The sequence below is a fragment of the Ictidomys tridecemlineatus genome, chromosome 3, assembly GCF_052094955.1.
Source record: "Ictidomys tridecemlineatus isolate mIctTri1 chromosome 3, mIctTri1.hap1, whole genome shotgun sequence".
In the NCBI taxonomy this organism is placed as follows: Eukaryota; Metazoa; Chordata; class Mammalia; order Rodentia; family Sciuridae; genus Ictidomys; species Ictidomys tridecemlineatus.
The window spans coordinates 158,343,920-158,416,008 of NC_135479.1; the positions used below are offsets into that span (position 1 = coordinate 158,343,920).

The 72,089-nt window shown below is 38.9% G+C and overlaps 1 protein-coding gene across 1 annotated transcript; it reads right to left on the bottom strand.

Moving 5' to 3' along the window:
• Nucleotides 1–31,850: 31,850 nt before the first annotated feature.
• Nucleotides 31,851–50,746, bottom strand: Hhla2 (HHLA2 member of B7 family). Its single transcript, XM_078041180.1, is given in 7 exon segments — nt 31,851–32,946; nt 33,345–33,387; nt 34,966–35,038; nt 35,041–35,208; nt 38,494–38,588; nt 38,590–38,840; nt 50,660–50,746. Coding segments are annotated over 7 exon segments (1,086 nt in total). The 3' UTR covers nt 31,851–32,577.
• Between the last annotated feature and the right edge of the window lie 21,343 nt (nt 50,747–72,089).

Sequence of the window (72,089 nt, forward strand, 5' to 3'; positions counted from 1 at the left end):
CCTGATTTGAACCTAGATCTCTCTCAATAAGTTTTGTCCAAAATAATACTTCATTTAATTTTTTAAAACTTATTCCAGGGAGCTCTGGAAAATAATCTGGAAAGCAAGATTCTTCATTTCCAGTTAGACTCATGGAAGCTAAAGCAGAATTTGAAAGTTTTAGAGAAAGAGGAAGAAATACAAAGTTTTAGGTAACTAAGATTATTTTGGAAAAGATAATAGTTATGTATTTCAGGATACTTGAATGAATAGGACTCAATGTGTTTGGCTGCTTTTCTGACCTCTTTTGGGATGTTACCAAAGAAACTAACACTGTAAGGGAATCTTCCACTAAATGCACCACTATTAACACAAGGGAATACCTTCATATAATTTTTTTTAAAATTTAATCAGCTTCTGCTCTCAGATGTGACTCAGGATAACACATTCTTAAAAAGTGATGTATAAGGACCATGTGTACTATCTGGGTCCCCTGTGTCAAGTGTCTTCCTTCAGCATTCAAGAAACAGACTGAAAATGCTGAATTATGGAGGAAAGAACTAAAAAGTCGGGTTTCTGTATATTAAGTAACATCAGAGCAGAGTAAGGTTTTCCCGCACGCCTGCCTGTACACTTAGCCATTTGTTTGGTGAGGGCAGAGCCCATAGCTAAGAGCCTTATTGAATCTCTATTGAAGCAGCTGAGTCTTAATAGGAAACGCAATTGGATGGGACTCAGGCACTTCTGGATCTTTCCATAACTTCCATATAACAAGCTGATGACTGTTGACATCGTATTTCTTAGCTTCTTGGGAAAGTTAGGGAATAAAGAAGCACCCACATGTTACAGAAGGTGGTAAGGAAGATCAGCAACCTGGTGATGGCAAAGCATTTCACACTCTACAGATCAAAGGCACAATTATAAACACATGGAATTGATGATGATTATATTATCTATCTGAACAGTTCCTTAAGTCAAAGCTGTATGTCAGCAAAGAAAATCATTAGAGGTTCACCTGGAAATTTACTTTCAATGTGTTTGATTAAAAAAAAAAAATTTAATCCTGTTAACATGTTCAATTGACCACAATCTGTTTTCTGTCCAAACTCCTATGGGGTCCCTATTTAATGAGAAAGTCAGGCCAAATTTGGCCCTCTCTGAGCTTTGAGTTATCTCTACTCTCGCTCACTGGCATTTTCCTTCAGAGAACTGACTACAGTGAGAAATTCTGGTCTACTTAAGAGGCTCTGAGTCAGTGTCTAAAAGAATTTTTTTGATGAAGGCAAAATCTTTGGGCCTTGATGTTTGTCCTACTTCCTTCCACGAGGAACAAAAATGAATGTCTCCTTTGTGTAGTTAAGAAAAAAAATAATGTGACTACAGGTAACGTCAAATTTGTGCCTATAAATAAACCCAGTTAGGAAAGAATGAATCCTCAGAGAGTCTGTGTCTCATCAGGTACATCTGAATGCCAGAGAGCAGTTCACCAATTATAATAATCTTAGTGCTTTGGAAGCTGGAGATCCACACAGCTAAGGTTAAGAAAAGAAAGAACCAAAGAAGGTATGAGTGGTGAAGGGGCTGGGAAAAGAAGGAGGTGGCTGGGGGCGTTGGAGATGAGCTCTACCTAGTTTTAGTTAATGATTCATAGTAGCCATAATAAGTACATCTAGCATCCAGAAAGGAAAGGTGAGCATATTTTTCAAAATATCCTGTATACAATCCCATACCATATCTGCTCTGTGAGTTCAGATTCTATCAAAATGCCTTGGTCGAATCTGACTTCAGGGCTAGGAGGAATCTGAGTAGATTGCCAGGGCTGATGCACAAGCATCAACTTCCAAGTAATCCAAAGTAAGCTGGAAATTATAGAGGTCAAAGAAAAACCTTCCTGAGAAAAGAAGAGGTTCAAGGTCTTACATCCACATAAACCATCAGCCTCCAGCTGAGCAATCTATTAAGACAGGACCCAGGGAGTTGAAGGGACCAGGAAAGCAGAGGAGAGACCCACAGGAAAAGACCAGACCCTGGCAGTGCAGCTGACTATGAGGCCCTCAGCTCTGCTGCTGCTGAGCTGCTCTTAGTCTGGTGAGGACTAATCCTGAGTGAGCATCCCAGAGTCCTGCTGGTGGTGTGTGTGTGTGATATAGTTCGCTTATTTGCAAATATTGGAGCTCTATGTTGGCAGGATACCAGGCCTAATATTGTAGTTAGGGCTTCTTACACTTTTATGGATGATACAACTATTTCATGTTTTATTTCTACAAATGTTACTATTGGCATAGCTAGAGGGAGGGAGGTGACAGTGCAGTCACTGATGGAAGAACTTGGAGCTTTGGTGACTGACTTTGATGCTCTCCCTCCTACACATAGGGGAGGAGGCCAGCTTAAAGGTGAGAGCTGATGTCCATCATTGCTGTGAAGTCAACCCCATCCACCATGACTGGGCTGCGAACAAGGTAGTCACTTTCATCCTGTCCCAATGTTTCCCTGAAATGCTCAAATGGGTGAGAGTCATGCCACTGGCCTAGAATCCTGACACTTGGTCCATATACTACTCTCCACCCAGGGAGGTGCTTTGAGGAAGGAGGCCCTGAAATTTTATATTCTACCAAAATATATCTGTTTTGGTTTGATCGCCTGTGGAAGGGATGGGCAAACATTTTCTATAAAGGGTTAGCTACTAAATATTTTCAACTCTGTGAAACACATGTTCTCTGTGGCAACCACCCAACTTTGAGGTTGTAGTTTAAAAGCAGTCCTTGCCAAATAGGACATCAAATGGGATTTGGCTCACAGCCCATGGTTCTCCCACCCTGGTCTCAGTCTTAGTTTAAGTATCTAGTGGTGCTCCATCATCTTTTCCTTCCTCTGAACTCAATTATATCAAACTTTGCCACATGGTCTCAATTTATACGCACCATTTGATTTAATTTTTAATTGTCTGACTGAGTCTCTGTCAGGAGAATGTTTAAATCTCTTCCCATTTCTAAGAAAATATTTTTCATATCTTCAGAAAGTAGGGTCTCATTCTGATATGGTTAGCAAAAATACTTCATAGGTCATTTAAAGGGGAATCACATGTCTTTGGATTATTGAGAATCTCATATTTCTGTGATATAGATAAGCAACAGTGTGAGAAGATAAAAGAACTAGTGAACTGCCTTTAAAAGAACTAGCTTTTCAAATTTTAAGTTTTAATGTTGCTTGGATTTTTTTTGTTGTTGTTGTTTTCTTCATTTAGTTTCTTATATTTGAAAAACAAAAAGGAATGTCTTACTATATCATCATAATCTTAAGTACTTTGTTTTTCTTTAAAAAAAAAAAATGTGCTTGAGAGAGTTCTCATTTTAAAGATTTCTTGACCAGGCATGAAATGTGTTGATTGTTTAGCAGGCATTCTTCAGGGCTGTACCATTTCCATTCCTCTTAAACCACAGCATTGTTTGCTTTTGCAGGCACTCGTGATGTTTCATAGACAACTGTGAGGAAACTTGTATCTGAAACATTCAGTTTGTCGGCTGCAGAATGTGTTTCTAAGCAGAGGATTTTGACACCAGGCCAGCAATGCTTTTGTCTTCCTGTGTAGGGACGGTCCGTTGCAGCAGGAATGAGAGCCTCTGCCGTGGAAATCAGAGGCATGTCTTAAAGCTTTCAGTGACGTGGAGTATGAGTGCTGCTACATGAGTTTGCAAGAGCTGTCATCACAGAATACAAGGATTGTGTGGATTACAAAATAGATATTGATTTTCTCGCAGTTCTGGAGTTACAAATTTGAGATGAAGGGATTGCCAGGCTTCATTTCTCCCAAGGTCTCTGTCCTTGGCTTGTAGACACATGGCCGCTTCTTTCTTAGACTGTCCCCACATGGTCTTTCCTCTGTTTGTACACAGTCCTGGTGTCTCCTCCTGTTCTTCTAAGGACACTAGTGCTGTTAGGTTAGGGCCCACCCTAACAGCCTTGTTTTATCTCAGTTACCTCTTTAAACTCCTGTCTCCAAATACAGTCTCATTCTGAGATACTGGGGGTTAGGCTTCAATATATGAATTTAGGAGATACACATTTCACCCCATAAGAGTTCCTTTTAACTTATGGAGATCTATAGGATTCTTCACTGGGAGAGGCAGGAAATCCCAGCAGCCAAGGACAGGCATGAAAGTTTGACCTAAGTTTGTGAGAGTCAGAGTGATGAGTTGGCAAATGAGTGGTCCTAACCCTGGGCTCTGGAGCCATGAGGACTTGTTTCTCACAGATTTCCACACCTGCTTATGAGACAACCCCACCCCCATAAGGAGAAAGGTGGTCATGAAAAGTAGGGCCCCCACCTGTGACCAAATGGCAAACTCTGATCATTGTCCTGCTCCCCTGCAGGCTGTGTGCCTCCCTGATCAGCCTCCGAGTTCAGGACACAGGCTCCAAGACAATTCAGTGTGGAGTTTCATTCTGACCCCAGATGAATGCATTTCTGATGTTTGTTCTGAAAGACTTCCTCATGAGGAAAAAAGAAATAAAGAAGGACTCCTCCCTTCTTTCTTTTATCTTCCCCATTCAGCACTGGATCCCTGTTTCACAGTGTGAGCTTAACAGGGCACATGTTAGTGATAGCAGTTAAATTATTCTAATGAATAACTACAAAATTTTTGTAGCTTAAAACAATAAAAATTGGGGTTTTGCCCAAGTCAGAATCTAATATAGGTCAGAATTGAAAATAAGCCATATAACTTGCTTCCACTAGGCACCAACTCCTAAAGATTTCACTTCCAATAGTGTCACAGATTGGTGATAAGTTTTTAACATATGAGCCTTTCGGGGACACTTTAATGACAGCATGAGTCTAAAGTGTGTTCATTTTTTAAAGAGCAGGTGAGGGGATAGGTTGGTGAATCTATGTCCATCCAAACAGATTAAGTAAGATTTTCAGACCAATCCCAGCCCACCTCCAAGTGAAGCAGAAGAATCTTTTATTCCTGTGGGGTATTCCTAGTCTTCTCTGAGATCCCCTTAAGAATTATTCAGGGCAAATACCTGGATTTTAATTCCAGAAGTCAGATGTCTTTTCAATTGTGATGTTACAGATATGGAAGAGAGAGTTCGGGACTCGCTGAAGTAAAAACATGCATGGCCAAGACTTGGAATCGTGCACTTCACTGTGGCCCCAGTCCACTAGCTAGAATTAAATCACATGATCCCCAACCACCTGCAAGAGTGTTGAGAAATGAAAATTGCCTAGGGTGTCCTCCTTTTATCAGGTTTTCCTATACACACAGCTGTTGTCCGGCTTCTGTCACTTTATAAATATGGTTTCAGATAATATTTTGCTTCTTTTGAAGGAATATTAAAACAATTTAATATCACATAGTAATTCATTTTCTCAAACTCCTGGAGAAAGAGAACTATGCTATCATAGGATAGTTAGTGGCTACAGGCCATCAGGATAGTATTCTGGGTCTCGGAATTTACTCCAAACTTGGTAGTTCTTTTTTGCTACCAACATCCTCACTTTACTGTTGACCACTCTTGGAAATCTAGATATTTGCCCTAAATATCCTCCAGGGGATTTCAGAGAAGACTAGGAATTCCCCACAGGAACCTTGAAAAGACTCTTGTGCTTCCTTAACTTAGGGACAAGTTGGGATTGGTCTAAAAATCTTAATCTGTTATGATGGACATAGATTCACCAACCTAACCTCTCATCCTCTCTTTAAAAAAAAAAAAAGAAAGAAAGAAAGAATACTTTAGACTCATGCTCTAATTAAAGTGTCCCCAAAAGGCCCATATGTTAAAAACTTGTCACCAACCTGTGGCACTACTGGAGTGAAATCTTTAGGAGTTGGTGCCTAGTGGAGGCAAGTTAGGTCATTAGGGTTCTGTCCTTCAAGTGGGACCCTAGCCCCTTACTCTCTTTCTCCTTGCTTCCTGGCTGCCATGAAGTTAGAAACCCTCTGCCACATGCTCCTTCCTTGGTGTACTTCACTGCTATGGGCCCAAACAAAGGGCCAGGTGACTGTGGACTGAAACTGTGAGCTAAAATAGGCCTTTCATCCTTATAAGTTAAATATTCCTAGGTATTAGTTGTAGTGACAGAAAGCTGAATAATATAAAGGTATAAAATGTAAATTCATGTCAAAGGCATTCTTTTGAGAAGAGAGCCCTAAAGGATCCCGATTGCACAGGGCCACCAAGTGGAATTGGACTCCCAGGATTGGTTTCCCTATGTTCAGTTGTCCCAGCCCTCAGAAGCCACTGCACCCCATATGGCTCACACTGGCAGCAGACCTTGCCGCCATCATGATGCTGATATGGTAAGCATGCAGACTCTATGAGTTATTATGGGTCACGGAGGTTTCCAGTGATATTTCAAAGGAAAACCTGGAAGGCCAGGAAATGTATGTTAAGGTCAGAATCCCTGCAAGCAGCCTTCAACAGGGTCATGTGTGAATCTGTGAGAGTGAAACACAAATTGCAATGGAAAACTCAGGGTGTTGGCGATGCCAGAACATGGGATGCCTGCTGAAGGAAGCTGCAGGGCGAGTTCAGCCATCCCGGGAGAGTTGCCAAATGGGCTGAATCCAGCAAGGTCATGGGGCAGGGCTGTCCAAGTCCCTTGGGGTCACATCATCACACCAGATGCCATACTTAGAGCTATAGGATTTAATGTTTTGCTGCTACTTTTCAGCCTTACTTTAATTCCTCCTAATTTTGTCCCTAGTCTTCCCTTTAAAATAGAGGAGTTCACCTGTGTCATTGCATCTCAGAAGTACATAATTATTTTCATCTTTATGGGGGCTTATAGTACAGTTTTCCTAAGTCTCAGAGGAGACTTTGGACTTGGACTTTGGATCAATGCTGGAACTTGTAAGACTGGGGACTCATGGGGATGCACTAAATGGATTTTGTGTAGTGAAATGGAGATGAGCCTCTGGGAAACTGAGGTGGAATGTCATGGTTTGAAATTATTTCCCAAAGGCCAATATTCAAGGCCTGGTCACCAGTCTGTAGTGCTCTTGGAAAAGGGTGGAGCCTTTAGGAAGTGGGGCCCAGTGGAGGAAAGATGGGACCTTAGAGGCATGCCCTTAAAGAGGATAAGGGGACCCAGACCCTTACTCTCTTTTGTATTTGCTTCTTGGGGGTCATAGGTGAGCAGATTCTCTGCTGTGTGTGCCCATCATGATGTACTGTGCCACCACAGGTCCAAAGCAACAGAGTCAAGTGACTGTGGATAGAAACCTCCTAACCTGTATGTCAAGATAAACCTTTCCTTCTAATAAGCCGATTTGTCTTAGGCAATGGAAAGCTGAATAACAAAACTAATTTTGTTAATTGCCTAGAATTTTTCTTGAGTTTTAATTTTTTTTCAATTTCCTAAGCTGTTGTGAACATAACAGGCAACTTTTCTTAATTTGGGTGTGTGATATTTTTCCCCAGAATGTCATTCTAAAATTAGGCAGAAACAGCAGTATGCTATTGAATCCCTTCAGTCTAGTCTGAATTCTGAAGCTAAGAGCAGACTTGAGGCTACCAGGCTGAAGAAGAGGATGGAAGGGGACCTGATGGAGATGGAATGCCAGCTTCACTGTGCCAACTGGCAGGTGTCTGAGGCAACCAAATATCTGAGTCAGCTTCAGAGTCAATGAAGGTAATATAGGGTGAAGGTGAAATGCAAACTAAGCAACAGATTGTCCTGAGAAATAAAGGTGAGGACAACAAATTTCTTCCTGAAAGAGAACAAGAGTATGCCTAAATTAAAAGACGCAGAACTCTGTTCAGAGCCTGTATGCCAAAACTCAGACAGGTCTGTGCTCTAGGCCCTGATTTCCTCTTGCAGGACCTTCAAGAGCAGCTGGATGACAGCACACACCTGAACAATGGTCTGAAGGAATAAGTGGCTGTAACTGAGCAGCACAATTCTCCTCTTCAGTCTGAACTAGAGGAACTAAGGTCCTTGCAAGAACAGACAGATCATGGGCTCAGACTGGCAGACAAAGAGCTCCTGGAAGCCTCAGAAAGAATCAGTCTTTTCTATACCCATGTGGGGCCCATTAACTCTCCCCATTAGCTGATTCAGTTGGTTGAAGGCAGCAGTTTTTATCCTTGGGTCAGCCTTAAGCCACGCACAGTTGCCTTGTCAAGTCCTGGGAAAGGCATGAGAAGCACAGGGATAGCCTATGCAGCAGAGCAGTGGTCACACTGCTCAGTCATCAGCATTGGACGCTGGACATCTAAAATCAAGGTATCTACAGCTCCCTCTGAAACCTGTCAGATAATCCTTCCTTGCCTCCTCTGGCTTCTGTGGTTTGCTGGTCACCCCTGGCATCCCTTCGCATGTGGGAGCATCACACCAGTTGCTTGCCTTCATGTGGCATTCCCCAGTGTCAATTCACCTCATCCTCCCTCTGGTCTTTCTCTGTTAAAATCTCCCTTTCTATAAGGACCACAGCTTTATTGTTTAGGACCTACCCTAATAACCTCATTTTTAGCTTGATTAATTCTTTTGAGGCCCTATTTCCAAACAAGGACACAGGCTGAGAAATTGAAATTTGGAATTATAGCATATCTTTTTGGGAGAGACAAAATTTGACTTATAACACTGACCCTTCTACCAAAAAAAAACACAAAAAAACAAAACAAAAAAAGGACTGTCAAGGAAGTACAGCCAGGATTCTATGGAGAGAGGAATGAACATTTCCTAATATTCCAGAGGCACTTGCCTGGTTCTAAGTATCTACTGACAGATGATAATCTGCTAGTGCTCTGGGTACTTGTGTGAAATTATGTAAGTAACAAAGCAAAATTCTCAGATCCTTCATCATTATTTCAAAAGCAGGAGAAGCCATGGTGACTAGGACAAATTTCTATAGTCAACAGGTCAAGAAATAAGTATTTTTAAGATACCCCCCATCTCCTGAAAAGTTAGCTCAATGTAGATACAAAATGTCTCCACTGTCTTCAAAGATTGACCTAAGGGAACAGCTGAAGAGCATTGCTATGTGTTTGATGCTACAGACAGCACATCCTGCAGAAGGCACTCCCTGGCTATCCTGGACTCCTTAGGTAGGGGCAGAGTCGTCTTCAACTGAATCATGAAGACATCCAAGAAGTAAGCCGGGTATAGAGAAAAGTCAGGGAGAGGCATGCAGGAGAGGGAATTTAGGATTTTCAGGGAAATTCACATACTAGAGCACAGGTTCATTAGGACAGATGAGTAGAAATGATGCCAAGACACAGGCAGGGCCATGTCACCAGGGAACTTGAGTCTGAAACTGCTGGAGTTTGAATTTTATCTGCACATAATGAGGATCCACTGAAGAATTTTGAGTAGCTGAGGGTGAAGTTATCGGGTTTACATTGATCAGATATACATTTTAGAAAGTTTACTCTGGTGATTGTTATGAAGTATAGATTAAAGAAAATAGGGACAGAACGCTCATTCTCTGGGGAATTTAGAAACATCTGTGGGGTCGTTTTAGTTGCCATGGTGACTGGAAAGTACCACATACATTTAGTGGCAGGGTCCAGAGCTACTAAAACTTCTTCAAGGTGCTGGATAATCCCATATCAGAAAGAGTTGCCCTTCATTGTGCCTGCAGTGAGTATATTAAAATAATGTGTCAACTAGAACTCTTCTTGCTGAAAGGCATTGGAATTATTTTGTACCTACAGTTTGACTTTTGTATTCATGTGAGTGATACAGTCCCTTTGGGTACCATGGGGTATAGAACAAATAGGCCATAGGTTATGCATAATTCACAACAGACTAATTCACTGGAACATTTTCTTTCTCAAGAAAGCTTATAACCAACATGAGTTGAATTTTTTTGAAGTTTATAACATCAATTTTTAATAATTTATGATAAAATACTTCCTGATCCTTGAAATTATAGTGAAAAAATTAAATGGTTACTTTTAGAAAAAAAACTTTATTAATTTTTTTACATATGACAATGTATTACAACTCATGTTACACATATAGAGCACAATTTTTCATATCTCTGGTTGTATACAAAGTATATTTACACCGATTTGTGTTGAGTTCTTATATTGTGGAATATTGAATTTTTTAAAAAAGTAAATCATCCATTGTCTACAGTACTTAATAACTATTGGTGATAAATCACATGCCATGCATGTTTAAACTGACACTGTACTATATTGGTCCCAGTATGATGAAAAACTACCATGACATAAAGAAGACATCAACCAAAGGGTGGTGGTGGGGGGTGAGGACAAAGGAGGGGAGGATTTGGGGAAAAATTAAAATAAGGCTCTGGAGACTGAGTGTACAAGGCAGATTTTTCTGAAACTTAGGTGGTGAGAGTCACTAACAGAAAAGTGCCAGTTCTCAGATGCTACACACCTACTGAATTGGAAGCTTTGCTGTGGGACCCAGGAATCAGACAAGTTCTCAAGTGCTCCTCCTGGTCCCGAGCACTATCCCTTATTATTATTGTGTTTAGAACAAACGTGAGCTGAATCTTAGCTTTGTTGATAGCACATGCCCTCTTTGCAAACCTGAGCTGTGAATGACCCTCCTGCACAATACTCCCTAACCCCTTTCCTACTAAAACAGAACCAGTCAGAGACATTCTGCTTGTAAAGGTTTTAAACATCTCCCTGGTTGATTTTAAATTATTCAATGTGCAAACAAATCAGTGTTCATGTGTGTACCTTCCTTTACAAAGAGTTCCTGTGGAGTTATGTGCAGTGAGCATCCAGAAAACCCTCTAGGAAAATATACTTACCTGTTCCTGGCTATGCTCATGGCCATGGAAATCATGGATGCGTAGGGCCTGGTTGTCCTCAGGACAGAGGGGCAGTCTTGATGATGCTTCCTGCCATGCACCTGTGTGGCTGGAATGTGTATTTGCAGGCTTTAATCCTGCCACTGAGAGAGGCTCTAGCTAGAGGAAAGTGAAAGGATGAAATGAAAGGAGAACTGAAAAATCGAAAGCCTGTGCCTTTCATATACACTCTCTGTACTAAGGTTTCACACCCTCTGAAAAGCTGTGCCTCAAACACAGAACAGATGCAGCAAGGGGAGATTTGGCCTCCAGTGTCACAACTCAGGCAGGAAAGAATTAGGGCAGCACCAGCTGCAGAGCACAAAGCTCCCTCCCTTTAATGAGGGTTCCTAAGGGCTGGGGACTGAGACTTTTGTGAACTACTTTTCCCTCTTCCTCCTCACTGTAGAGTGGAACAGGGAAGCAGGTGGATAAAGAATAATTTCTTCTTCTTCTGTGATGAAATGGCATGCCAGGGATCGAGATTTTTATTCTCCAAGCCCCTGATCCCCAGATACTTTTAGGTAACCCTGATTTCACTCTTAGATGTTTTTCTTTATCACAGTGAAAAGCAAAAGGCAGGAAAACATTCCTCAACAAGTTGACAGCCAAACCCATGTTATCGGGGATGCGTTTCTCCTTTCTGATGGAGGCTACCATCTCTAGTCTTGAACCTCTACATTGATGAAATCCGTTCCATTCAAGTGTGCCCTGGATGGCAAATCTACCTGGGGCCGGAGGTCTTGCTTAGCTGTGTGTGGATGACTATGATAAAATTTGCTCCTGGTCTGAGCTGCCTCCCACTGCATGTCCTGAACAGACCAGCTTGCATCTGTCTTGGGGTTTCAGCTTGCCAACAGGAATGCTGCTTTTCCTCCTCAACCAGAAGAGGAGACTGGAGACTGATGTTGCTCAGATTTCAGAAAGAAGAAGAGATGATACAAATGTGTCTGTCAAAATGCAGAAGAGAAGACCAGGAAGGCAGCCACGGAGGTGGACCTATCACCTGTCTGCTTAGTCCTATGATCCAGAGTTCACTGGAGCAGGAGCCCAGATACAGGAGCCCATGTGCAGTCAAAAAGATTCCATTGATTCCCCACAGCATCAGGAGGAGGTTAGGTGACCCCTCTGCCTCCCTGTGCTCAACTTGAACAGTTCGTTCAATTACCTCCTCCCTTCCTACCTACCCTGGCAATAAAAAGGAGCAGTTGAATTATCATAAGCAGAATCTTGTGATAGCAAGAGCCTTTTAAAAAAAAATTTAGTCATTTTCTGCTTGTGAATCAATATCTATTTCCAGAAACCATTCTTCCTGTGGTTCCCTGCAAATAACTATTTTTTTTCTGGGGCCTATAATCGTTTTATGATGAGGATCTGAAAACAGTGCTTAAGTCACTGATGTTTTTACACTACACACCCCTGCTTAGGTAGAAAAGTCAGGCTTGCAAAGAGAGCTACAGGGCGGGTATGCCCTCTTTATAATGCAAATGTAAATTTTTTGTTGTTGGTGCTTCTCCTAAATGCCACTTCATCTGCCAGCCTCAATGTACCCTTGTGAGAACTGGATAAAAGCCATCCTCAGGGCTGATGTAAAAGTCTCTCAAAGGGCATGGGAAGTGGAAGTACCACTGAGTAAAAGATATTAGAGGAGGAAGGGTAGAGGGTCAAGATTTTATGTAAGAGGACCTCGTTTCTGGGTCTCAGAGCTTGCTAAGTGGGGCTTGGGGTTTCTTTTAGTTTCTACTCATCCTTCAGTGTCAAGGGCTTTGTCTCAGCTCATCAAATGGGCAACAACAACATGTAGTTACCCTGATTCTGCTATGTGAATGGAGGTTAATTCCTTACTTAAAACTGTGAGAACTGGGACCTTCAGTTAGATTTTATATTAGTCATTTTAAAGTTGAAAAGAGATTAAAAAATTGTTATTTACAATGTGGAGAACTAAATAAAACTTTGGTTATAAAATTCAGCCATTAGGCCATTGTGGAGTCCAGCCTTCTGGAATGGAGAAGTTTACCTATCACTCATCCATTTTTTATCAAGGAAGGTACTTCTGCTTTTAGGTAGAAATGAAGTATGAGAAGCCAGGCACAGTGGTGCATGCCTGTAATCCCAGTGGCTCAGGAGACTGAGATAGGAGGATCACGAGTTCAAAGCCAGCCTCAGCAAAAGCTAGAAGCTAGGCAACTCAGTGAGACCTTGTCTCTAAATAAAATACAAAATAGTGCTGGGGATGTGGCTCAGTGGTTGAGTGCCCCTGAGTTCAATCTCTGGTAATCACCCTACCACCACCACCCTAAAAAGAAAAAAAGAAATGAAGCATGTGAAAACTCAAAGATGTTTGATGTCAAGAGAAAAGAATATGTGTGAAAACCCACATACTTAAAAAAGGAATAAAAAGTTTTTCTTCCTGCTTGGTAAATGTTTGCAGTTACACCTTATGAAGATACTGTCTGATTAACCTTTCCTTTATAGGACTTTCCTGATAATGCTGAAAAGTGAGCCCACTACCTCTTCTTTCTCTTCTCCCTCTTCACCCTCCAATTCTCCAACAGTGTAGCTGTGAGCCCCAGCCCTACATAGCAGAGCCCAGGGTTGCCTCTATAACTCTCATTCATTGCCCTCACCCTCTGCAGAGATGTCTCATACTTAAATTCTACAGATGGTTGGTAATCAGATGGAGAAGCTTTGGCTAGCAGAGTTGTATTCTTACATTAAATGCACTAAGAGATTCATGATACAATTCTTAATAATTGTACTGGGACCCCAAGCCCTTGTATACACATCCACAGCCAAGAGTAAGATTCACAATTAACCTTCCTTCTGCCAGAGTACTGGTGCTGAGAGCATCTCTTACTGCCAAATTCCTGCAGCTTTAAACTTGTTTCCGATAGTGAATCGCAAAATTGGAGAAGTGAGATTTAAAAATAGTTTGTGTTCCTTGTGACATCAGCTACTTTATTCAATAATAATTGATTTAAATCAATTTTCTCAATTGATCTTTTTTTTTCCCAGCACAGATGTTGTGTCCTAATGTTGATATGGTACTTCATCTTTGATCTGGTTCCACCACTGCTCATCCCAATCTCTCCCGTGACTACTTCTATCTGTTGCCCCACCATTCACAAACTCAAGGTCAGTAGAGGTTGGAGACCATGGTGGAAAGAGATCATGTACATAGTCAAGGCATTGCATCCAGTTAGACTAAAACTGAAGATTGTTGGCAGAAATATGAAGATCAATTATCTACTGGTGTAGCTCAGTTCTTTTCTTCCTGGGTAGTTCAAGGCCTAATTGTCCTGGCATATTGTATAGTATTGATGTCCCCACCCTCGTCACTTTTTGTTTTAGCATTTGCAGATCTTTTAAAGTATCTTATCTCAACTTTTCCTCTTGGTGCTAGGCAAGAATTCATCTTCTTCCACTCACCACAGCAGCTCTAGTCTCTCCACAGGAGGGTTGTCCACTGTATCCAAACACACCTTAGCAGTCTTACTTCTGTGTCTCTGCTCCTGTTGTTTTCTCTGTGGAAAATGCCCATTTCTTAACAAGTAGGAATCCATGATCCAGAAAGTCTCAGTGCAGATATAGGAATGACTGACAGAAATGAGGTAGTATCTGCCTTCAGGGAGCTTAAAAAAACATAGCTTAAAAATGGAACCTGTGAAATTGTTGAATTAATTTTAATGTCTACAGGTCATATGACAAAAGCTACAGAGATGGAAAGAATATTCAACTGAAATGTGATAGTTCAAATTCCATTGTACATCCATACAGTAGAATACTAATGCATATTTATAGGCCATTCATACAATTGTGTTGATTAAAAGGGAATGAAAAAGAGCTATAAAATCTGTCCTGGAGATCACAATTAACAGTATAATCATGACCAAAGGTGAAGGTGATGTGGAGAGTTAAAACCCTCTTATGCAAGGAGGGGGAGAATATGAACACATGCACATACTTATATTTTGAAGAAATGGTGACAGAATAAATTAAAAATCCAATGAAAATGGCTACTTATAGGAAGAGAACAGAGAAAAGAAAGCTATATATTCTGAATTTAACTTATTTGGTTGTTTTAATGGCATAATAATTTAAATCATTTACATACTTCATAATTAAAACACGTTTGTGAAGCAAAAAAGGCCCAGAAGTCCCCAAAATTTAAACACTATGGAAGCAAATGAAGATAACTGTATATCAAGCAGACCACATAAAACATGCACAAAGAGTTATTCTCAATGGCTTTTTCTTTCTTTCTTTTTTTTTTTTGGTACCAGGGTTTGAACTTGGGGATACTCGACCACTGACCCACATCCCCAGCCCTATTTTGTATTTTATTTAGATATAGGGTCTCACTGAGTTGCTTAGTGCTTTGCTTTTGCTGAGGCTGGCTTTGAACTCGCAATTCTCCTATCTCAGACTCCCAGTGGCTTTTAAACATAGGTTTTATATATCATTCATATTATGTAAGGGTAAAAGAGCAAATTGAATTTACATTTCACAATAATATATTGCTACTAGCAATAATACGAATAGAACTGTTTATTCAATAACATACATAGGAACCCAGATTTTTAGTATAAGAAAAAAGGCTCATAGGCATAAAACCAAATTTCCCTAAAACCTACATGAATAATAGTGGAATTATCTCCAATTTAAGATTGCAAGATTTTATTTCCATTTGGTATTTGTTCAATGTTGTGACCCAGAATCAGTTATAACTGAGTAGCAGTGATTTCCTAAATAATCAGATGATATAAGGAATTCTGGTTCATTTTCTTAAATATATATTAAATATATGTACATATGTTCCTTGTGCATCATATGACTTCAGTTACCTATATTCAAAAACAGTGTCCTGTTCTTTTACTCAATTAAAATCCATTGCCTCAGTTGAGCACATATTTTATATAACTGTGTATAGATATATGATATCAAAATACCATTGTTTGAATTAATTTTTCATTGCTACAACAAAATACCTAAGACCAGGTAATTTATATAGAAATTTCTTTGGCACATGATTCTGAAGGCTGAGAACCCCAAGAGCATGGTGCTGGCATGTGTGTGGGCCTTCTTGCTGCATCATAATGTAGCAAAGGACATCGCATGGTGAGACAGATTGAGCGTTCTAACACAAGTCTCTCTGCTTACAGTAATGCTATATTTGGGGCTTCACCTTCATGACTTAACTTTAATAACCTCCTTCTCAGAGTCCTGACATCTAAATACCATTAGTATATGAATTTGGGAATTAAGTTCACAGTGCATGAACTTTTGGGGGAGTCTTTCAAACCAAAGCAACCATCCTTACCTGTTAGAAATACGTAAGTATTTATTGGTGAAATTATATCATGTCTAGGATTTGCTTTAATAAAGCAGTTTTTCACCCAGAGGTATCTTAATATTTTTTTAAAGTCCTTTAAAAAAGTACAGAGGAGGGCTGGGGATGTGGCTCAAGCGGTAGCGCGCTCGCCTGGCATGCGTGCGGCCCGGGTTTGATCCTCAGCACCACATACCAACAAAGATGTGTCTGCTGAAAACTGAAAAATAAATATTGAAATTCTCTCTCTCTCTCTCAAAAAAAAAAAAGTACAGAGGAGGTTCTCTGTTATCTCTCCTGCCAATAGACAGAATTGTGTAAAGTTCCTAGAGAACCAGAAAGCAGGAATGGAAATGGAAAGGTGTCCGTGATTTTGTAACAACAGGCTTTCTCACCAGGGAACAATCACAGCTGTTGACCTTCTCTCCTTCTGTCTCTCAATGCACCTAGCTTAGGAGGAACAAGGGGGTCAGTGTGGTTCCAGTGGCAGGAAGAAGCAAGGATAGGGAGAGCTGGGATCCATCTCACCAGAACCATTCAGGGCTTTCAGCTTTGCAGTTTTAAGATGGTGATCAGGAGGCCTCTTGCAGAATGTAGCATTTAAGTCAGGGAGACCACAGGGAAAGCATGGACGTCTGGGAGAAGAGCCCCTCAGCAGAAGCAGCAGCCCATGCTCTTTCCCCACCAACTCTCTAACCTCTATACATCCTTACTTTTCTTCATAGCACTTGACACCATCACACATATACTGTATTTTACTTAGGTTTTCCTGAACCTCCTCATAACACTGTATGCTGAAACAGGAATGATTTCCTTTTTGTTCACTTCTTTATCCCTGGCACCAGGGTATGGTGTGTGGTAGGCACCTTGTTGAATGTGTGTTATGCAAATCTTGCTTGTATACTGTTTGAAGAAACAGGCAGTTCTGTTCTATAGCTCTCCCACAAAGCAGGACTGTAGGACTGTGTGTGACATATGTGTGACGGAGACTCGGGGTCGGAACTGAATAGAAAAAGCTTAAAGACAGGGAGTTTATTGGCTGAATCCTCAAAGCCTGCTATATACAACTCACTTCCTGTACTTACATTTATGTATGCATACACGTGTGGATATGAGAGTGATTTTTGTAATGTAAGAAGGGAGGCTTCTCCCCTCTGTGTGGATTAGCCTTTCATGTCCTTTAGAATCTTAACAGTCCTTTGTGAGTGCACAGTTCAACCAGCTCACATTTGGCAGGGGAGTTTTCTCAGAGAGGTTGCCCTGTTTAATCCCTACCAGAAAAAGAGCAGACACATCATTCCTGGACTATTTCAACTGATCCTCCTGTTGGCAAACACTGTACCAGCCTTGCTGCCAGCATGTGATCTGAGGTCATGGTTTGGTTACAGGTTCATGAACTGGAAGGTGAACTGGAGGGCCAGCTCCATCACAATGCAGAGACCTACAGGGAAGCTCACAGACTGGAGCAGTGCATCAGAGAGCTGACCTATCAGGTAGTGCAGAGAACCATACCCTGTGTTTATAGTTGGGCTGGACCTTGCAGAAGTGTGCTCCTTCCAGGCTAAAAAATCCTCCTGGGACCCCTGCAGTTTTCTCTGAATCTTTGATCTCCCTCAGCAGCACTGACTCACCTCCCAGGGCTCTGTTCTTATCTGTTCTTATGATTTTAGGTCGATACTTCTACAGAGCTTGCAGGGATGGGAGCGGTAAGTTGCAATTAGAAGTGAAATCTATTTATACCATCCTTATTTTTTCACACATAGTGTTTGCAGCACTTTCACAAGCGTGCCTTCCTGTGAGAGGCTGAGTGAGAACAACATGTAAATGAAGTGACTGGTAGAGGCTTGAATGACCACCCAGCCAGCAGATTAAATGGGATGCTAATTGAAGCAGGGGACATTTCCATTCCTGTTTTCTGGTTGCACACTCAAGGCCGCTGAGGACTCTATTGCTAATGCCAGTTGGTAACAGCAAATACTATAGAAAGGCCTAAGGCTTTCTGAATCTCACCTATTGACTAATATTGGTCTCAAGCAAAAAAATTGAAATGATGTGGGCACACTTCTTACAAGTTCTTATTGGAAGGAGTGGTGTGATCCTCATCTCCACTCTTGCCTGTGCCTCCCTTCCCTTTTCTTGTTAGTGCAGTACCTAGAAGGTGCTCTGTGGTCCACACTCTAAAGCCCAGCAGCCTCCTGGCACACATTGTGTGCACATACTTCAGTTGTTGAACACGGATGCCAAAAGTTACTTTCTAGTCTTCTCACAGTGAACAAATACAGCTTATTGCATTGAAAAGTGGAATATTTCATCTTAGGGGCCCACTTTCACAGCTCCTGTGACAGTACCAACACAGGATCTGTGGGTCTTGGTTCTGATTCCTGAAGCTGAGTTGTTAGAAACGTCAAAGTCTTCCTCCCTTGCAGCAGGAAGCACAGTGTTGATAAGAAAGCAGAGCACTTCAGACACATCATCTTGGGCTAATTAAGATGAAATGAGCTACTCAAACAGCTCTTATTACTGAATAAGTGGTTCTTTTTATGAAATGCATTTGTCTGACACTTCTTTAAACAATGTGAGGTATATCAAAGCCAATGAAGAGTGAGCCCATGATATGTGTAGTTAAGAAAGTAAACAGCTTGGGAACATGAAAGTTTGCTAATCTAGTCTTCTGTAGAGCAGGGTGGGGAAGCCACCCATGAAGTCAAATAATGCAACTTGTTAGTAATGTCTGGGTTTTTCTTTTTATTTCCCCATTGATTATTCTTATTTTCATCTTTAAACAATTCCATTATAGGACAAAACACCAAAGCTATAATTTTTTGGTTTTCATTGTCCCAAGGAATGTATTCTTATTCTGTTGTGTTGTCTTTGTTCCTTCATTGCAATAATCTCAGTGTTTCTCATATATTAGTTTTGAGGTGTATTTTGTAATTTCTTCTAAGTGTCTGCACAATGTTGAGAGTGGATCCAGTCAATTATGCAAATGAATGGGTTCCACCATCAAATCCAATAATACCTACTGAGCCCTGACTTCATGCAAGATATTGGGCTAGACCCCTCAATTTGAGAGTGATACTAGCAGGTTCTCCACATTTCTTGATATCCATATCTTGTTCATAAACATTCAAGGTTGGTACTTTGTCAATTTATTTCATCTTTATTAAACATCAAAATGCCGATCAGAATGAGGCATGGTGTTTTGTTATAGCCCATTAATAGGTACCCATTGAAAAATGTCCCTCTCAAAAGGACACAAATATGGTTTTCTTTTCCTGGTAAAATCCTCTGGGGAGATTTTATAACCATGTACTGAATAGGGCATCAAGTGTAACTTTATTCCATAATGGTGCTATGATTTCCCCCACTGTACCTTTATCTTTTCCTTTATGTTCCTCTGCCATTTGGAAACAATGCTAGAAAGTTAGTGCCTAGAAAGATGTGCGATAAAGCAAAACATAAGATGAGAAACTGTAACTGTTGTAGAAGGTAAAGAAAATTTCCCTGCCCCTCACTCTGTAGCTCCATTTTACCTTTTATTACCTCTAACATTCAGGAACCTATGTGTAGCTATTCCTTAATCCTTACACACATGTAGTACAAAATAAGGACCTTGTGGCCTCAGTGTAAATGCTATGGCAGATCTAAAGATGCTGTAGTTGGAGGTTGCACTTTTCATAGCTTTTCTGGAAGGGACATCCAATATACAATTATGGCCACCATAGTTATTTATTGGCTTAGAGCCATGATGTGAGTCTAGGTCTAACATCAAAGGTTTTGCCTTCCCAAGTGAGAGGAGCATCATCAATATCAGCAACTACTTTAATTCACCTCTCTTATATGTGGCCTCATTATCACCTCTCTCCCCCCAGAATTGTTATTATCAATTAACCCCATGTTGATTTTAGAGTTTACAGTAAACACAATTCTATGAATCTTTAAATTTCATAAAAGATATTCTACCTAAAACACGGTCTTTTCTCAGCTCCTCAACCAGGTTGATTCCTATGTATTCATCTTTGCCTCAGTAAGCTTCAAATGAGTAATTTTCTACTGTCAGATTCCAGGTGATGCAAACAGCTTAGCTAAAACCATAGAGAAGGGCATAAGCAGGGAGCTGTGGGAAAATAGAGAGCGATGAGCCTGTTGCAGTGGGAGGGTTTTGGGGAGATAGGGGAAAGTAAGTGTGGAACCAAAGGAGTTGATAATTGATAAAAGAAGTAAAATGCTGTTTCTTGAATCTTGAACATACCCCCATATGCTCAAGTGTTGAAGGCATAGTCTCCAAGACATGGTGCTATTATTAGGAGATAATAGGACCTTAAAGAAGAATGGCCTAATGTAAGAAAGTCCTGTCATTTGGGGTTTTGATATTAAAGAAGACATTGGAAGCCTGACTCTGTGTTTCCCAGCTACCAGGCAGTGAACAGCTTCCTCCCCCACTCACTCCCACCATGATGCATTCACTGCCTTGCCACAGGCTTCCAAAGCAACCAATAATTGAAACCTCTGAAGCTGTGGGTAAAACGTCTTTCCTCCTTTTAAGTTGTTTATCTTGGGTATTTTGTCACAGCGATGGCAAACTAACTTACACATGAGGGAAGCTGAGAGTGCAGATGAGGTGCAACCAGCAAGGTTATAGGGGTTCTATTCTGCCGCCATGGCCAAGGATGCCAGACATAGAGACTCTGGATTTGATGTTTGCCCTGCTGTGTTTTCGTCTTGCTTTTGGTCTGATCCTTGCTTTCCATTCCCCTCTGCCTCCTTCTGGAATAGTTACCCTTTGCCATTGTATCTTGGAAGTCTGTAACTTTATGTTTACAGGGGCTCAGAGCTAATGGCTTGCTTCAAGTCTCAGAGGAGACTTTGTACTTAAGCTTTTGAGCAATGCTGGAAAGTTAAGATTTGCCAGACTCTTGGGCATTAACTAAATACATTTTATTTGTAAAAGGGGCAGAATCTTATAGTTTGGATCTTGAATGTCCTTCAAAGGCTTGTAAGTAAGAGTCTTGGTTCATGGCCTGTGTTGTTATTGAGAGTTGGTAGAACATTTAAGACGTGGAGCCTTGTGGAAGAAAGTCTAGTTACTGAGGCCAAACCCTTCCTCTCCATTTTGCTTCTGGCAGCCATGAGGTGAACAGTTTCTCTACCATGTGCTTGTACTATGATGCACTGGCTCACGATAGACCCAAAAGCAACAGGCCAACTGACCATGGACTGAAATCTCCAAAACTGTGAGCAAAAATAAACCTTTCCTCTTTTTAAGTTGGGTATCTCAGGATTTGGTCACAGAAACAAACACATGAAGCCAGTACCAAAAATGTTAGCAACAGGGGTAGATATTAAGTTTATTTCTCAATCCTCAGTAGGTTGGGATATTCTCTTCCTTTGGAAAGTTCAACTGCTCTGAAATAGAAACACTCCAGTTAAGGGGGAATTGGAGGTATGAAGGTGGTAGGGAGGATGAAGAGTCCTGTCCACCTGCCTGCCTCTCCCCTGCTTTTTCAGAATACCAGACTCCATGTAGCACAGTAAGGCACTGCCTCCCCAGCTGTCCTTTCTGTAGCCCAAGCATGGACTGTACCTAGGCAATGAGACTAGGCACACTAAGGTCACCACATGCAGTTTTCCTATCTCTGCTGATACCCATGCTGGAATCCAGAAAATTTACCTTTCCTATAGTTTCATTATTCAAACCTATGGGTTAATTAGAAAGTTCAAGGAATGAGTTGTTTTGATTGGAGTGTTATTGATTTTCCGTTTTGCATATGTGGTCTTTTTAATAATGCACTTCATTCCTATTGAGAAACTCAGGCACCCGTAGCTTGGTTGGAATGGAGAGGCTGAAGACTATATTGAATGTAATGGCTTTAACTTCCACTTCAGCAAAGCCTGGGGGTGTTGTGGGTGGATCAAGAGGAATGGCTCTGTCATTGCTTGCTCAGAGCTGAGTTTAATTTCTCAAAAATTGGGGTGAGTAGTTAAGTCCAAAACAACTCTCAGATGGTTTTTAATAAAATTTCTCTCATTTTCTCACATGAGGCTATTCCCAGTATAGACGGCCAAATCTTTCAAATTACCTTCAAGTACCATCCTATGCATTTTAGGCAGAGGAAGACAAGAAAACTGAGCAAGATGCAGACTCTGACGGATAAACTTCAGCTCAAAGTGCAAAATTTCAAGCAACAAGAGGCGGCGGTGGTTAAGTGCCTGGCACAATTGCAGGCTTATGAATTTCCCAGCCATTGCTTTTGGTTAGTGGAGATTGATGACTCCAGGCTTGCAGAATAACTTGTCAGAGAGGGCCAGCTGAGGTTAATGTTTGCCCATTCTGGTCTTTCTTAATTTAGATCTATCATCCCTAGAAAACATTTGTGCTGTTTTGGAAAGCCAGAGCAGGCTCCCTCAACCTTGTGGTTATACCCACACATAGACTATAAGAGATGAGAGAAGTAATAGCAGGGTATTGTGCAGGGATGACCAATTTGGGGCAGGATTGTCACCCTGGGGCCTCCCAAATCCCCACATTTTGGATGAGCATAAACACAACAGTTCACGATACTTTTTCCTGATAAGCCTGGACGTAGCTGTGGACAAAACCACCATCTTTGAAATGTATTTGCCATCTTTGGAACAGTATCTACAGCTCCATGGAATGTAATTGGTAAGTGCCATATATTGTTTTTTAATGTTTTTAATAGTACATGCAGTTATATAACAGTTTCATTCTGACAATCATATATGCATAGACCATGATTTGTTCCATATTCAGTCCCTAGTACTTCCTTTCTCCCCCCTCCATTTTGTTTCTCTACTGGTCTTCTATTTTATAATTGGTGCTTTATTGGTATAAATTAAGATGGAATATCCATATATGTATTTAGCATAATTTGATAAATTTCATTCTTCAGTTCCTCACATTTCCCTTCCCTCTTGATCCCCCTTCTTCCCCCACTTATTTTGCCCTGGCTTCTACATGAGAACATTTGGCTTTGAATCTGGTAGGTTCTCCATCTCTCTTCATTTACTGGCAAGTGTCATTATTTCATTCTTTATGGCTAAGTAAAACTCCATTGTGTATGTATACAAAATTTTTTTATCTATTGATGGATACCTGAGCTGGCTCCATAATTTGGCTATTGTGCTGCTATAAACATTAATATGCCTGTATCACTATTCCATGCCGATTTTAGTTCTTTGGGATAAATACCAAGGAGTGGAATAGTTGGATCCATTTCTAATCTTTTGATCCGTGGTTGTAGTCCCACCAACAATATAAGGGTGTTCCTTTTGCCTTAAATCCTCTTCAGAATTTTTGTTTTCTTGATTGCCATTCTAAGTGGCATGAGATGAAATGTTTTGATCCTTGTTTACCTGATAGTTGGCCATTTGTGTTTCTTTTGTTCATTTTATCAATTGGGTTATGTGTTTTTGAGTTCTTTATAGAGTCTGGATATTAATCCCCTGCTGAAGGAGTAGGTTATGCCTAATATTTAATAAGGGGTTCTAAATTGATTTGGGCTAAAATAACACTGTCTTAAAATTACCTGTTGATTCATAACTTGACCCAAAGGCAGAACACAATCTTGAACTGACTTATAAATAACTATTTGCTCTAGCACATAGCAAGTCTATGAAAGCTCTACTACTTGCAATTAATGGAAAGTGCCCAAGGGGTTCTGAATTTCCAGGGAATAGCAGCTATGAAAGTGGATCTTGTACCTGTTACAAAGTCTGAATTTCTATATATCACACCCAAATTCATTCAATACTCAGAAGGTGATTTTTCACCTTTTTCTTGTCAGAGCAGAAGAAACTATTCAGGGATTTTTGTATTTTTTATTTTCATATGAGGCACAAGCCAATCAATAGCTTTCCAAGTATAAGCAACATGAGCTCAATCAAGTGAAGGAAAGGGCAGAGATAGCAGAATCTCAAGTCAATAAACTGAAGATTAAAGCAAATGTGTTTGGGAAAAAAAGTACAGCAGATATTCAACTCTGTTGTAACTTACAGCAGGTCAGGTTAGGTCTCACTTCATTGCTTTTAAAATCTTTATTTTATTAAGTAAAGTTCAAATAAAATCTTTCCATGTTTACAAAAATTCTTTTTGGTTAGATATTAAGATGTGCTTCCCTATTTATAATTCAAAGTTCTTAATTGCAGGTTAACTTCAGGTTCCAAGTGCCAGGCTGGGCCCTCAAGTCATTCAGGTATAATATCCAGGACTCCATGGAACAAAGACTTGAAAAGCATTAAAGGATATGCTGAAAATTAATTGAATACTTTTCATGGTAGACAAGTGCATGACTTTGTATCACATCAACAGTGACTGGGGAAGATGTTTAAAACTGAGGCAATGAAGGAGGCAAGAGTCCTGCTTTCTAGTACTCTTTATATTCCTAAAATTATCCCCAGAGAAGGATCTTTGTGGTTCATGAAGTGACTGTTCTGATCCAGTGGTAGAAGCCAATACCCTAATTTTATGGGCAATGTGGCACAGTGCAAAAACACCTTGAACTAAATGTTCAGAAGGAAGCCTCAGCTTTGAGATTTTTCCCAGGAACATAATTTTTAAATGAGGTCCGACTTTAGAAGTGAGTTAAGAGATTGGATAATGTGATAGATCCCCTTCACAGAATGCCTGTAAAGCATTTAGCACAGTTTCCAGCTCAGACAGGCACCATCTTTCATTTTAATAATTTGGTGCATCCTGTACTATTTCTGATAAATGATTTACTAGTAGCCCTACAAGATGAGTTGATAAGGTGGTATTTATTGTTGCTAACCTTAAGGGAGGTCAAATGGATTTCTTGAAGGAGGGACTAAAAGTTTGTTCCACTGAATCTACTTAGCTCTAAATATGAGAAGCTTGAGTCATTGCCAACACCAAGATTTCTTATTGATGCCTGAAAAGCTATCATGGATATGTCCTAAATATAGGCTCTAAGGGGCTTGAATGCTGGTCTCAATTTGAGAAGTATATGGCAGTAGATTTAGGGTCTTCTCTGCAGAGCTTGCCCCGCGACCCCATATAATGGAATTGTTCAGGGAGGTGCCTCACAAATGCTCCAGTTTCACTCAGCTGCAAGAGCTTGAAGGGCATCCAAAATGGATGCCATGGATTTGACTTTGTTGCAGTTATTTCTAACAAAGAATGAAGCAAAAAGGGCCCCTGAAAGGCCAGAGATGAATATGAAAATCTTTCTTGGCAGTGCAATGACTAATTGTTTCTTATTCACAGAAGAAAAGCCTAGAAATCCCTCAACTGCTATATACACATAAGGAAAAGGTTTTCTGATGGAACAGTGTGTCAGGGCTGTGGAGAAAATTGATGATGTGGCTGCAGAATCTTCCCCCTGGGTGGGGAATGGGGACAGAAAACAGTGACCGTGCCTTGGAGTGAATATAGAATGTATCTGCTTTCTGTAATGCAGATAACTGCCTCAATTCCCTGCCTCTTTTGAAGAGCTGGCTAAGGCCTACTTACCTCTGAGAGGACTTGGCATGGTCTGAGTGTGCGCTTCACTGGGGAAAGTCACTGGAACTTCATAGAAAATACCAACATTGTTTTTTTTTTTTTTTTTTTTTTTAGGTTCATGAAGAATAAGCAATTTCTTCTTATAAAGGAAACTAGTGGAAAAGGAAGGGGCCATTTTATGGCCAAAAACTCAGTTGTTTTCAAGAGGAACATTTTAAGAACACTTACAAGATATGAAGAACAGTTTAAACAAGATAATTAGAAAATTATAGAAGATTGCCACTGCACCTGGCACACACCTGTAATCCCAGAAGCTTGGGAAGCTGAGACAGGAGGATCTTGAGTTCAAAGCCAACCTCAGCAATGGTGAGGGGCTAAGCAATTCAGTGAGACCTTGTCTCTAAATAAAATACAAAATAGGGCTGGGGATGTGGCTCAGTGGTTGAGTGTCCCTGAGTTCAATCCCTGAAACCAAAAAAGAAATGCTTTTAAGGACAAAAGTTTCATTTTTTATGTTAGAAGAGCCAATGAATGCAAGAATTTCTTAAATTCTGATGTTAAAAAGTAAATGAATACTTGTTTTTTCATCCACATTGCTTCTTAATGCATAAAACTTATAGAATGTACCCTCAGAGCAATTATGCTCCATGGGAATTATGACATGTTGGTAAAATGATTTTTACTGATAACCAACTAGATTTAGTATGGTGAGTTTTGGGGACCCCCAAAGAGTACCAGTATCTCTAATACTATTTAGGGAAAAGGTAGTATTTTGAGTTAAATTTTATCAACTCTCACCATTAATGGCTAAAACTATTAACAATGTTCTAGATATAACCAATTAGTCACTTTGAACTTAGAGGAAAACATTCCTAATGGACATACATGTAGGCTATATGCCAACATGGATTTCTAACCACTGAGGCAGTGTATCACACAAAAGTTCAGTACAGGATGATATGCAGGCTTGTACTGTTGCAGTGTGGTTAAACAGCAGAAACATGTCCCAGAATCCCTATCTGCACTGTCTGGATTGAAGTTGGTCATGAGAGAAACTTGCACCAGTGTTAGTAGGGAAACGTAAATGAGCATCCATTCATTTCATCCTCATAAGGTCAGTTGATGGCCCCAGGTATTGTGACAGCTCAGAACTATCATCCCAGGCCAAAAGGTGAACTAGCAGAGCTCAATGACTCTTCCAGTCACCTTCAGCTTTGCAGGGTCCTGGCCAGGCATGTGTGTGTAGCATCAAGACAAACATGGTGCTACATGTTCACTCGATATTGCAAGCCAGGTTGCCAATTATAACAATCCAGGTGTGCCAATTCTCAAGTTGGCAGTACCTTTCCCTAAATAGTATGAGATACTGGTACTCTTTGGGGGTCCCCAAGACTCACCATACTAAATCTTGTTGGTTATTCTGCTACAACCATTTATGTAAAACTAGAGCATTTTCAAGTAAATTGCCTTTCTTAGGTCCAGGTCCTGGTTTTCCACCTTTTTACTAAAGTGACTCCCTGCTTTTGCCCATTAACAGTGAATCAGATGTCGAATCAACTCCTAGTAATACATTCCTTTTGAGTTCTTGGTGAATACTCACTGTAGCCTCCTGGGCCGACTAAAACAGGTATGTAAATGAATGACAATTATTTTCTAGGGATTCCTGTATTGGAATTCCTTGCATCTGGACATTCATAGTAATGTAGATGTGGCGTTCAGTGAATGAAGCTTCTGTCTTGAATCAATGGAATACTAGAAGTCTTCCTCTGTATTGTGCTGCTGTAATAGAATTCTTGTCATTTATAAAGAACAGAAATTTAATTCTTATGGTTCTAGAGGCTGAGAATTCCAATATCAAGGTTTTTGCATCTGGATGAGACTTTTTGCTGCATTATTGGAGGGCAAAAAAGAGGCCAAACTCACTTTACAGCAAACAACTCTTGGCAATAACTAACCCATCCCCACAATGGGAGCAGAATCCTCTCGATCCCGTCACCTCTTAGTAGGCCCAACCTCCTATCAGTGTTGCATTAGTCACTGAGTTTCTAATATGTGAACTTTGGGGAACATATTCAAACTGAAGCACTGGAAGAGAGAATGGTTATGTCTTTGCAGGGGTAGAATTGTTCAGGTCTGCTAAATCATTGGGACTGCAGTGAAGTAAGGCCAGACAACATCACTGGATATTAAGGATGCTTGTCACAGTCCGTCTTCATTTTCTGTATTAGTTGGCTGTTCACAAAGGGACTAGAACCAAGAAAATGGACTATAAATATCTGTTGTTTCAAGTCAAAATAACAATTTTTATCTTATTTAATGATACTGGTTTATTAGGGGGAAGGGGATAAGGAACTTTAAGCTATTACTTGCATCTATAATCAGATGGTTAGCTACAAAGTTGGAAACATTTTATATCAATTTTAATCTCCCTGCCTGATGTTTTTGAGTTTTTAAATAGTGTAAAAGCCAGTTTAGCCCAATTTTGTACAGAATTTAAATTCTGATTAGTGGAATATACAAATAATAAAATGTATGCAATAAAAAAGAAATATATAGCCAAACTAATTGGTAAGTGAACTTTCAGTTGCTAAGGAACATATAAGTGGCTGCAAAATAGTAGTAAATCAGGGCAAAAACTATGGTCTGCTGCTTTCTATTTTGTCTGTCTCTCTTTCCACTTCAATATAATTTCATGTTTCATATTTTTATAAGAAACAGTACATTGAAGTACCCTCAGATATATGGTGCCATTTGAGATTACCTCTGAAAATAATAGACTAGAAGAGCAACCATTTAAGCAAGAAGAGCCCATTTAATTATAGTCATCGAGAAAAGCCTGATTGTGTTTTTCTGCTGTATTATTCTGCAATTTCCCCTTGCCATTTTTAAGCCTTAGATATGTATATTAGTCAAAACTTCAAATTCCTTTATAGAGCAGCATCTTTATACTATCAGTTTGATAAAGGAAATGATACCTTACCATTTTCTTCTGAATTAACATCTCTGCTAGCTCTCTGATCAGTAGAGGCACAACATAATTCTACAGGGGGAAAAATCTTGGTAAACATTCAATTCTCCCTTATGCCTATCTCAAAATAATTAGGAGAATCGCCTCAGTTATGTAGATTTTAATGTCTTCAACAAACATTAAAAATAGTGTGGAAAGATGCAATTGAATATGAATCAGAAAATACATTCTTTGACAAATTGATGGGAGAGAAATAAATCACACAATTCATCTTAAAAAAGTGTGGAAAGATGTGCACCTGACTTTTTATATCAAAACTCATTGAGTAACAGGCGGTACCCCTCTCATAATTTGGGCCTAATTCAATCACAAGTATCATTATACTAGATCAGGTGTTGCATTGTCTGACAAGCCATACACCTGTGACCTACTATCTATTCTTCTGGCCAGCTATGGGACAACAGGGCCAGAACTGGCAAAACTCTTGTTACCCCGACAGTGCCCTCCATAATGTTTTCTCTCTAACCTGAATTCTCTAACTTCAGTGGGGTGTTAGATATCAACCTGAGGAACACATGGAAAGGACATGGGATCTAGCTCAACCTCTCAGGACACCCAGAACCATCTGAGGTGGGTGATGGACTGAGGGAGAACTTCTGGGTGTCTAGAACTGCCCCTGCCACTAGTTAGCTGGGCCATCTCAGGTGGTGACATAAATCGGTTTCACAAACCTACCTAGCACTGCAGAGGACTTCCTGAATTCCCGTCTCCTGGGATGTGGAGATGAACTAGATCTCAGTTTTGTCTAGTTGCTTTCCAGCTCAAATTCTATTCATTAATGCAAAGAGTCTCCTGCCCACGGTGTCTTGAGGCATCATTTTAAATTATTGTACGGCAAGTTTGTTACATGAGATTTAAAATTTTTAAAAAAATTAATTTAGCCAGAATTGTTCCAAAGATTTTTTTTAAGCACCAACTATAGAATAAACTCAGGAGACAACAAATTCCAGGGACTGAAGAAAGTACCTGGATGAGGTCTGATAGGGAACTCATGGTTTGATCACTTCAAGGACAACTTTTGTCATGTCTTGATAGCTATTTTTCAGTGCAGGATGACCAGATCATTCCATTTATTTTTATGCCAACTTAAATTTAGTTTTGAAAAAAAATACCTATGATTTTTCAATTCAATCAGTTCCCTCCCTTATTAGTCACCTAAAATAGTAGGAAAACTAGAAAATTTAATGGCAGTGTGCCATAGTAAAAATGCTTGTGTATAGCTTGGCACGGCTCTGATCATTTACGCAGAGCAAAATTTTTAAAGTAGAATAGTTAGGAGACTTTGATAAATTTTAGAATGATTCTTCCGAAGATTAAGATCCATTTCCATGCCCAGCAGCAGGGTGTGTTTTCATGTCATCTTTAATACACAGGATACGGAACACCCAGGGACAGAGCCATAGTCTCCACATTCCCTGTGTTGCCAGTGCTGCATCTTCTCAATTTAGGGCAAATTATTCCTATTGTATTTGGAAAAATCACCAGTAACATAAGCACACATTATCCAGGAAGCTGTTCCTTGTGCTTGGTTCTAAATAAAACAGACTGAACTGCATGAAAAATTCCCAAATAAGAAATGTGGGTAGGTGGGAGGCAGTAGAGCATATTGACTATTTTTAAAACTACTTACTTTTGTACTCCAGAGAGGAGGCAGAATTTAAAAAAAAAAAAAAAAGAAGATCATAAAAAGGCCCTTCAGATCAAGCTAAGAGTCCAAGCTGGACAGGAGAGTTTCCCATGACCATTAGTATTTCCATTTCAGTGTCTATTATGGAAAATTTACAGACACTAATATTAACCAGTTTGGGTGGGGTTTATAAGAGTCTGAAAACTTGAGAAGCAATGAGTCAATGATGCATTTTAAGTTTCTGTTGTCTCTATAATAAGGGAATTAGTACCTTTTTTTTAATCACAGTAGGATAACTGACTGAAAACTAACCTCAGCCCAGAATTCTCCTTCAGCCATGAGGGAAAGATGCAGTTCACCCTTGTCTTGGGGAAAGACAGCATCCTAGGGGAACTGTGTAAATTCAAGGTAATGAGAGAAGCAACAGATGATCACTGGGTTAATAGTTCTTGGAGCTCCTCAGGAAAACCAGAGGAGCCTGAACTTCAACATCCTTTTGTGGACTAGAATTGTAATAGGCATTGAAGGAGAAATTTCTGAAGGTAGACATTTGGAGACCAGAACCCAGCTAATCTTGTATCTGTGTTCTACCAAAGAGTGAGGAGTTAAGCATTAGAGCACAAAGGTTAATTCAGGGTGGAAAAATGTTTATGGGCTATTCATTAAAATGAATCTCTCTAGTTACATAACATTAGTTTTTATGAACATATTTAATAAATCGTTTATAGCCAATAAAACAATCTACCTATCTATTTGTGTCATTCTGAGATTAAATACTGTAGTAAAGGATTCAGTAGAGATTTTTTTTCCAATGCTAGTGATCAAACTAAGAGCCTTACAAATACTACTCTAGCTATTCTAGCTCAAGTACAGATGTTAGACTGAATTCTCAAGGTGTCTTCATAAGCAATGTTTCCGCCTGCAAGATATAACTTTATCAGTGACCCTCAGTTCCCCCATCTACAAAGACATGTGAATTCTACAACAAAATTTATGAAAGATTATTAATTTTACTTAGTTCAGTGCAACTTTTATTGAGCAGATGTGTACTCTAGGAATCCTAAGTGTCCCCAAATCTTGGCCTCATTTTTATATGTGGTAGCATTTCTCAGGCAAGGCATAGCAAATGGAAAATTGCAATTCAGAATAGAAAATAAAGTTTTCTTGAAAGGCTGATGGATAGGGTACCAAGACTATTCACCTTATTTTCTTGTCTGGCTGGGGTGGCTCCTGTTATAGCTATCTCCTTAGAAGACTATGGGGAAACTTTCCACAATTTCCCACTGGCCAGAATTTACTTGGAATGAGAGTTTCTGAGAAGCCCCTTTGGTCAGGGATAGAAAGATCCTGATGATTCACTTTGTGTGGAACTGAAAATTGGATCTCTGGTAATAAGATGGGACATATGTGATCTTCACACAGTTTCTTCCTCATATATTTTCTATACTCCAAAAATGAATCCAACATGAAACAACAGTTTTAAAAATAGAATATGGCCTTAACTGTATTGTACATAATACTGATACTCTTATTTTGAGGAAAGATAGGAACTTTAAGTACATTCTGGTTTTCATTCTATACTGTCAAAATGGCAGCTCTACAAAGGGAGTGTTATTACTCAGTGTCTGGAAATTTCTATCTGAAAACCATATAACCTGAGGAAAATTCTTATTTCTCCCAATTTTTATGTATTTAATGATACAAAAATTTATAAAACATGTACCGCTAACTCAAATTTCCTTATTAAAGGGAAGAAAGATCTTCCAGGGTCTCCCTTGATATCAAGCTGATAGATGATGGGTATGGGGACCAAACAACTTCACAGTACACATTCCCTGACTCTGAGACTACATACATTTTAAATAGTTAGTTTTGGCAGTTAACGATCAACAGAGGTGAAGAGTGAGCTGAATCAGGTATAACTTAGTGCTTCAAATGTGTGAACTTTCAACCAAGTTAAAAGACAATGCCACTTTTTCCAAGCATCCAGCAGGGCCCCACAACTTTCTATTGAGCTTACAGTCTCAACTCCCAAACCCAGGCCCTAAGGCAGCACTGTAGTGCTGAGCAGGAATTAAAGATGTTCAGCCCATAGTCACCAATATGTGTGGGTTTCTCTTCATTTCTGAAGCCCTGAAATCATGAAAAGGAAATCTTGTGGGAGCAATTTGTTTTTCCAAATACAAGACTTTGATGTGGTCAAAAGAGGAAGAATTGAGGAGGAAGAGTTATCTGATCTGGACCAGAAATAATCCTGTAGGTGACAATGAGAAGTACTAACCTATTCTTTAAAAGACAGCTCACTTTCCACTTGTACAGACCTCTACTGCTATACCCCAAACCCTTTATCCAACTCTACTGGCAATTACCTACAGATAGCATGTGGATGGTGAGTAAAGTATATTCACTTGAAGAAATAGTGCACAAATATTCTGTACTGTCTGAAGGGGTAAGATCTGTCAAAGTCAGAGAAGTCACTCATTTATGAGAATCAAGGTCATTGATGATTGTGTTTTGTGAGCAAGCCAGGAGAGAGGAAGTCCCCCTTTCCACTCTGGACCATGGAACTCTGAAGTCTTGATTCAGTAGAGAAAAAAAATCACTGATAACTTGACATAAAAGTGAAATGTGATCATTTTGCATTTTCCAAAAGCCATCTAACAACAGAACAAGAAAAGAAACATCAATGAAGAGAAAATTGTTGAACAAGCTTTCTAAGTTACACTTAGCAGGGAATGAATGTTGTAATATTGATATATTTGGAAATACCTTTTTGAAAAGCAATTAGGTATTTGTGGCTGTAGAGTTTCATAAAAAGAAAAGCTTTATTGACACGATTCTAAGTTTCTTTAGTCCAAGGTTACTTTAGGCCTTCAAAGAGGGCTAAGCTTGGGCCAGCTGGGGAGATAATGCATCTGCGTATGACCAGAGAGTAACACAGGAATGCTGATACCTCTTACTAGCTATTTAATTCAGTGTTCTTCTGTTAGCCCCTCAAATGCTGCTATTCCCCAGGTCTCCTCTGGTTACTTTATCTACTACCTAGTGGTCCCTGGTACTTCTATGTTCTCAACTACTTATTTCTCTATCTAGAACAATTCCCTTTTTGTGCATATACGTACTACATTTCCAACTCTGCACAAGGAATCCACATTGGAGTGGGATCTTTTAGAAAGAATATTATTTTAAAAAAAAAGAAAGAAAGGGTATTATTGACTTGCCTCTCTGGTTCCATTCTGTCATTCTTGCTCTGTAGGCTGACTTGTATGAAGTGCCATGGATTGTTCCATGGTTCGAATTCTACCTGAGAATGATGCTACAGCAAAAATTGTTTTAAAGACAAATCCAGGATTTCAGATTAATGATGCTTTTAAATCCTTCTTTGACTCCATCCTACATATAGGACCATCTATTTCAGGCTCCTTAGAAAAGTGTAGAAGTGTTTTTGCCTCCCTCTCCAGGTTTACCCCTTGATCTCCTAGTTTCACCCTGAACTACCTCATACTTACACAAATCCAGGCAAATTTTACTCCTGTATGCTTTTGACTTGGAGTGTCTATGATCTCCTGGAATCTCCTGACACACTTAAAATTCTACCCTTGTGCAACTTCCTTAAATGTGCGTTCTGTAACAACTCCGCACATACCTCACCACAGTGAGTAGAAACACCCACAACCTTTGTGTGCTACATTCCCAGTTTGGTCTTATTAGTAGGCATCTGTACAAGATGCCATGGATCCAGAATTGAGCATGAGTTCACGTTAACGTTCAGCTGTCTGAGAGCAAGGACACTTGATGTTCAGTTTAAAGAACTAGGGCTTCAGATATTCAGTTCTGAATAAACATGAGAAATGACTATTTTCAAAAAAAAATTTACAATTTAATATTAACATTTCAACCCTTCCCCCATGTCTCTGTTGCTGCCTGGCTGATGGCAAGTGAACATTAAATGACTGACTTTAACACTAGAGTCAGGTAAAGGTGACGAGTCATTCATAATATTGTAATTTGTTGGTAAATATTTTGAAACTATGAAATCCTGGGGAAGAGAAATCTGAAAAGAATAGCTAACCTCCACTCTTCCTACATAGGAGAGATTGACAGAAAAAATTTTGTTCTGCTTCTAAAAATATGAAGCAATTCTCTCTGGAATTAGATTGGGACATGTCATTTTTCTTCCCATTAATATTTTCATAAGCAGGTTATAGAGCGACCAGAGTTTCCATTTGTTCAAATCTTTGGAAAGAAGGGTTGGAACCCGATTCTGTGATAGAGGTTTGGGTAAAGATTAACTGACAAATACTATGTAAGAGATTAAATTACAAGCAATAATATCATTAGTTTTTTGTTGTCGTTGTTGAAATATTGGGAAGAATTGGAGGTTGTAAGCTGCTAAGAGACAAGTATTCCTTCCTTTTCCTTTGCACATTAAAGTGAAATGCACATAGAAAATCCTGTCTAGAGGATGAACAACACACACAGTGATAGTCATGGAAAAATTTACTACTTTCCATTTCACAAATATTTTCATTTGATTAAAAAACATCTGGTAATTTCATCAATGAGTAACTTAGGCTCAGATTTTAAAATAATTATGTAAAGTAATGAATCCAGTAAAGATTAGCATTGCCACAGATATATATTTTTTTTTGTAAAAGCTATCCCTAAGACCTTCCAATCAGTGACATAGCACTTGTACTCAGAAAGTCCGACAAACCCACCTTCCAATCAGTCTTCCATCACCCTGTCCATCTTTGCATCAGCAATTAATTTTCAATAGCACGTTAATAAGATGAATTTGATCCTGTGATATTGAATGAAGTGATAAAGGATCCCAATACCCAATTTCTTCCGTATTGCTTTCTGAGATGGATGCATTGTCCATTCTCCACATAATATGTGAAAGAGGATAAACAATTAACACACTACATACCAGGAAGCTGTTCGTGTTCCTCTTTTCATACTGCATCACAGGTGCGAAGATAGCTTTGCAGGAGAAAGATGGGCACATGAAGGACTCTCACCATCAGCTTCTTAGACCATCTGTGCAGAAATCACTTTTATGCCCTTGCAGTGAAAACCTAGTTTTTAGGAGCAAAACTTGGCAGTTTCTGAAATGAAAACCAAAAACTCTAGAATTTTCAGATAGTGTCCTTATCCAGAAGGAATGAGAAAGAACACGCATGGGTACACAGCAAATGGAAATCTCTATTTTCTAGGATCTTAGCTGACAAAGAAATCTGAAGGTCTCACTGAGCAAGCAAAATGTGGGAATCAGACTCTATAAACTAGAGTTCATGCACAACTCTGAACTCTTCAGATACTTATTCAGTCTATTTGATTCTGTTTACACATAATCCTTAGATTTCTGAGTCAAGGTATAAAGCAGCTAAATTAAGCAAAGGAAAAAGGAACTAGTTGTGGATAAAATAACCTATTAGGTAGAAAATACACCCATGATATATAATGCTATCAACTATTATAGATTATATGGAAGCATACCTTGGAGATATTAAGTTCAGTTCCTGACTACTGTAGCACTGTAAATATCACAATAAAGCAAGTCACATGAATATTTTTGCTTCACAGACTTATAAATTTTATTTTATCATTATAGCACAGTTTTAAGTATGCATAGCATTATGTCTAAAAAAACCAATGTACATACCTCAATTAAAAATACTTTAGTGCTAAAATCGCTAATACTCTCCAGAACAATCACATCAGCAAGCTGGTGAAGGGTCAATATTGATGACACTGACTGATCAGAGCGGTGGTAGTTGAAGGATGGGGTGACTATGGTTATTTCTTTAAGTAAGACAACAATGAAGTTTGCTTCCTCAATTGATTTCCTTCACCAAAGATTTTTCTATAGTAAGTGAAGCTCTGAAAGAATTTCACACACAATAGAACTTGTTTCAAAATTGGAGTCAATCCTCTCAAACCCTGCTGCTGCTTTACGTTTCTGTAGTACTCTAAATTTCTTGTTGGATTGAGACATCTAAAATGATGACTCCTTTCCAGAAGGTTTCCAATTTCATTTTCCCAGATCGACTAGAAAAAAAAAATCACTATCTGTGGCAACTATAGCCTTTCAGAATGTATTCCTTAAATAATAAAGCTTGAAAGTTAAAATTACTCCTTGATTCATGGGCTACTAAATGAACATTTTGTTAGCAGTCACGAAAACATGACTGTTTAGGCCTGTCTTGGCACAAACTCCATCTGAGCTTTTGGGTAACAAGGTATATCATCAATGAATAGTAAGGTCCCCCCCCCGCCCCCACCCCAGATCTGAAGATTGAACTCAGGGCTTTGTGAATGCTAAGCAAGCACTCTGCTACTGAACTAAATCCCCAACCCCTTAATGGTAAGATTTTGAAATAGATTTTTTTTCTGAGAAGTTCAACAGTGGGCTTAATATTTTCAGTAAAGTATGTTCTAAGCATGTGAAACCAGATATGGTTGTTCCATTTATAAAGTACAAGAAGAACAAATTTACTATGATTCTTAAGGGCTCTAAGATTTTTGGAATGATAAATGAGCATTGATTCCCATCTCAAGTCCTCAGCTGTATTATCTCCCACCAAGAGAATCATCCTGTCCTTTGAATTCAGGGGTTATTTTTCCTCTCTACCTACGAAATTTCTAGATGGCATCCTCTTGCAATACAAGGTTGTCTCTTCTGTGTTGAAAATCTGTTGTTCAGTGTGGCCACCTTTATCAATGATCTCAGCTAGATCTTCTAAAAAAACTTATTTTCCTTTGTACTTTAATGCTATTAGATACAGATTTTTTTCCCCCTGTAACCTCATAAACTTTTGCAAGCTTCAAGTTTTTCTTCTGCAGCTTCCTTACCTTTTTCAATCATAGTAGAATTGGAGAGTTAGGGCCTTGTTTTGGATTAGACTTTGGCTTAAAGTAATGTTGTGGTTGGTGTGATTTCTATCCAGACCATTAAAACTTTCTGCACACCATCCATAAAGGAAGTTCTGCTTTCTTATTCACATGTTCACTGGAATAATACTTTCACTGGCAAGTTTCCCTTGAGAACCTTCCATCTACATTCACAGTTTAGCTGTATGCTGTAGAGTTCTGACTTTAGGCCCATCTTGGCTTTTGACATGTCTTTCTCACTATTTCTAGCTAAAGACAATGTGAGAAACATTCAACTCTTCCTTTCATGTGAACACTTGGAGGCCATTGTAGGGTTATTCATGGGCCTAATTTAAGATTGTTGTGTCACAGGGCAAAGGAAGGTCCAAAAGAGGGAGACACACATAAGAATGGTCAGTGGGTGGAACAATCAGAAAGTGCATGCCATAGGCCAGTTAGAATCACCTTCATAGGGACATGCTTTGTAGGATCTCAGAACAATCACAATAGTAACACCAAAGATCACTGATCATGGATCACCATAACAGATACAATGATAAAAGTTTAGATGAAAAATTTACCAAAATGTGCAGACAGGAAATGAGTACATGCTTTTGGAAAAATGGTGCCAACAGGCTTCATTAATGCAAGGTTGCTATGAACCTTCAGTTTGAAAAACTGTAACATCTGAAAAACAAAATAGAGTGAAATGTATGCAGTATATTGTAGTATGCCTGTAATATACTGTGTGAATGATTAGAAGCCCCAATAATAGACCACAGCATCAATAATCCTTAAAATAAGAATTAAAACACATGAATCTTTGCTTTTCATTTACTTTGTTCAATTCAGATTGAATCTGTTTGAGTCAATTTAACCATGAAAATGGGCAACAATATGTTGACTAGGTATAGTATAGCTATTACAGAGAAAAGTGTACAATATGGTAACTTCATTTTATAACAAAGATCTAATTTGGATAAAACAGTGGTTTATTCATCCTACTGGCAGAAATATTTAAGATTGATAATATTCAGTGCTGATAGGACTAAAAAGAAAATAGATACTCTTATGCTGCTGATGTCAGTAACATTAAAATCTTACTTTTCAGAAAACTTCAGAATATTAAACAGAACTATAAAGATGTTGTTCCTAATGACACCCTTTGTCATGAAAAAAAGCACTGGAAATCCCTGGATATCCAACAATAGGGAAAATTGCTATGTCAATTATATCTAAACGATGAGACACCATGCATTAAAAGATAATGAGATAGATGTGCAGAAATTGACTTGAAAGAAAGTCCCTAGCATGTTAATTTAGGGGAAAAAAAACCTTTCAGAATATCATTGAATCAAGTCGTTGAGTTTTACAAAACCTCACATGAACACTCACCTCCCATCTCGAGCAACACCTTGTTTGTGATATGCCAAGTTTCTGTTCCCACATAGCAGACATAAATTCCTTCATCCAGAAGGCTTAATCTTCTCAGAGGCATTCCCATTGTGAATCTCACTATGGAAGAGGGATGTCCCTTTTGCATATTTGGGATGTTTTTCCACCTGGTCACCGTTTTTTTTGTAGTAACTGTGCACACTGTGATTATCTTGATTCTTCCAGTGAATTACAATGTTGAGCTCACTCTCAAATGAGCAAGGAAGAATTGTATCTTCATCACATCTTCCAATGGCAATTTGCTCATTCTTATTACCAAGGTGATTGAAGAAAACTGAATAGAATATCTAAAACCAAGAACAGAGATGGTTGAATGAAGTGAATTAGTGATGGAACTTGTCAAAGATTATGTCAGGCCTATCTGGAAGAAATTTCCTAGCTCAGCAGCCTGATCATTAACAGACCAACTTGTAAAGAAACCCTGTCTGATTGTTAGAAGCAAGTCATGAAGTTCTGTGTTTGAGTTTTATCCATTTTCATTGAATGTCTTGTTTGATTTGATGTAACTGACAATTGATAACTTTCTAAAGCATGGGTGCACTAGTCTGCTGCCCACTTGATCAATAATCTCATCTTTCCACCAATCCTGGTCTGCTCTAGTACTGGAAAATGTGTGTGTGTGTGTGTGTGTGTGTGTGTGTGTGTAATTTTAAAAGACTCCTATTGATTTTCATTCCTGGAACATAGTCACTTTTAACACCTACTGTAACAACTATAAGTTAGTTTATCCAGATAGCTAGAGCCAGAGGGCTCTAATAGTGGAAACAAACAACTTGGTTGGATCTTAAAATATTTGGAGTATGTAGAAAACAATGCTGGATCCAATAATCTGCCAGAAATATTTGTATACTATTCCCAAGTAGGGGAGGACATGGGAAGGAGAAATCCAAAAGGAGAAATGAAGTGACTTATTTCGACTTTGGGACAACTCTGAAGATATCCTATGGGAGAGTAAAAGCAGAATTGAGGGAAATTACTCTAGATATAAATTTGGAATTCTAATCTTCTTCATTTACATGTTTCTATCATTTTTCTATTAATTTCAGTTGTCAATTTCTAGTAATAACAAAAGGTCTTTGCAAAGAAAACATAGCTAGACACTCCATATCACTCAAAAGATCATATAGCTCCTTTGACCAATTCACAAAATAGTTAAAATAGATCTTGTGTTTCTCTGAGGAGTCTATATTAAGGTGGGAAAAAGCCTTGTTTTGTGGACAATGGAGTATATTCCTTTGAACTTTGGTCAAGGGCACCCAAGATGGAAGAATTGGGTGCTCAGGGAATCTGCCACAAAGTCTTTTTTCTCTGCCCACTCCTCTGGGGCTCTTTCTACTCTGCCATGTTCCACTTTTCTTCCTCAAAGAGCTAGTTCTCTGTAGAAAGCTAGAGAGGTTTTGAGAAAGAAATGGAACGTGGTAAAGAAAAGGATTGATTATTAATCTCCCTAATTGCTCACCATACCTAATATTTCATTGGATAATTAAAAATGCCTATCACAGAACCTAGAAAGCTCATAATGCCTCCTGACAAATAGTAAGTACCATATTTGCACTTAGAAAAATCAATTAACAAGGAGCAGTGGCACACACCTGTAATTCCAGCAACTTGGGAGGCTGAGGCAGGAGAATCACAAGTTTGAGGCCAGCCTTAGTAACTAGATATACCCTGTCTCAAAAAATAAAAAAGTGACCAAGTAAACTAGTCCTGAATTCAAACCTCAGTACTGAAAAAAATAGAGGACTGGGATGTGACTCAATTGTAGACACCCATGCATCACCACACACATACACATTCTTGATATTCTAGTGATTTTATTTCTAGTAGCAGATAACAAATTAGATAGACCCTTACTTAGAGTAGACTAAAGAGTATGATTTTTAATCTTTCTGCAGATTTCTAGACTGTTCCCTGTTTTTTATTGAATCATCATTTAGGAAAGTTCACAATGCTACAGAGAAAATATAGACTGAATGTTCCTCATCCAAAAATGCTTGGGACCAGAAGTGTTTCAAATTTTTTCAGATTTAGAATATTTACACATACATAACTGTAATGGGACCCAGACGTAAACACACAATGTTTTGCATACACCATATGCACAGTCTGATGTAATTTTATACAATATTTTCAGTGCACCTGCATTTTAACTGACCTGTAAAGGTTAGGTGTGGAAATTTACATTGTACCATCATGTCAGTGCAAAAAGGTTTTAGATTAGGAATGCACCATCTATAGCCACTTTGCATTTTGTGTTCATGTTCCTAACTAATGATACAAATAACTAGCACTTGTATTATAAAAGCAGTTACCTCGTAGTCCATTCAGATGGTATGAGAAAGACAGCACTGACTATGCCTTCATGTCTTGGGGAGGTCACATTAGTTAAACTATTGAAGAGAAGCAAAGAACGTTATGGATTTTATGTGAAAAAAAGGAACTGGAAAAAATTTGCATCTGACTCTAGGAGATTAAACTATTGAATATTCACACAAATAATTTCTTGTCATTAATTAAACATGATATTTTAAAAGTTCAATGACAGGGAAGTTCTTAATGTTATAGGAAAGAAACCAGATTATGATATAACTTTTCAATAGCATAGTCCCTTCATTAAAAGCATACACATTGCTGAATACAGGGCACTAACAAGATCTGTCACTTATACAGTAGGGTTTTGACTCTGAAGAGCAGGTTTCACATCTGGAGTAGTGTCTGCTATCTGGTGAGTGCTGAAATGGCTATTGAATAGATAGATTCAGTATTGATTCAAAGAGGTTCTCTAGTTTTGCTCTTCATAAAGCTTTCTACAATGGACATATTGCTTTTATAGTAGAATATACTAAAAGAAAATTCAATATCAAGTGCAACAATGTTAACTGTGGGATTGTTTGTAATCACACATACAAAACAGAGGAAACCTGGAAACAGATGTCCAGCACTAGTGTCAACCACAGGCAGTCATTCAAATCATGGTGGACCGAGAGCTTTTCAAAACTCAAAGTGAGAAGATGTAGAAGGCAGAACAGGCACACATACAATAAAGTTTCAAGTGAAATGGTGATTGATTTTCTTAGAGTAAAATTTAATTGTAATTTCATCACCTAAGAAATAACTTGTTTAAAGAATAACATAATTTGTTTTAAAATCTTAAACAAAATTTTAAAGAAATCATTTGGCAGTCCTACCACTGAAGGAATACGTTCTAAATCTGTTGTAAGATATGAGACTTTAAAATGATAACCGAGTATCCCAGAAAGTAAAACTAGACTCTCAAAATAAAACCTGGTGATTTATAGTTTCATGTTCACATTTTAAATATTAGAATAATGTAACGTATAACCTTAGAAAGCTTTTTCAATTACCATATTCTATCAGACATATGTCTACATGAAAACATTTGCAGTATAACAAAAGTTTCCACTAATAGTCAAGTATTTTAGCTATGCTCGGAAAGGGATGGAAACTAAGTGAAAACTGTTAAAATAGCATTTTTCTGGGCTGGGGATGTGGCTCAGGTGGTAACACGCTCGCCTGCCATGCACGGGGCGCTGGATTCAATCCTCAGGACCACATAAAAATAAAGATGTTGTGTCCACCGAAAACTGAAAAAGATCAATATTAAAAAATTCTCTCCTCTCCAAAAAAATAGCATTTTTCTTTTATATTTATTTCTACAGATGTATTTGCAAATATAAATGTATCACAACAATCATCTCTGAATGGGACAATTATAAATGGTAAACTCATTTTCTTAGTATGAAAATAATCTTAATCCTAGACTCTTCCCAAGCAAAATTAATTGAAATAATCTTGTTTAACTTTGGCACATTCTTTGTCCACTTTCCTATGAAAACTTTACATTCCTGCTCCCCAGGACTCCAACATTTGCAACCTTCTCAATTGCCACTAGCCCAGTTTACAATTTCCCTCAGCTAATATTCTTGTTTCATCAATTAGTTTTGATTAGTTATGGATGCCTTTGTCTCACCACCAATTCAAACCATTGGCCACTCTTCCTTTCTGCCCTTATCTAAGGCCAAGTTCTTCACTGTGCTCTATATTTCATACATTTATGTATTCCAGAAATGTCCTTGCAATTATTTCCTCTCGACTTCATCAGGTTCTATTAGATCAACTCGATAAGCACCAATGCTCCAATATTGCCCATCTTAAGAGCATGAGAGAAAAAAAAAATCATGCTGACTCTTGATTAAATAGCTTGATTAAATTCTCCCTTTACAGTCTCTTCTCAGTTCACTCTGAGCTCTTCCCTGTAGGACATACAAAACTGCCTATGTCAGTATCACCAAAAACTTTCCTGATGCCCCAAATAGCAGTTATCATCTGTCATCTTACTCCACATCACAGTAGCACACAACTATCAGCTTCCTCATGTAAGATTCTGCTCCTGGTTTCCAAAACACCACATTGTATTTTTTCCTTTCTTACTGCTGCTCCTTAGTCCTTATTAGTTCTCCTCTCATTGCCTTGTTTATGTGGAAATACAGAATGTTCCCTGGGCTTCTATCTTCTCTCTCTATGCTCTCCTTAGGCAAGTTCCTTTATTCCATGACTGAGTGCCCTCTCTCCATCAAGAATTTTCAAGTTTATCTACTGAGTCGAAGTCCTATATTCAATAGCTCATTAGGCCTGCGCTACCCAGACATCACCAAGTAAGCACAAGCCCTTGCTCTCTGTCCTACTCCTCAACAAGACAACAATCATCACACCCTTCCTCCAGTCTTCATCTAACTGGCACCAAATTCTTCCAGTTGTTTAGACCAGAAATTGATCTTGATTTGTCCATTCCCATGTGCCCCGTATCTAATCCATGAACTCATCTTTTATTTGTCCACATTTCTCCACCCTGTTACCATGCTGATGCAAAGCCACTATTATTTTCTTACACGGATATCTAAAAATAGGCATCTGGTTGATTACTCGTTTTGTGCTCTTGCCTCCTTACAATCTATCATCAACACCACAGTCAAGAGCCATACTTTTAAGACATAAGTCATTCTATGACATTATCCTAATTAAAATCCCTCCAGTAGCTTCCTACCACAATCATTGTGAGATCCAAATTCTTAACCCTATCCTAACCAAGCCTCACACCCATCCTCTGGCTCCTGGTCCAGCCTGCTTCTTCAACCTCTCCACAGCAGCCCAGACATTCCCAAAGGCTTGTGAACACAAGTGCTCCACTTCACAGGTCAGCCTAGGCATGAGCTAAAAATTGGGTCCTTGAGACGATTTAATTCATGTATTTTAGATAAAATGACAAATTACAGTAACCTACTTATCTAAGCTAAAGTACCATGAATTTAAAAAAAAAAAAGATGCTCAACCTCTTCTACACAAAGGCTTGATTTAGCACTGTTGAAATAATTTCAGCATTCAGTTAAGTGAGGCAGTTAATGAGTATTTGGCCCTATTTTTATTCCTGTTTTATTTTAAGACATTTATTTTTCCCCCCTCAAAGTACCAGAAATCTTCCACCTTAGTCTAAACTGAACTTATACAAGTTGCAATCAGCATGCTTACAAAAGGGTTCAAATGTTAGAAGCATCTTGTTCTGGTACATTTTGGCTGGATTCCAGATGTGAAGGAGAAAGGCAAAGAGGCAGCCGCTAATGAACATGACTAAAGGAAATCCAGATGCTAAAACTAATCAGTAGAGAAAATTGAAGCCATTTTCTACAAACATAAGAACAGAACAGTTACCCCATACCCATCTTAATAGCCACAGACCAAACTGACAGGCATCATCAGCACTTATTGTGAATGATACACGTCACTGTAGGTTGGGTCCTATTCTCAAGCCAGTACATTGGTGATACTTGAGGTTAGTCCTTGCCTCATAACCACTGATGTACAACTGGCCAGAGCCACAGAGCAAGTCAGTGATCTTTTTTGAAAAGGAAATGTTCCCAGTCACTTGTACCTTCAAGCCAGTGCACAAATGTTCTGAATTCCTTTGAGGAAAAGCAGATTCCACTGCACTCCATTCTCCTCTGCATTGTTTTTAAATTCATCGCCTCTTCACGGTGTTCATGGCACTAAGCCAATTTGTGAAAGAAATGGGAACAGAAGGAAAACTCTTTGTATCATCCTGGGAATTTCTCTTTAGCATCCGCTTAGAGTTTAATAGGATTAACTTTGTTTAGACAAAGAAAGAACAAATGAATGAGGTAAGGATTACCTTTTCTTTACTTGAAATATCTCCCTGATGTTTTACAGTGAAATTCTACCACTTAAGAGAATTCTTATATTGCACTGAAACTTTGAATTTCTAGAAAGCACTGTCTTTGTTTCTTTGTTGTGGGAAACCAGGCGAAGAGTGCCGTGTGACGAATTTGGGGAAAGGTGCATAGGTTCAACTGCAGAGCAGCAAGAGTCAAAGAAAAGGGGGATGAAACAAGGAAGATGAAAAGCAGATAGAAGGTGAGAGTTACTGCAATTTCAGAACAGAAAACAGTCACTTGCTAACCCACAAGCTCTAAGAACCACAGCACCTCAAAATAATTCATCAGAGGAAGAGACCTAAAGGAGTTTCCCTGAAAGCGTCCCTACTGGTCAAAGTCTTCCCATGGTCAGAGTAACTATTTCTTCCTGGTTGTGTACTTGGCAACTTGGAACAGCCACTGTGGAAATGAGCTGCCATGCTCTCCTGGATGCCATTTTAACTCTATGGCACTTTGCATTGGAGTTTGGAAATAGAGCAGGGGAAACCACCGACTGAGAGCTGCCCTGGGTCTTGTCTGGACCCTGCAACAGCTCCCAGCATGGAGGGCACAATAGAAGACATGCTGGAACTTGCCTCCCCAAGGAACTGGGGTTAGGTGATGATATTTGGAAATGAGACAGTAGCATCAGAGTCTGGAGGTATCAGAGTATTCATTTTTCCCAGCCAGATTAGAGCCCAAGAGACAAGTGAGGCCGAGAAAATTTAGGATAGTTCATGAGTTGAGACCAATAAATGTAGATGTGTTTAAAATATCATTCATTAAATTTCTGATGTTTTGTTAATTAGTAGACAGCTAATCACCTGCCCAGATTCCCCGAAATTGCTTAAATTGGTACAGTGTTTATGAAAGCATTGCTCAGCAACTGCTACTGCTCACATACCTGCAGTCTTCTTCAGAGGATTGTGCTCAGATGATAGAAGAGGCAGATCTATCTAGAGTTATGGTCCCTCATGACTGCCTGCCACAGTGGTGGCTCCGAGCCAAGAAACACTGTGGTCTAGAGTTTTCCTGGGTTAAGGCTGAAACTTGACCTGAAGCCACATCCTTGCTTAGCTTCTTTCTCTGCTTTAACCCACTGCCCACACTTCCTGATAGATCTCATTACCTGTAAGAAGCCTGTCTCAGGTGGGGTTGGTTCCCCAGAAGTAGAGCCCAAGAAAAAGTACTTATGTAGAAAACCACACTTCCCAGGAGGGCCCAGGGCTGTTCTCAAACCACCCAAGACCATTTTATCACTCAGACGCCAACCACAAAATGCTTCTTTTTGTGCTGTATATAAGAGGGTATATAGCCAGATACAAAGTTTTCTTTTTACCCTAAACAAGAATGCTATAAAGCAGAACAAACCCCCACCCCCAAACCAAACAACACAACAGACAAAAGAAATTATCAGTTTTAACAAGGCAGGCACTAAATGACCAAAGACTCCACTAAGGGAAGTGTAGAGTGTGGGCAGATGGAAGCCCAAGGACTTCTGGGAAACAGGCTGCTTCTAGAAGAGAATGATAATGACTATAGCACCAAGTGCTCCAGGAAGCCAGTGGGCTGTTTCTAGACACTTCTACTCCCACCTGCTCAGGGTTTTATTAAATAATTTAACAAAATGTAGGTTAATTGAATAGGACAAGAACAAACAGGTTTTCTGCAACAACTAAGCTGAATAAGACGGATGCTTTGGAAAGGCTACACAACAGCAAGTCAAAGAAGAAGGGAGGGGGATCTGCTTTTGGATTAGGTGTGAAAGAGATAGTGGTGAATATTGAAAGCAAATTGTAAAGCTCTGGAAGGAGTTGGATATCTTCATGACAATTCAAATGCAAAGTTCTCTGAATATTTTCTCATAACAAAAACTGGAAATATATTATACATATAAGTAGTATGAGAAAGAAAATGGGGGAAAAAAATCAAACAGTGACCCCATACTCAGAACCAGACCTAAATTTCTCCCTTCCCCAAAACATAGAAAATGGATCGGCCTGTGTTTTAAGTTAATAAAATTCAAAATATAAGTATTCTATTTTTTAACTACCAGGTCTCTCTATGTCAGATATAAGGATTTCAACTGAAGTAATGAGTCATGAAAGATCTGAAATGGTACACCGAATTCTCACCACAGAAAATGTGGGAAGAAGTTTCCGTAACACAGAGGGATTAGCAGTGTACGGAGGTCAAAGAACCTGGGCAAGGCTGAAATAGGGTGCTTCCTTTCTTGTGGTTTAGGTTTATCACCTAATCCTGACATCAGAATTCCATCCCATGTGGGTCAGGGTTGTTACATTTAAATATATCTTGAATGGTAAGTGATCTATCTGGTGTTCCTTGTTGAGAGCCATCCATGGGCTATCCTGGGGACTACATGGGCAATGCAGCCTAGCCTAGTGAGTAGGAGAATCTGGTGTCTGGGAACTTCCAGTGGAAATCTCCTCTGGCCAAGACCGCTCAGACACATGGTGAGCCCTATTCAGCTCTGCCTAGTCCCATACAACACCAGAGATGGGGTGGCCTGATATATAGCCACACAGCCTCTCTGAGATGCATGTGACCTGGCAAGATGCCAATCAACCTGCTGACTGTAAGCTATCACGCAAGACTCCACCCCCTGAAACCTTATCCCTGCCTTTGATGTGTACCCCCTTAAATAAACCTTGGGAGCTATTTTTTTTAATTGTCCAGCTCTAGCTTCTGTGTGGACTGGATCTATCAGGTGCTCTACTTTAAAACTATAATTCTGACTCTGTCTTTTGTTCTTCACTAATTATTTCTGACTTATTTTCTCTGGTAGCTTCACCCTCCTGGACAAAAAGAAGGACCCCCTGACAAGTCTCCAGCAGCCTCCCCCATAATTCCTCATTTCCCAGTATGAGATCATTCCAATTCAATCCCCGTATCAACTTTTGAACTCCAGAAGTAAAAAATTCCTTGTATCTGCTTATCAAGGTATTGGGGTAGGTAACTTAATATCAGAATCAAGGATTTGGTGGGAAGAATAGGTAAAAAAACAATATTCACAAGAATCACTCGTAATTACATATACCATTTACAGTTTTTTTTTTATTAAGTTTGATTTATAATGCATAGTTGTTTAGAAATTATTTGTGCCTATATACACCTGAATTAATCTTCTATCTTTAGAGTTTAAAGCTCTTCCTAATGCAAGTGGATGGTACATAAGAAAAACTGCTGTCCTAGCTTCGTGAGTCATTTCCAAAGTGCATTGGTTATCATTTTTTTTTTTTTATCAGTGATGTTTCTGTACAGTTTAGGGTCAATTCTGCCAAATAACTGGTTTATAAAGCTCCATTGCTTTAGCCCTGTGCTCTCCTCATAATTCATTCCCAAGTTAAAACTCTAACATCTTCTGACTCTAAGAAACAAGAGAAAATGAAATACCTCAAATTTATCCTGACCTTCTGGGAAATAAGACCGAGTTTTTCTTTGTGTGTTACCCGACACTGTCATCCAGCAAGCTGCACGTATTTTCTGCCATTAAAAACACACAATGTGAACATCACCTATTGGTCATAAACTGTACCCGGATGAGTCAGACAGACAGCCCTTAACCTCAAAGGGCTCAGTCTAGTACTAAAAGACAGGTGGATTATGTAAACAAATAAATCATCATACAGAGACACAGGCAGCAATCAGTGCTCCCACCAGGGTCTGTTTGAGAGCAGAGAAAACACTGGTGCACTGGGGCAGTAGGGGGCAGGGGGCGGGGGGTGTTATTAAAGCTTCTCAAAACATCAGTTTTGATGGACCAGGAGAAACTATTCCACAGGAAGAGTGGAGACAATTAGGGGAGGGTAGATACTCGAGCGGAACGATAAAGCAAAGATGCAGCAGCAAGACAGCAAAAATCCAGGCAGGCCATGCAGACAGGAAAGATATACAAGGGATAGATTATGGTCCTTGTTATAGCCACAGTAAACATAGAAAGCTAAGAAACAAGCAAAAAACAAATAGAAAGCTAAAATTAAGGCAAGTTTACGTTTAGAAATATCTCATTGAGGAGATTATAGTGGTTGAATATAAGAAGCCAGGCAGTAAGCATTAACAAAGATTTTTTTTTTTAAAACAGGAAACCATTCAAAAGCAAGCTTAATAGTGTGAAATGGATAAAATGTGAAAGGAAGATGTGGCAGATGCTGGTGCCATTTCCCTGTGTTCTTGCTAACAGAACTCCTTCTCTGCCCCACGCAGGATGGGACCAGACTAACCAAAAGGAGAACTGAGTATCCAGAAAAGGTACATGAGATGACCTTGATGAGTTGAGGCTGGAGAGGGAGTCCTCTACATTTAGGAAAGAAGGATCTGGGGAAGTGACTATTGCCAAGTAATTTTGGATCTGGGATGAGAAGGGGAAGCCATTCTGAACCTCCCAATTTTCTGGGGAATTCAAAGTCCACTGATTGGCTATGTTTATATGACTGTTGGATGTTGGACTCCGATGTCTATGTGTTCACCTTTTCTTACTTCTATCTCTGAGCCCAAGGGAAGAAGTTGTTGCCAGCCTCTTAAATGGTTTGGAATGGTTTTGTTCAAACAAACTACTGAAATAAAACCCAGGGTGGTGACGGTGGTGGTGGGGGCTACTATTTAGACAATGTTTTGGACAATCATATGAATGAGACCTATTAGGATTTCTGTGGAAACGTGTTTGCTTATAAGTGAAATAGGTGCAAGAACAGGACTTGATTGCAAACCACTTCTACTTTTTGAGCCTTGATTTGATGACTGGAGCTGCAACAGCCATCTTACAGATGTGAGGAAATGAGTATGAAGGAAAAAAAGTCAACATAAAAAAAGAGCAGAAAGATGAAAGAATCTGGGTTTGTAATGACACAATTAAGTCCCTACTCCTACCTGTTCTAGTACCTCTATCATCAACTGTTAATTAAGTAGTACACTTTGAATTAGGTCTTCCGATGTCTCCAAAAAAAATTCCAAAGTAGCAAAATGAAAAGAAATTATGAAGAAAAATCGCCAAAGGAGAGTCTGGAACATACTAGGCTGTTTTTAATCCACATAAACAAATTACTATAAATTTTTCTCCTACCAAAAGTTCTGGGAAGAAGTCATGTTATCATGTTATCTTTTAAAGGTAAGAGATGTGCACTTGTATTTTAGGGGATTTTAAGAATAACGCTATAAAGTAGAAAAATAACTTCATAATATATAGCTCAGGCTTGAATATTTGTACAGAATGAATTTGACATCGCAAAACAATCACATGTGCTCCAATACCATAAATTTAGTGTTGAATTTATAAAATTAGTACTATAATAAGAACAATATAAAAGCTGTGACTTGGTGCATCGAGTATCAAATGCAGAGAACTTCAGCTTGATTTATTTGAACTGGTACGTTTGGTCCATTCATATAAACCAAGCAGCTCAGATGCACTAGGTAGCTCACACCCTTCTCAGTTCTGTTTGTTTCCAAGTTTAGACATTCTATGGAGCTTTCCAGATGGAGGCAAGTCACTGGCAAATTCAGGCAGAGAGGAAGGAGGGAGAAAGGGAGGGGGAACAGGCAGAGAAAAAGAGTGACATATAGGAAAAGAGGAATTTTATAAGTGAGGCATCTTTTCCCATCCCTCCATATGTTCTGGCAGTGAGATCCAGGCCCAGCACGATTCACTTTTGAAGGATGATTCTGTTTCTCCTTGTACCGACTTTCAGTCACTATCAAAAAATCAGCTACCGCCTTGAGAAATATGCCTCCTGTCCTTCTCTATCAAGCCAATCTTCTGATGATTCCTCCTTATCTCAATTTTGTCACCTATCTTTCCCTGGACCTGAGCCCTTCTCTCAATACTTGCACCCACTCAGAGACTCTAATTCCTACAAACACACCGAGTAGTATTCCTTGACCCTGTTGGTCCTTCGACTTAGATCCCAGTTCCCAACTACCTTTACTTTCTGAGTCTTGTCTGGGTCCATATCTACTGCTACTCCTCACTACATACTGTTAAACATCTTGTGGGAAGAGCACCCTCCTGCTGACGGAATGTGGCAGAGATGCCACAGAGCACAGAACTCAGGATGGCCTTCATAAAGAGGGTGATGAGACACCCAGCATCTGTCATTTCCTCTCCCCCATCAAGATCAACCCTCAAACAAGAAGGACTTTGCATAGTAGAGAATGGGTTTGCTGGAGTCTCCCCAAAATCCTCATAAATGCCACAGACACTTGAAGTATTTGTTGCTGGAGAAACCTGCCACCCTCAGAGTCCCCGAGAAGAGTTTGGGGGGCTTGAAGGGAGCCCACATTGCTCGATGCCCTAGAGAAATAGGGAAAGCACATCATGGATTAAACTAACTCAAGAAGATGCTGCACAGTGCCCGTGAGACTCCATGTTATAGCTTTTATGCTGCTGTGACCAAAAGACCTGACAAGAACAATTAGCAAAGGAAAAGTTTATTTGGGGGCTCACAGTTTCATAGGTCTTAGTCCAGAGATAGCCAAACTGCATTCCGCAGGACCCGAGATGAGGCAGAACATCATGGGGAAGTGTGGAGGAGGAAAGCAAGGAACATGGAAGGAAAACAGAGGAAAGCAAGCATGTACCAGGAAGCAGAGAGACACCACTTAAAAAGGACAAACTATATGTCCCCCAGGCACGCCCTCAGTGACCTATCTCCTCCAGCCATATACCATGCTATCAGGGGATTAATATACTGATTGGGTTAACGCCCATAACCCAATCAATTCACCTCTAAATTTTGTCACATTGTTTCACATATAGACTTTTAGGGGAACAACTAATATCTAAACCACAATACCTCATCTATGTATGATCTTGGCAAAGCAGCTAAATGACCTCATCTACACCCCTAGACCCCCTCAAAGCAACAGGGTGACTCTGTCCAATCACAGCCCCACACAGCAGCAAAGGAACCCTCCTTGGGCAATTTGGCTCATTCAGGCCTTACAAAGCAGCAGGTTGATCCACCCGAGTCACCTATGAAGGAAACACTGCAAACAATACCACAAAAGTAGTAAGCATCATTAGAGATTGCCGTAAACAAATGCACACCAACAAACTGGAAGCCCTGGAAGAAGTGAATGACTCTCTGAATACATAACCTACCAAACTGAGCCAAGACAACATACACATGAATAGACCAGTAACATTCAACAGCACTGAATCAGTCATTTAAAAATTCCCAAAAAGCAAAACCCATGACCAGATGGCTTTACTGCTAAATTTTACTAAACTTTTTAAAGAATAACACTAATTCTTCTCAAATGATTCCAAAACAGTTGGGAAGGAGGGAATTCTTCCAAACTCATTCATCTGGGCCAGTATTACCCTGATATCAAAACCACACAAGGACACAATGACAAAGAAAACTATAGCCCAATATCTCAGACAAACATAAATGCAAAATTCTCAACAAACTACTAACAAACTGAATCTCACAACAAGAATATATCATGATCAAGTGGGATTTAACCAAGGGATATAATTAAAGATTGTTCAATATAGGCAAATCAATAAATGTCATATCACACCAACAGAATAAGGGACAAAAACTATGATCATCTCCACATGTGCAGAAGTACTCAATAAAATTGGACAGCCTGTCATAAAAATAACCTTCAACAAATGTAGAAGGAATATAACTTAATACAATGCAGGCTGTATCTGACAAACACAGCCAACATGACGAGTGGGAAAAATCCCCATTATCTAGGACAAGACAAGGATGTTCACTATCATACTTTTATTTAAGAGGGTACTGGAAGTCTTCACACAATAATTAGGAAAGAAATGAAGAGCATCCAAATAAGAAAGAAGGATCTCGAATCATTCCTGCTTGTAGATGACATGACTTTATATGATTTTTTTAATTGAGGAAAAGCCTAACAAATCCACTAAAAACTATCAAAAGTGATAAATAAATTCAGTAAACTTTCAGGACACAAAAATCAACATACAAAAATGTTTCAGCTTTCTGTCACTACAAAAAAAAAAAAAAAACACGAACACAACAACAACAAAACCACTACCCAAGAAGATCAACATAAAAAGACAAAAGTGTTATTTTGGCTCACAGTTTTAGGGATTTCAGTCCCTGATCCACTGGCTCTTTTGCTTGGGGCCTGTAGCAGCACCTCATGGTGGGAACAAAGCCAAGAGGCAAAAGAGAGGGAAAGCCATCAGGCCCTAGGATTGCCCTGAGAGGATGGTGTGATATGACATATCCTAAAAGCCTCCCACACTCACCTTTTAAAGATTCTTCTACCTCTCAGTAGAACAACTGGTTGGACTAAAGCTTTGATAGATTTTTGGTGGACATTTAAGATACAAACTATAGCAAAAATCCAGTAGCATTTTCATACAGCAATAATGAACTTACTGGTAGAGACATCAAGAAAGCACATTCGTTCACAATGGCTGCACTTAAGCACTGAATACATTTAACCAAGAAAGAAAACAATTTTTAAAAGAAAATGACAAAGTGCTAATGAAAAAAACTGAAGAGGATACAAAAAAATGGAAAGACTATCTATTCATAGATTGAAAGAATAATATTAAATATCCATATTATCCAAAGAGCTTTCTTTACAGATTTGGTACAATACTTATCAAAATACCTATGACAATCTCCACAGAACTTGGAAAACAATTCTCAAATTCTTTTGGGACTACATGAGACCCCAAATAGCCCAAACCATCTTGAGCAAAAAGACAAAGCTAGAGGCATCAGAACACCTGAACTCAAAACATTACAAATCTACAGAACCAAAACAGCAATGCACTGCCAAACACTGACACACACAGTAGAACAGTAGAGAGAACCCAGAAATAAATCCATGCATCTGTAGCCAGATGATTTTTGTTTGGTTTTGTTATTGGGGATTAAACTCAGGAGCACTCAGCTACTGAGCCACATGCCCAGCCCTAATTTGCATTTTATTTAGAGACAGGGTCTCACTGAGTTGCTTAGCACCTTGCCATTGCTGAGGCTATACAGCCAATCGATTTTGACAAAGGAGGCCAAAACACTGGGGAAAGAACAGTCTCTTCAACAAATGATGCAGTGAGGAGCTGGATATCCACACGCAGAAGAATGAAACCAGACCCCTTCCTCTCACCACATCCAACAAAGTCGGCTCATAATGGATCAAAGGCCTACATGTAAGAACTGAAATTACGAGATGACTAAAAGAAAACACAGGGGAAACACTACAAGACATCAGTAAGGCAATGAATTTTTGGATAAGACTCTAAAAGCACTGGCAACAAAATCAAAAGAGACAAATGGGATTATAGCAAACCAAGAAGCTTCTGCAGAGTGAAGAAAACAATCAACAGAGGGATGAGAAAATCTGCAGAATGGGAAAAATGATTTTCAAACTATTTTTTTCAACAAGGAATCAATATCTATATAAAAGAACTCAAGAGAAAAAAAAACAATTTAAAAATGAGCAATGATCTGACCAGACGTTTCTCAGAAAAACATATACAAATGGCAAACAAGTCAATGAAAAAAAAAAATGCCCAATGCCACTAAGCATCAGGTAAATGCAAATCAAAACCACAATGAGATACCATGTGACCCCAGTTAGAATGGCTATTATTCAAATGACAAAAAAATTTAAAAAACTGGTAAGGAAGGAGAATTCTTATACATTATTGGCTTAAATGTAAATTAGTCTAGCCATTATGGAAAACAGTATATGGATTTCTCCAAAAAACTAATATGACCTAGCTATCACACTGTTGGATATATGTATATCCAAAGGAAATTAAATCAGTGTATCAAAGATACCTATGTTTATTGCAGCACTATTCACAATCACCAAAATGTTCATCAGTGGATGAATGGATAAAGAAACACACACACATACAAACACATGCACAATATGATATTATTTAGCCATAAAAAAGAATAAATATGGGCTGGGGATGTGGCTCAAGCAGTAGCATGCTCGCCTGGCATGCGCGCGGCCTGGGTTCGATCCTCAGCACCACATACAAAGATGTTGTGTCCACCAAAAACTAATAAAAGTAAATATTAAAAATTCTCTCACCATCTCTCTCACTTGCTTAAAAAAAAAGAATAAATTATAATTGTGGTCATATTGATAGAACAGAGAACATAATGGTAAGTGAAATAAGCCAAGCACAGAAAGATGAATACCATATATTCTCACTCATATGCAAGATTAAAAAAAAAATTATTTCATTGAATTAAAAAGTAGACTCATGGTCACTAGAGGTGGAAAGGGTAGAAGAATAGACAGAATAAGGTTGGATAACAGGCATCAAAATACATTTAGAACTTTTTATCTAGCATACCATAGCCCAGGAGAGTTACTATGGTTTATAATAACAATGTTTTATGAAGTATCAGAAGAAGTATCTCAAAAGTTCCCAAAAGGAAAAAAAAAAAGTAAACATTTAAGAAGATGGAAACGTCAATTACCTAGATTTGATCATTATACATTGTATACATACATCGTGTACTCCATAAATATGTACCCTATGCATTAATTCTTAAAAAGGTATTGAATGTTTCCCCACAAAAATGCCTCATGTGCTTAATCCCTTCATCTTCTCCCAGTTTGCCCCTCTAGTTTTGCTTTTCTATGAAAGGAATTAAATCATGTAGCTTCCGAGTCTGGTTTCTAACCATTAGCTTATACATTTGAGGTCCATCAGTAGTCCATTCTTTTTTATCGAGAAGGAGGTTCCCATAGTTTGGACGTTCTGCAATTTGTTCATCTATTCACCAGTTGATATTTGGGCGGACTAATTTGTAGAGATTATGCATAAAGCTTATGTAAAATTCACATGTAGAGAAAAAAAATTAGATTCTTGTGGCCAGGACTTTACTTCCTGGTAACAACTGACAAGGCCAAAGATATTCTTAAACCACTTGGGAGATGTTCAGCCACTCCTCCCTAGCCTGGCAAGAAATGTGACCAAAAGAACAGATTAAGTGAATCAAGAAGAACCAGTGTAAACAATGTTTGCTAGGAGATTGTACCTACTTTAAAAAAAAAAAAGTATAATTTTTTTCTGCTGTATTACCTCTTTTGATAGTATTAGTAGCTAATCTTTCAGAGTTCTACACAAATAGTAGATCTATGCACTGTAAATATACTATATATAAATATACCATAATTCTAAACAATCCTGCGAAGTATAATAATTTCCATTTTATAGGCGAAGACACAGGTCTAGAGAGGTTAAGTAATATGCTTAAGGTCACAATGGGAAAGACGTTAAATTATGTCAGGCTCATAACTTTGAAGCCTTCTATTAACCACTCTACTATGAAAACTCAGAGGTGAAATGGTGATTCATCACCCCAAGCTATTTCTTGAGAACAAACTATCAAGGAGCAGATGGTTCCCTCCACTGGAGATTTAATTTTTTATGAATCCTGACCCTTTTGTGAGTCATGGCCTTGGTTCCAACAAGTTATTTTCTCTTGGGAACTGGATGAGGGTGATTGTAAAACCATATACAGTTTTGCAGTCATAACTACAATTAGACTTTGATCACACCAGGAAAGAGATTAGTGCAACAATTCCAAATAGTCTCTCTTCTGCTTGGTTAGCTCTCCCAGGCGAAATATGCATCCATTAGTGATTAATAACAGCCTATTTCATTTTCAAGACTGTCCCAATTTAGATGATAAATTACGCCATCACGCTACGAACCTACTACTGCCATCTAGGTCTTTTTTGTATGTTGATTTCCAAATGTGACCCATCTATTCAAAAATCTAGAGCTCCTACTAAGTATATCAGAGGCATTTCTACCTGCCCAGCAACACTGCCTTCAGGTTGACCCTCCTCCATTTCATTTGCGGAGGACAGCATTAATCACCATTCATGACAATGTCCAGTGCTGTCATTCCAACCAAGGATAGGATAATAATCCAGGCATGGATACTCATGGCAGCTGATTGAAAAAAGGGGACGGGGTGCAAGTGGTCCAAGAAAATTCAAATCACTTCTGAGCATTAAACAAAATCTCTTTCTGCAGAATTCCTAAAACAAAGGAAACTTGAAGGAAAAAAAATTAAAATGATGGGAATATTGAGCCAACATTTTCTTCTAGTAGGTGCAGGGTCTGTGGTCTAATGTCTAGGTCTTTGATCCACTTTGAATTGAGTATTGTGCAGGGTGAGAGAAAGGGGTTTAATTTCATTCCGCTACATGTGGATTTCCAGGTTTCCCAGAATCATTTGTTGAAGGGACTATCTTTTCTCCAATGTATGTTTATGGCGCCTTTGTTTAGTATGAGAGAACTCTATTTACATGGGTTAGTCTCTGTCCTCTATTATATTCTAATGAAGCCTTCCTTTAACCACTTTACTGTATTGTTTTGGTGCCAATATCATGATGTTACTGTTTCTATAGGCCTGGTATTTTGATGCCTCCTGTTTTACTCTTCTTCCTGATTTGCTTTGGCTACTCTGAACTCTTGAAGCACAAGTAAAATCAAGAATCAGTAAATGGGATTCTTTACATCAAAGGAACAATCAAGAGTATGAAGACAGCCCTAGGAGTGGGAGAAAATCTTTGCCACCTGCATGTCGGATTAATCTCCAGGATATATAAAGAACTCAAAAAGCTTAACACCAAAAACCAAATAACCCAATCAATAAATGAGTAAAGAAACTAAACAAGCATTTCACAGAATATAAATGCTCAACAAATATATAAAAAAATTGTTCAACATCTCTAGCAATGAGAGAAATGCAAATTAAAAGTACACCAAGATTTCTTCTCACTCTAGTCAGAATGGTAATTATCAAAAACACAAGCAACAATAAATGTTGGTGAGGATGTGGGGGAAAAGGTACACTCACACATTGCTGGTTGGACTGCAAATTGGTGCAACCACTCTGGAAAGCAGTATGGAGATTCTTCAGAAAACTTGGAATGGAAACACCATTTGATCCAGTTATTCCACTCCTAGGTTTATACCCCAAAAAGGATTTAAAATCATCACATTATAGTGAGGCAGCCAGATCAAAGTTTATAGAAGCTCAATTCACCATAGCTAAACTATAGAACCAACCTACGTGCCCTTCAACAGATGAATGAATAAAGAAAATATGGTTATCTATAAACAATGGAATATTACTCAGCCATAAAGAAGAAAGAAATTATGACATTTTCCAGTAAATGGATGGAGCTAGAGAATATTGTGCTAAGTGAAATAAACCAATCCCAAAAAAGCAAAGGCCAAATGTTTTATGATGTTCAGATGCTAATTAACAATAAGGAGAGGTCTAGGGAAGAATAGAGGTACTTTGGATTAGACAGAAGTGAAAGGTGAGGAGGGGATGTGCAGGCAAGAAGGATAGTAGAATGAATCAAAAATTATTACCCTATGTGTGTATATGATTACATGACTGTAATTCTACATTATATAACCAGAAGAATGAGAAGTTATACTCCATGTATGTATGTATTGTATGATGTGTCAAATGCATTCTACTGTCATGTAAAATAAAAAAAACTACTGAAATTTCATCTCACTCCAGTCAGAATGGCAATTATTAAGAATATAAATAACAATAAATGGTGGAGAGTATATGGAAAAAAGGTACACTCATACATTGCTAGTGGGACTGAAATTGGTACAACCATTCTGGAAAGCAGGATGGAGATTTCTCAGAAAACTTGGATTGGAACCACCATCTGATCCCATTATACCACTTTTCACTATATACCCAAAGGATTTAAAATCAGCATTCTACAGTGATATATACATACCAATGTCCAGAGCAGCACAATTCACTATAGCTAAGCTCTAGAACCAACCTAGGTGCCTTTCAACAGATGAATGAATAAAGAGAACATGGTATATATACACAATGGAATATAATTCAGCCATAAAGAAGAATGAAATTATGGCATTTTCCAATAAATGGATGGATTGGGAGAATATCATGATAAGTTAAATAAGCTAATCCCAGAAAACAAAATGGTCAAATGTTCTCTGATATGCAGATGCTAACACCCAACAAGGTGGGGTGGAGAAGAATAGAAGTTCAATGTATTATGTATTTGGGGAGTTCAAAACCCAATTGAGTCAAATGTATGAAAGATGATATATCATGAGCTCTGTAATGTTTTGAACAATCAATAAAAAAAATGGAAAAAAAAATAAAACCATGTAAAAAAAAGAAGTTCAATGTATTAGACAAAGAGAAATGAAGGGAGGGATAGGGGGACAGGAAAAGGAAAGATAGAGGAATGAATCAGATATAACTTTCCTATATTCATATATGAATACATGATCAGTGAATGAGATCCTAATAAGTTATATTACATATGTGTACAATATGCCAAATACACTCTACTGTCATGTATATCTAAACAGAACAAATCATTTTTTTTAAAACTCAGTTGATGAGCAGTGGGCATAAAGCTCAGAATGAACACTGATGAAAAGCAGGTCAGTGCTCTAGAGCACACTAGTCCTCATGACTTGGCTCCCCCATTTTAAAATTCAGTTCTGTAGAATACTCTGGTAGCTCTTCATTTGACATATACTAACAAAAATCCTTTTGCCTAATCCAATTAAAATTTGGTTTCAGTAACTTGCACATAAAAACATTCTGTCACTTTATCCCCTGCAAAGGATTACTTTCAATGATATGCAAAGATTAAAAAATGTAGATGAGGCCCCATTTTCAACATGAAAGAATGTCAAAGGTATATAGAAATAGCTACAGGTTGAGTATCCCTTTACCAAAATGCTCGGTACCCACAGTGTTTTCAATGTCAGACTTCTTTTTCAGATTTTGGAATATTTTTATATTCATAATACCATATCCCACCACATAATTGTCACCACCAGTTTTTCAGTCAAAAAATGGATAATAATTGTTATGTACAACTGTTTGTCACACCACTTGAATGGTAAACAGAGCAGCAATGTATTTACCAGTGGCATAAGGTTGCACCTCTGTCTTCTACACCACCAGCCTAGAGTTCTCACGCTGGTGCATTGTCAGTGTATTTCTGAAAGCCTACTTGCCTGGCTGGTTTAGAGCATGCAGTACTAATGGTAAACACACATGAGCAGTGTTGCATCAGATAGGGAAACCAATGAGAGCAGGGCAGGATCTGCAGACACAAAACGTAATCTGGAAGTCCATATTTCACACTACCATAGTAAATTTTCTGAAGTGTAACATTAACTACAATGCACAAATCAATAGCAACTAATGTGTTTTTCCACCCCCCAACCAGAAAAAAAATGTTCTCTAAACCATCACAAAGAAATGATGCCCATCAATTTGAACAATTTTTAAAATTTTTGTTTTAGTTATACATGACATTGGAATGCATTTATGCACTTTGATATATCATACATAGATGCCATATAATTTCTCATTTTTCTGAGTATACATTTGTTGCAAAATTATATTGGTCATGCAGTCACATATATATGGAGATTCCTCAGAAAATTAGGAATGGAACCACCATTTGACCCAGCTATCCCACTCCTTGATTTATACCCAAAGGATTTAAAATAGCATACTATAGTGCTGCAGCCACATCAATGTTTATAGAAGCTCAATTCACAATAGCTAGACTATGGAACTAGGTGTCCCTCAATAGATGAATGAACTATTGAACTTTAATATATGTTTACAAGTGTTTCACACATCCTAAAATTGCACCAAAGACAGTTTAGTGATAATTGATTTTTAATTAATACTTGATTTTTAAGTAATACTGGCACAATCTTTTTTTTAAGCTTCACATGATGGTGGTACCCACTTTTTTCCATTAAAAAAATTGCATAAAATCTGTGATAATTATGCAGTAAAATATAAGATATTGGTTCCAACTGTCTGGATAAAAGTGAAACATAAGATATATTGCACCCATCTGTAATACCAATGACTCAGGAGGCTGAGGCAGGTGGATTCCAAGTTTAAGACCCACCTCAGAAACTTTGGGAAAGCCTGTCTCAAAAAAAAAAAAAAAATCCCCAGTACCAAAAAACAAAACAAAATAAAAATGTATGTCTTGGGGATGGGATCCCAGTCTAAACATGAAACCAATTTATGTTTCATATACCTTCTACACATAGCTCTGAAGTAACTTTATACAATATTTCTAATAATGTTGTGTACAAGACAAAGTTTCACAACTTGGAATTTTCCTCTTGAAGCATGTTGGTGCTTTAAATTGGACTGTGGAGCATTCAGATTTTCAGATCTTAATCTGAAAGTGCTCAACTTATCTAAATACACACTTACACACACATATACATTTCATATTCAGTTCTAGAAAAGATACTTGGAGATAGTCACTTACATCCTTGTAATGGCATAAACCGATTTAACTTTCTGAAAAGTAATTTGGTGATATTTATCTAGGGCTTTTAAAATTGCAAGAGACTTCCTATGATTCAAGGTGAATTCAGTGACAAGCAACAAACAGGTTTAGGACTTAAGAAGGAAATTTATTAAAAGGACACTGGGGAACTCCAGAGCTAATGGAAACAACCAGGTGTCAAAAAGAGCAGAGCCACAGACCGTGTTAGCAAAGTCAATAACGGAACACTGGAGACTTCCTGAGTACTCTCATACTCGGCTCCAATCAACTTCTGCCCGAGTGGGTCTTTGTTCTACTTTCCAAATTTCCTGGGAAGACTACAATTTGTTTATTTGCTTCTACCCTGGGGAAAAGCCATGGATGGCTGTGACATCCAGTGGCTAGAGGAGGGAGAAGACAGGCCATCAGCTGCACAGTCAGTTTGTTAGTCTATTTTCATACATGCACCTTCGGCTGCCTAACACACATGCACACCCCACACAGCCATACTCCTCCACCCCCAGCACCCAAATACCCTGAAAATGGCTGGCACGCTCACTTCCTTCCCAAGGGGAAGTGAACAAATCACACCCATCTGCTGGATCCAGGAGCGAACACATTTCACAAAGCCACTGCTCATCAAGATCCGTGTATTTCTAACTGCCTGTATGTAGTCAAGGGGTAGTAAAATTTTATTTCTAATATGTCACGGACAAATTCATTGTGAAAATGCAATGAAAATGAGTTGCTAGAAAAAGAAAATAGAAAAGAACGGAAAATGAAAGCCTCAGTTATTTATTATGTATAATGATAGAGATTTCAATAGCAATTTGACAGTAATTTTAAATACTCTTCCTATACTTCATCATGAGCAATCGTAAATGGCTCGGGCACAGGCACCAGCCTGCAGACACCCCCTCCCCACAGAGTAGTACTGCTCTAGAGGATATCCATTCCCGCTCCAATTCAGCCTTAACTAGCCAGAAGGCAAACTGCACCCATCCAGCAGAGCCTATATAATAGGGAGAGAAAAGATGACATTTTGTTCCGAGTTGTGGTACAATAAGCAAGAAAAAAATTTTTTTTCTGCCATTTATGTCCAAGTCAGATCTGGGATGTGTGTGTGTGTGTGTGTGTGTCTGTCTGTCTGTCTTTTACTACTCATTCTGCAGTCACTTTACCTTTGGGCAGCTCCTCAGCTATTGCCCCAATGGGATGACCTGAGCTTTGATTCTTGAGCTGCTTCATTCTTTGTGGTCTCACTCATAGGACAATGAGTCTTCCATTAACCATCCCACTGAGCACATTAGACTAAAGGGAGGCACAATGTTACCGATCATATTTCTTCAAGATCCAGTCGTATAGCAGTAACTGCATCTCTCACCACTAGATAGGGTCAGTAACTTCAGCCAGCACAATCTTCCACTCTATACCAATTGTCCCCAGGCCTGAAGAGCCTAAATGACCAGTTTTATCTTCCGCTTCAAAGTGCCACACTATATTCCATGATGAAAACATTTCTACCTTGGGTAACTGAAGATAAATGAATGACACCAAAATATAAAGATTTTGAGTATAGGTTAATGAGTTGGAATTATTGGACACATCAGTCCCTCTCACTCCCTGGTTCCTAGGTCTGTGCTTCTAACTATGAAGAAACAGTACCTTATTTGGAACAGTATTTTATCAAGTTGCCGAGTCGTCACATGCAAGAAGATGCCCTGTGAGATCAGAGGTCTGAGTTTGGAGGCTATTCCATTAATTCGTGAGACTAACTGCTTCATTAATGGGGAAAATAAAACAGTGAATTACATCTGAATTAGTCCATTAAATTCATTTCATTTTGACCTAGGAACTTCCTTCACAGCCAATTTGGGTGAATCACAAGATGGTGTATGTACCACAGCATTCAGAAAGTCTGAGGATGGTAGTTCCAGTAGAGGTATGGCCAGGAGGAAGGTTCCCTTCCAAAATTGGATCAATTAAATATAATCCAACAAAGAACTAGCTTGTGATGCTATATCAGAGTTGTGGACGTGTCATGGAGTTGATGGATTGAGCATTCAAATATGATGGCAGTGATGTCTGCTTTGACGAGAAGAGGGCTGTGTGAAGGTGCTTTAGTTGGGATTTTCACTGCTGTGACTATAGTATCTGACCAGAATCATTGTAGAAGAGGAAAAGCTTATTTGAGGGTTCACAGGTTCAGAGGTCTTAGCCCATAGATGGCTGGCTCCATTCCTCCAGGGCTCAAGGTAAGGCAGAACATCATGGCGGAAGAGTGTGGCAGAAGGAAACAGTGAGAGCAACTCCACTCACCAGATACAAACATATACCCCAAAGGCATGCCCCAGTGCCCCTCCTCCTCTAGCTACACCCCACCGATGTTCAGTTACCACCCAATCCCATCAGGTGATCAATTCACTGATTGGGTAAAGGCCTCCATAACCTAATCATTTCTCCTTTAAACCTTCTTGCATTGTCTCACATGTGAGCTTTTGGAGAACACCTCACATCCAAACCATAACAGGAGTGTACGTAAGGCCTCTGTCCCTACTCCCTTGGTTGTCTTTTTCAAAACCCACTGCAGAAGAGGCTCCCTTTTATGCTTGGGCCTCCTTTTATGCTTGCTCAAAGACTGCAGGAACTCTCACGCTCTGGGGTCTATTTTGAACGTTCCGTTTACGAATCTTTCCTCCTTCCTACAGTCAGTTTTTCTCTATGTCCTTGAACAACTTGTCCAAGAACTGGTGAAGAACCTGTCTTCAGGCCTTATTTTTATACAAGCAGTTACAATGGGATACGTTGTCCTACATCCTCCCTAACTGAAAGTTTTCCCTTCTCCACTGTTCTTATGAATTAACCCTACTGGGGTGGTTTCTAAAGTCAAAGTCTACTGTTTTACTCAGCTTGTTTGTTGCTGTGACTAAAATACCCGACCAGGACAACTGCAGAGGAGGGAAAGTTTATTTAAGGGCTCACGGTTGGTTTCAGAGGTCTCCATCCATAGACAGCCGGCTCCATCCCTTGGGGCTCAAGGTGATGCTGAACGTCATGGATAAAGAGTGTGACAGAGGGAACCAGCTCACATGATGATCATGAAGCAGAGTAAGAGACTCAACTCTCCAGATATAAAATATATACCCCCTAGCCACGCCTCCAATGAACCACTTCCTCCAGTCACAACCCACCCGCCTTTAGTTACCACTCAGTTGATTCCATCAGGGATTAATTCACTGATTGGGTCGAGTCTCACAACCCAATCATTTCTCCTCCAAACCTTCTTGCATTGTCTCACGTATGAGCTTTTGAGGAACACCTCACATCCAAACCATAACATCTGCTTACAGTTAGTGGGAGTTATTATTCTGAAAAGCCATTCTTGTACTTAGTTTCTGGAAGGGACTCTCCAGGAGGCCATAAGCACAGAGGATGGAACAGCAGTGTAGTAGGCTCACTGGGCATATAAGCAAGCTGCTCATAAGGCTGCTTATTTGCTCCTTTGAGGATTGATGAAATGCTGCCAGGCACATTCAGCTTTGTTATGGATCCTGGATCTTTGATCATAGAATTTAAAACTCAAGCATCTTCATAGACTTTGTGCTACCTATTTGCTCAGACATATTTGCTTAAAAGAATAGATACTACGGTGTTGTATAATTATATCAAAATGGGTTCTACTGTCATGTATATCTAAAAAGAACCAACAACAACAACAAAAGAATAGTCACTTGTTAAAGGGAGCAAGGTCTCCAGTACTAGGAGCTTTTATTGAGTTTCTCCTATTAGAATTTGCCACAGGCATTCTTCAGTATTTGGATCTGCCTTAGTCACTGTATTAATTTACTCCAGTGAGGAGACAACATATGGAACGCCAATTGCAGTGTGAATCACCACCTGATTAAGTAATGATATGTTGGGCAGCTTTCCTGGCACAAGCTCCTTCTTTTCCATGACTCAGGCTCCTGACAGAAGACCTACCAGGGTTCCAGCTTCCACGACAAGGTGACCTCACTCCTGGGATCCAATAGCATCACTCCTTTTCAGATCGGGAGTGAGTTTTGCCTGTTGCCTGGGTTCTTCACCATCTTCAATTCGATCTCCCAGCTCTTCTACCACACACTTCTCTCTGAATTAATTCCCTATTGCAAATACCAGATGTGGATATTTTTCTAGTCAAGTTAATTAACTCACTAGTCCCTGTGGCTCTACAGTTAACGTGTTTTTATCCAAATATATAAAAAGAATGTCTATCCTTGGCAACTTTTAGAATCCACAGTCACTCCTTTGTGTTTTTTAAATAAAAACTATTATAATAGGAGAGCCAAGAGACAGCTATTTGTTTGCCCTACACTTCCAAAATAGATGATCAAAAAAAAAAAAATACCACATTCCAAGCTATTTTCAAAGGATTCAAAGGCAGTCCTATGGATATTCATAATTTATTCCTATCTAGTTTTTTGGCTTGGACCTTATCCAACACTGATGACATATGGAGAATGAAAATTTCATATAAGAGGTAAAAATATCTGGGCACAGTTGTGCACACCTATAATCCCAGCAACTTGAGTTGCTAAGGCAGGAGGATTATAGGTTCAAGGCCACCTTGGAAATCTAGTGAGAAAAAATGGGCTGGGATATAACTCAATAGTAGAGCATCCCAGGGTTCAATCCCCAGTAACACAATAAATAAGTAAATGTTTAAAAAGTAAAAGTAAAACAAATCTTAAAGACTGGTTCACTAATTTAATTTCCAAAGATTCAGTGTTGAACTGGAGTCATCAATTTCTGCTTATTTGACTGTATGCTGATCCCTGAATCCTGCACTGCCTTTGGATCTATGATTAGAACCACATGGGGTCTGCAGTCATTTGCTTTCAATGCGACTCCTCCTAACTTAGTTCAGTTTCCCTTTCATTGCACCTTCCCAATTGCCATCTTGGTCTATAAAGAATAGTAACGTACATTTTTAAAGGATTCTGCAGTCTTTCTCAGCAATATGTCTCATGAGAAAGAACATTCTTCTGGGCCAGGAAGCAAAACAGAGATAAGTGGATCAAACATGCACATGCATGAATACACATAACCAAACCAATATTTCTAGTTCTGACAATTTTTTCTAAGGCAGAGAAGCCCCAGCATAACAGAAGGGAAAGCTTTCAATATTGTGCAATATATGACAGCATTCATTGAGAGTCCACTTACCAGGCTGTCAAACTTGAAATTAAATCTGACTGCAAAGGCTGCCTCACTGAATACAATCTACTTGGCCAGTGCCTCTGGTAGTCTACCTCTAGTATAGCCCTCAGTGATCACTCCCACCTCCCTTCCACATTGTATCAGGGTTGGTCTGGGTTACCAATAAAAATACAGCAGAAATGTCACTTCTGAGATTAGGTTATAAAAGATACAGTGGCTTTCATTTTGTTTCTTTCACTCTTTGATCCCTCACTTTTGCAGAGATCAGATGCTATGCTCTGAATAGCCCTGTAGTAAGGCCTGCATAGCAAAGAACTAAAGCCTACCAATATTATAGAGTATTGGTATATATTGAAGCAGATTCTCCAGACTCTTCAAATAATTGTAGCCTCGGTCAATACCTTAACTGAAACCCTGTATAAGACTGAGCCCAAATCGTCCAGCTAAGCTCTTCCCAGATTTCTATCCATTAAGAACTGTGTGAGGCTCACATGATAGTTGTCTTAAGCTGAGTTTTAATATGTTATGCAACAATTAATAATTAATAAACGTTTAACCCAGGCATGACTGACACAGGAAGAATGAAAGATGTCCTGTGTCCAATTCCCTAGCAACTTGGGAGGGCACATGCATGGCAGGAGCCCAGAGGGAAGCAGAGATCGAAAGCAGGCTGATGGTACAAGGGCAGCAGTAGCATTCTATTAGCCTCTGGATCCAGTAGGTGTGAATTAGTGCCGCGACTGTTTATAGTAACATGAGCCAATACATTAACCCTCCCCCCCCCCCCCCCCCCCCGCTTTTAAGTTCAGAGTCTTCAAAGTATGTTTAGATAACTAAAAATATGTTGGCCCTCCCTCCAGCTCCAGAAGTGTGAATTTATACTGATATGCAACATAGTCAAGCCAAAGATAGTAACTGACTCCTTTCCCGGTTCTTGCTAGCTGTAATTAAACTGGTTTAAATCTGATGTCTGTCACTTTCAACCAAGAGTTCTGACTCAAACGCCTTCTTCTAGAATCAATTTCATGCCTCACTCTAGCCCCTGCCCCCTGCCACCAGCCCCTCAGAGGTCATGTTGGCTGATCCTCCATCATGTTAGGCCACACTCTTCTGGTTCCCTGGAAGCTGTGTTTACTTGTGCTTCTACGAAAGCTCCCATGGCATTTTCTTCTGGGGAAGCCTTAGCATGCTGAGAATATAGCAATTTGACTAAATGATCTACATTTATTCCAGGGTAAATTTCCTCCACGGTATATGGCGTTTTGCTTCCTAACTCAGCTAATCAAACACTGGTTACTGAGCCAACTGTTCATGATGAAGCAGCCTGAGCAGTCATTGTGAAAAGAAACAATAAACAGAGTCTGCATATGAATCAAGCAAAAAAATCTCAATTCTAAGATGTAATCTCCTCATACTCGCTGACCTCAGCATAAGAGTTTGAGATTTCACTCTTAACCCACCACTCTCCCTCCTCCCAATTCTGAGACACACAATGAGTTGACGCAAATTGGGGTCTTTCACAGCAAGTCCCCTTCCCTTCATAACAGACACTATAGTCCCTTTCTCCTAAGTACCCCAATACCATTAATCAAGTGACAGATAATATGTTTTTAAATGTATGAATCTTTAGGCAAAGGGAAAAAATGCCACTCTTGACTGCCCCCCCCATGTAATTCCAACATTTACCATTTCACAAAACAGTTCACAAAATCTAAATGCACTTTAGCATCGTCATCTTTTACCAATTCGATTTCTTTAAGTTAGTCTGGTGACTATTCACAGATTTGCCCCCAAACAACAACAACAAAAAAAATAAAATAAAACTCCACCAAATTAAATAATTCTATGAATAGATTTTTGACTTTTGGATCCATGCATCCAAGGGAGCTAGGAACAAAACTAAGCCCAGAGGAATTGGCATAAACAATAACCTACATTTTTCATGTTCTTGCTTTGTCATATTAGTCAAGATCAGAAATAGACTATTGAATTCAAAGCCCAGAATATTCCACTTAAAGCTGTGTACCATAAAGAAGCAAGCAAACTATAAGAACTGAGCAATAATAACTAAAATTGGCAATAATTGAATAGATTGATTTAATATCTGGCAAGTCAGTTAATAAGAACTAGCAACCTAAATATAGGTAAGAATTATCCAGAATGAAGCAAAGAAAAACAAAATAATGAAAACATTAGAAAGGAAGGAAAGAGAGAGGACAATGAAAGAAAGTATAGGATAATTTCAAGTAAAATTCTAGGAAGAGGAAAATGAGAATGTAAGAATTACTTGAAGAAATAACAGGTGAGAATTTTCTATGACTAAAAGACATTAAATTACAGATTCAAAAAGCCCAGCAAAACTCAAATAGGATAAAGAGAAAATTACCAGGCACTCCATAGTAAAATGTTAAAAAGAAAAACATTTTTAAAGCAATCACAAGGGGAAAAAAAAAAAGGACTGGTGACCTTCAAAAGAGCAAATATTAGGCAAGTAGGTCTTTTGAACAAAGGTAATAGTAATCAAAAAATAACATCTTTATGGTGCTAGAAATAAACAACTCCAAAACCAAAATTATGATTACCAATTATAATTCCCAACCTACTATTACAGCCAAAATACATTTCAAGAATAAAATGAAAAGCAATTTTCAGACACAAAACAATTTGTAACCAGTAGATCTGCATTAAAAGTAATACTAACGAAATGGTTTTTAGGCAGAAGAAAAAAGATACCAGGTAGAAGCTCAAATTCACGAAGGAATAGAGGGGGAAAAGCAAATATGAAACATCTAAATTAGTAAACTAATAATAATAATGAGGCTAAAATATAGACATCTCAAAACAAACTGAATATATTGATGTTTCATTTTAAATATGAATGAAAGGCTTACTTAAAGGACATAATAATGGCCTTAGAAGTTCAGAGGGTTCTGAAAAAGTGTGTCTAAAAAAGAGTCTAAGGTCCTTTCATGACCCATGAAGATGGTAAAATACCAATGCATGCTTTTTCAAACCAACAATATATATCTAATAATTCTGTGGTTAAACAGTCAAAGAACCATGGAAGAATATGTAACTTCTAAAGGATGAAAGGGAAATATGATAAACTTGCAATAAGGCCAAGAAAGAAGGAGATTTGGAGGAAGAATAGAATAAATGGGACAAAAAGCACTAAGTCAGATATAAAACAACTCATACTGCAAGACTGAATTACCCAAATTCTAAAAACAGGCAAAGCTCAAGTATAACATTTAAGGTTGCACAATTAACAACAGAAAAGAAATGGAAGGATTAGCCCAGAAAGTAGGAAATGCTTTCCTTTGAGAGAGAGAGAGAGATGGCAATGACTTGAAGAGAAACTGAAGGAACCTTGTGAAATCCTGGTAATGCGCTGCTGCTTGGCAAAACAGGTGGTCACTTGATGGACTTTCCTTCTGTGCTGAGGTATGTAGCATACTTCTCTATTTATACCATTTCCACAAAAAGCAGTAAAAGTATAAGGTAGACCTAAATGGGCCATTGTGGTATAATCTTCAGAACTACATAAAGTTCAGAACAGGAGAAGTATTGTTCTCTTGTTTCTATTTTTAAAAGTTCACACATTCATATATATGTTTATATTCACACAGATAATTTGAGCCATATAATTTAATCTGGTCCACTATGTCTTAAGAGCTGAAACTAGAAGGCTGGTGATTAGTATAGAGTTGTTTTCATCCAAATGCTTTTATTATGAAAATAATGTTTTAATTATATTGTTTAAAAAATAATTTTTACCAATCTATAGCCCCATATGGTGGCACACACCTGTAATGTCTGCAACTCTAGAGGCTGAGTGAGGAGGATCATAGTTCAAGGCCAACCTCAGAAACATGGAGAAACTCATCAGCTCTAGTGAAATCCTGTCTCTATATAAGAAATAAAAAGGGCTAGCGATGTCACTCACTGGGTTCAATCCCCAATACCAAATAAATAAAAATAATTTTCACCAATCTCTAACCATAAAAACAAGGTAGGATTACCAATTGATTAAAAAAAAAACATTGTTTTTAAACAACTACATTTTTGAACTCTTAATGCAAGTCTGACATTTTTAACCAAGCATTGTAAATTATTGCTAAATTTGTTGAAAAGATGGATCAAATTTTTATACCAAGAAGGGAAGAGAGGTGGTTTTTATTTTAAACAGATACCCATGAATTTATCATCTTTTAATTTCCCTCACACAAATGGCATAGAGATAGGTAAAAAATCATTTTCATTTCAGCTTGTTTATAGCACTTTCGTAGAAGGCTTCCCATCTGCATTACAATGGAATGCTACTAAAAATAGGAAGCAAATTTCGAGTGAACCAAATGGGTGAATTTAATATTCTGCCACAAATCACAAATTGGTACATTAGGCTTTTAGTAAGATGAACATGGGATTGGATCAGAATCCAATAATATGGTTCACCTGAGATGTCAGAGCAATTAGAACTAAAAACGGTATGTATTTCAGATATTTAGAAAAAAAAAACAACAAAAAAAAACAAATGACAATACCCATTCTTGATAAGGTGGGAAGAAATCAGTCCACAGGAGATTTCTGGGTTAAGAAAACAGCTTGAATACATGCCTCTAAATTTTTTTCTTATCTCCTTAATTCATTAAAAGTTTAGGAAAGCAGTTTTAAAAAAGATGGAAAGCAGAAAAACAGGCAAAAAACAAAAATCAGTAAAATTTTGGAAGTTAGAGAAAAGTGGTATAGATAAAGTAGTAATTGACTTAATAGATCCAAGAAAACAAACCTCTAGTTAGTACTGGAAAAATATGAGAGTCAACTAATTTATACCAGAGTGCTCACAAGGTACAATAACCCACTTTAGAACTGGGGTGATAGAGAAACAAAGACAAGATAGTGTCCTAGGAAAGCTATACCTTGTAGCCTTCCCAATTAGGGATGGGATGTCCTGACTGATAATGCCATGTACACATCAGGGGTAAGAAAAAAGTGTATTATGTCATGGAACCTCCTGGGCAGGGCAGGATAGCAGCCAAGCTGTCTGGAATTGGCGGGAGTGTCCTGATGGAGAATAGGTCCTGGTATATAGGAGCTGGAACTAGAGAAGGATTCACCCCCATCCAATTTTAACTTTCTTCAGTGTCAAGGAAAGGAGTGTACTGGCTTTTTATCAGCTTGCCCAAATATGGGGCCAATGGGAAGGAGAGAGGGAGGCTTGACAGCTCTCAAAGATTTTTTTTTTTTTTTAAATGGAGTCAGACTGTATTGCCTGAAGCCATCTATAAGCCCCGTGTGAACTGAGGGATTTGAGCCATTAGATAGGGAAACCCAATTTGGGGAACTCCCAGGTGGAACCCACTGGTGCAAGAATTCTCAATTCAGTTGGCGCTGTGTTCTAATTCACCACTCAAGTTCAAGCACAGCCCCAGAAATGGGAGTGACCTGCTAAGAACTAAACAGTCTGCTCACCCTCACCCCCATCCTGTTTTTCATGAAGAAGTGCCCATCAATATCTTTTGCCTCCCAGAGAAGGGTGTAACTTTCCAAAGGCCAATCAACCTGTTTACTGCAAGACCCCTGCCACACCAAGAACCCAGCACTGAAACAAAACTCCTCCCAGTGAAACCTCATCCCTGCCTTTGATGTATGCCCCCTTCAATAAAGAATTGGGGCCTTTTTGAGTTGTTCAGTTACAATTCCTATCAGGACTGAAAGGCATTCTGCATTTTAAATCTAATCTTGGATTTGTCTTATTTCTTAGTGATTATT